The following is a 72,089-nucleotide window of genomic DNA, read 5'->3' on the forward strand; positions in this document are numbered from 1 at the left end:
GACTTTGGGACTGTATAAGAAAAGATTATGAACAAATTGACTTCAGATACACCATATAATAAGAATAGGAATCAAAACTCCATCTCCCACATTATAAGAAAAGAAGGTAATCATGGAGAACTGATCTAATGTATTAATCAGAACCAGTTGGGTGTAAATCTTTGAGTATTGAGTGATGTTTGGTTCATTAGTTTACCTAGTATTCTGCAAGGCAAGATCCTATCTTTTCTCACACTCTATTTGCTCTGCTCTATATACATAACATATAACATATTGGTCACCAATGAAAAATCTGCATCAAAATACATTTAAATTACATGTTGATGTTTTATCACAAACTTAAAAAGGACTCCAATCCTATAATTAAAAAAAATAGCTCTTGATGAAAATGATCATTTATATCTTCCATGAATAGAATAAAGACAACAACCCTTAGGATATATGCAGGTAAATCAAGAAATATCTCGTAAAATGCTGAAGGTGGTTTTCTTTATTTTCAGAGGACATTAGAATTTGAGAAGTAGAAAATACAGGGAAGTTGTTAAATAAAAAGTTGACTCTTTTTAGGGTCAGCTTACGTGTGTAGCAGTTCTAATTTCTACCATATAGAGATCCTTGAGATTAGGTCTTTATCATCTATAAAGTAATAGTCATAGTAACAGCCTGTATTTTATTCTGAAGAGAGTTTCCATTATCAATGAGCCAGCCTGTGGTATGTTGTACATATTCTGATTAACATTAAAAACCACTGGTTATTCATTATGATTATAGCTAACGATATGGTTTTGTATATTTGAAATTTGCTAAGAGTATGGATCTTAAAAGTCAGCACAAGAAAAAAAAATTGTAACTTCATGATGTTTTGGAGGTTCACTAAATTTATGGTGGTAATTATTTCACAACATATATGAAATCATTATACTGTACACCTTAAACATATGCGTTGCTATTTGTCAGTTATAACAATAAAACTGGGAAAAAATGAAAAAAATTTAAACTGGTAAACAAACAAACAAACAAAAAACCTCCCAAATGTCAAATGGGAAGAACACATAGCTGGGGCAGGCAGGGACGAAAATGCCTTAGAAAGTAGTTTAAAAAGAACAAAAACAACAACCTTGAGTTTGGTACCTTTGATTTCTTTACTGGAAAAGGAAAGGAGAAGCTGAGGTCTCCAGGAGATATAGTCATTCTTTCCTTGAAAGGTAAAATGGCATTATTGATCCTGGTCTGGGAGAGTAAGGACATTTTCAGAATTTGTATTGATTGATTGATTGAATGATTTTAAGATAACGGAAAATTAGAACTTCACTTGAACGTTTTTCTGAGCCGAGGGTTTCTTTTTTCATTGGCACCTGTTGAAAGTAACTACATAAGAGTCTGAGATTGAGGAGAGAATAAAATAGAAGCTGACTTATTTAGTTGGAAGAAATTATTTTTCTTTTTCATTACTTGTGCTGTCAGACAGGAAAATGTGCTAGAAAAATCTGTATTTCATACACAACATACTGTTAACTTAGTGTACAAAAAGCCATTTAAGTTTAAGAAGAATGCTGCGCACTTCAAAAAACTGTAAACACATTCTTCTTCAGGTAGAATAGAGGGGAATTAATTTGTCATTGGAAAAAAAGCAGGATTGCTCTAAGTTATCTTCATAAATGAAAGTGAAGGGACGTGCTGAATGCAACTTGCCAAGCAGTGTCACTAAAAGCGTCTGTGGAGGACGTTAAGTGTCTTGATGCTAGATAACTGAGGTTGTGTAGGAAATTATTGAAAGAAAAATTAGTTGTGTGTCCCAACTTTGGGTCGCTCTGGTTCATCCTGAAGTGACCTGGGGGCTGTCAGCTGAAAATACGTCTGCCATGGATGTTTCACTGTCTAGTGGAAGTCTTAATAGTTGATATGAATAAGTAATAAAATGAAGTACTTTTTTAATGGGTTTAGACTATCTTCTGAAATATTCAAGACTTGGAAATTGGAGCAGACATCAGAGGGTAAAGGACTGAGTTGAAAATAGATTCGTTTTTAGAAAGTGTTGGCTATGAATGAAATAAGTGAGGCTGAGGGGAGATAAATGCTTACAAGAGTCTGAAAAAGTGTAAGTGTCATGTGAAATTTGAATTACAACGAGATGTTATCTTCTGGTGCTGTTTTCTATCTTACAGTGGAAGGAGGGCACAGGCAGTCACAGAGCTCAACCTGAGACATATTTATGCCACTCTGCATATTCACTCTATTGAAATTTGAAATAATCAATGCATCTTATGGGTAAACATTATGAACAATCTGGTCTATCTTTAGCAGGGAAGTGTCAAATTAACTTGCACGTTGGACAGAATCTAAAGAAATACGTTATTTCAGAGTGTAACAGCATGGTCACAAGTCATAAGGCACAATAACATAGGCCACATTTTGGAGTACATTATAGACTTTTACCTCATAGTGTATAGGAGCATAATTTTGCATGTACTTTGTAACCTGGAAGATGATCATTTTACCAATGCATGACAGAGCATTGTGCTCTAGAAGGCACAAAAAGGTCTTTGAAAGAACAAGAGAGTCGAATGGAAATATAATCTCCAGACAATAACTGTATTGTTTGGAACTTGGAATGAATTCTCCCATAGAAAAAAATATGTTGAGATTGTGCAGAAGAATATATCTGATAACATCGTGTTTTTTTATATTTATTTATTTATTTATTTATTTATTTATTTATTTATTTATTTTTGAGAGAGATAGATAGATAGAGAGAGAGAGAGAGAGAGAGAGAGAGACAGGTACGAGTGACATGTATCCACTGTATGTTATCATCTAGAGCATTTTCACTGCCTTAAAAATCCTCTGGGCTCTGCCTTTTCATCCTCCCCTGCCTCCATTTTATTGTTCCTTTAAAAAATGTTAAACACCTTTTTACCAGTACTTTAGGCTTCCTACTATTTTCATATCAACTGAAATGTAATTGAGAGAGCACATATGTGAATATGAGAGTAGAATTTGGGGAATTAGTAATGTCATTTTCTTTGAATCAAAGGAAGAAGAAATATTTTGGACATATAGCGCATCAACTGACAGAAAATGGGTGAAAGCAGAGGTGTTAATACCAGAAGGACTGAAGACATTTAAGGTACAAAATGGAAAAACAAGTACTTTTTTATATCGTAAATTTAATTTGTAGTTTTGCAGTAGTGAATTTTGTCATCCATTTCTAAGTTTAAATTAGCATTTAAATTAATGATATAGATTTCTATATTTGGGGAGAGCCATTGCCTGCTTCTTTTCATTGTACTTAGCCCTTCTCAGGCCACATTTCCTCTGAGTAGAAGAGCCAGAGTGTGACTCCTCATGTTTAAAGCATCCTCATTTTACACGGGCTCCCTCCCTAACAGCCCCCACCTCCAACACCATGCACTGAAAACAAGGAAGCAAACTGCATTACGAAGCAGATAAATAATTAATTGGTATTGAAAATCAGTGAAGACTATGCAAATGTTTTGAATGCAGTAAATTACATCTTTATGAAACATGGATAACTCTACCTTTGCAAAGATATGTCTGCAATATACATGTGCTCAGTGGGAATACTATCTCTTAAGCACATTAACTCAAGATTCCATGTTGTATATAGAGTTGAGATTGTGCAGAAAAGCATATCTGATATTTTTTAACTTTCATATTAAATATTTACCTGTCATTTCCTTCTTTTCTAATATAGCAATATTGTAAAATGTAGTCATGTCAGTAGGATCAACATTTAAATAGCTGGTATTATTAATTGCCATTCATAATTTTGTTTTTGAAGTGCATTATTTTATTTAAGATTCCTTTCCTATTGTATTGTATATAGAGTGTATAAATATTTTTTTGCTGAGCTGTGAGTATAAAATAATAAGACTGATTGTACATGTGGCTCATGAAACCCATTTCATTCCTTTATGATAATACCACATATGTACATCTTTCTAGGTTTGAAAGGGAGAACCCAAATGAAACTGAAGTATAACCATGCAGATTTTTAGAATCCCATTTACTGCTCAGATTGGAATTTCTGAACCATAGCATTTTTGTATTAATCACAGCAAAGTTGAGGTTTATATCATAGCCTATTGCAATAACATTTGGCACTATTTTAATTTTCTAAGCGATATTTATCTTTATAACTTCTGAAAGAGGTACTAAATGATTAGAGTTTCATTCTTTTTACATAAACCGAATATAAAAGTTTGTTTTGTTATTTAACTCAGAGATAAAACAAAATATAAAGGGAGTAATTTGGGAGCTATTCTAGAATTCCAAGTGCATATTAAATGTAATTAACTTTTCAATAATAGCACCCTTTTGAGATCTAAGTTTAAACTCATCAATTTTGAAACCCAAACTGATATCATTTATGCACATCTGATCTCTTGCTGCTATAAAAATATACAACTGTAGATCCAATAATTTATATATATTTATACTATATATATAGTATATTCATATGTAGAATGGTATACAGCAGCATACAAAGTTTTTCTATTATTAGATATGATTTAAGTTTAATATTATTTTCTAGACTAAATTGTTAGATATATTTACAAACTGAAACTTGATCATAAGTAATTCTTTTGTTTAAGTTTTTATTTATTTTTGAGACAGAGAGAAAGAGGACAGAGTGTGAGTGGGGGAGGTGAAAGAGAGAGGGATACATAGAATCTGAAGCAAGCTCCGGGCTCTGAGCTGTCAGCACTAACTCATGAATGGCGAGATCATTACCTGATCCGAAGTTGGACACTCAATCAACTGAGCCACCCAGGTGCCCCCTTAAGTAATTCTGAACAAACAAATATGTGTATATACATATATATATATGTATATGTATACATATTCATATTTTTGCATATATATGTGTATATATATGTGTATATATGTATATATGTATACACACACATATATGTATATATATACATATATGTGTATATGTATACATATTCATATTTTTGGAAAGGAGAAAATATATTCAGAGACTTTAAGCTGGACGAAAGTCAAAGGAATTAGTCTTTATTTCTAGTATCTTACACATTAACAACATCTTGTTCACTGCTGTTCAATAGTATTTTCTGTCATAAGGGGAAATTTAAGTATCTGTGCTCTCCAATATGGTAGCCAATAGCTACCATACATGTGGTATGGTAGTACATGTGGCTACTGAACACTTACAATGTGGCTGGTGTGGCTGAGGAAATAGCCCTTTCTAGCTTGTGGCTACCGTATTGGATGGCAGAGAAATAGTTATTTAGTAGAGTCAGGTATTCATACCTCTTGTCCACTCTGGTGGACAGCTAGCCATTGCTCTTGATAGAAGCTCAAGGATAATACTTTGATATTATCTTACATTGGACTGGTAAGTATGGTCATTGCACTTGCTAATACCGTATACTTTCAAAAAACCTTGCAATTCAGCTGGAGACAATGAGACTTATTTCTTTTAATTAGCACTTGTTTGATTATTAGAGAAATTCTTCTCTGAAAATAGATTTTTATATTTATTATTTTAAATGTTCTATTCTTCTGTTGTGTCCCCTTACTATTTGCCTAACATTTCCCTTCTTGCATGCCAATGCTGATATCAGTAGTTTAAAAACCAGATGCGGTTATAGCTTTTGGTCTCTAAGTAGTGATCATACTTATTCTTTTCCCTGAATATTAAAGAAAGAGAGCAGTGAAGATGATGCTCAAGTAACAAATTTGCAGTCAGGGACATTGCCAAGGGTGAAGTGGCATGTAGTATTTCTTTTGCTCATGGGTGGGTTCTCAGAGGTGTCAGTGGATCTGCTGTGCCCATAGTCTTTGTCCTGGTCCCTTGAGAGGCATATATTATGGACTGCTGACCTTTCTTAAATGTAGGGCTTTTTTCATTCAGACCAATTATACATGTGAGTCAGGCTTCTCAAGTAGGAACTTTATTGGTTGTATTTGCTTCTCTTTCAACAGGTGTTTTTCTCAGTAACTATTAAATGTCTATTATTCTTTTTTGGAGGGTTATTTTTTTTAATTATTTTTTAACATTTACATTTATTTATTTTTGATAGAGAGAGACAGAGCATAAGTGGGGGAGGGGCCGAGAGAGGGGGAGACACAGAATGTGAAGCAGGCTCCAGGCTCTGAGCTGTCAGCACAGAGCCCGAGGCGGGCTCGAACTCACAAACCGCGAGATCATGACCTGAGCCGGAGTCGGACGCTTAACTGCCTGAGCCACCCAGGTGCCCCTGGAGGGTTCTTTTAAAGGAGATTATCAACTCATAAATTGTTCATGTTTTTCCTTTTGAAGATTATCTTTGAAGGGACTATTCTGAGCCAGAAGGGTTTTATTGGGCTTGATCAGCTCTGGGTCTATGCCTGTGCACGTGCTCCATCCAGAAAGCTTTGCTCCACAGAGGAATTCACTTGTGCTAGTGGCCAGTGCATCGCCCAGGAATTGGTCTGTGACTCTCAGCCAGACTGTTCTGATGACAGTGATGAAGACCCGGCAACTTGCTGTAAGTGAATTAATGATTTACTTCTTCACATGCTCACATTCACGACTGTGGTTGGATTTAAAAGTCTTTGCACCGAGTGAGGTAAAGTTAACATGTATGAAATACGATGAATGTTTATTCTCACTCTGAAGCTATTAGCACTATTCTTTGTGGGGGTCTCTAAGCTAATTTAAGGCTTTGGTACTTTCTGTTAATACTGCAAACTTTGTTGAACAAGTGAGTAATTGTATTATGGTATGTGTGTGTTTTAAAGAGGAAAATGGGTGGGAAGGGCAACCCCTTTATACTTTTCCCTCTGGAGACATATATTATGGATTGCTGACCTTTATTAAGTGTAGGGCATTTTGCATTCTGACCAATTAGACAGAAAGCTGTGGGGAGGGTTTCAAGAGGAGGGCTGCCATTGCCTTCTAGGCAGCCATGATGCCTGTAGAAATGTCAGCTGTGGTTGGTATTCATGACTGGGCAAAATTTAGGTCCAGCACCTCCCTTTTAGGATTTTTATGGAGAGGCTTTGATAGGAGTGATGACAAGAAGTCCCATTATTATTCAAGTCTAGTTGTATTTGAAAGGAAATACAATTTAATTTAAAATCCAAATGATGGTTCCCATATGAGGCAACTTAGCAACTAAGATACTTGCGTCTCTTTGGAAACAATGAATTCTAACTAAATTAATCCAAATCCCATATCACAAACAAGTGGGTTTTCTTAATTATTAAAAATTTGCCATTTGTTTTGCTGCAGTTTTAGCGATGTATTTTGTTGAAAGAAATATTGCAACGTGTCACTTTTTAAATGAAAAGTTCTTTGTACAAAATGCTTCTGTTGATCGGTAGGGATTTTATTAAGAGCAACGGAACAGGATGCAGGAAAGAGGAGATGGGAAAGCGAGGGAGAAATCCTCTGCCTGTTTTTCTTTATTTTTTTAAATTTTTTGTTTTTAACGTTTATTTATTTTTGAGACGGAGAGAGACAGAGCATGAACAGGGGAGGGGCAGAGAGAGAAGGAGACAAAGAATCTGAAACAGGCTCCAGGCTCTGAGCTGTCAGCACAGAGCCTGACACGGGGCTCGAACTCACGGACCGTGAGATCATGACCTGCGCCGAAGTCGACGCTTAACTGACTGAGCCACCAGGCGCCCCCCTCTGCCTGTTTTTAAACAGCAATTCCATTAATGCCTCAGACACTTGGTTTTAATACTAGATTAAAAAAAAAATCAATTTACCAGTATAATCTTGGTGGAATTTTTGGGTACAGTCTTTTTTCACTCAAAAAATATGTGAGGACAATTCATTTTCTCTAATGTGTCAGTTTCTTTTCTTTTTCAAAAAAAATGTATTAAGCTTGTTTATTTATTTTGAGAGAGAGAGAGAGAGAGAGAGAGAGAGCGCACACACGTGCGTGCACACAGTGGGGGATGGGCAGAGAGAAGGAGAAGCAGAATTCCAAGTAGGCTCCACACCATCAGCACAGAGCCTGATGCAGGTGTTGAGAACTCACTGTGAGATCATGACCCGAGCCGAGATCAAGAGTAGTTGCTTAACCGACTGCGCCACCCAGGCACCTCTGTCAATGTCTTTTCTATGCCTTAAAATTTCTTACAAAAATTTGGGTCATTTCTTTTGGAGAAATTCACCTTACTAATAGTTTGCATTATTCTTGGGTTCATTGGCTGAAAGTAAATATATTTCTTCTCTTTTCAATTGCACATATTGACACTTAGCTTTTTTCCTCCCTTTTTCCCCCTCCAGTGAAGGGTTTTTTATGTTCTCCTTGTAATTGTTTCTTTTTTTGTAAATCAAATTCCACCCGGAGTATCAGTAGATATTTTAGCATTTGATTTTGAACATATTTTCCCATTTCTCTTTTTTTCTTGTAGTTTCATTGGTTACATAGTTGGGATTTTTCCAGGGGAGTATATCTTGATACCATTCTGCTATTTCCTTTGAGTGAAGGGACAGATGTCTGTGCTTTTCAACAAATAGTGTTATTTCCTAGTGTGTTAAATTTTCCAAATTATGTCATTTCATTTGAACAAAGAAAACCTGGCATGTTTGCTTGATTGAGACCAACTTCATATAGAGGGTGTGACATAAAAATGTAGCCATATTACATATTATGAAATATTTATATATTGATGCATATATGTCCATATTTGATGCTGACATGAGTATTTCGTGTACATATTTGTTCAATCATTTTTGTTTTGAGGAAGTTATAAAGCAATCGAATTACTAGAATTTATATTTCACTATTTTCTGTGCTAAAATAATATATTTGTGCATATATACACACGCTTATATATATTGTTACACATGCTTATATATATTGTTCCTTTTGAAATTTAAAACCACCTTGAAACATTCTACGCCTACTTTAAGTTTGTATTTTACAAATTGCGTTTGTAATGCAAACTTTTCTTATGGTTTCCCATGTTCATAAAGCACAAGCAACACGCTTTTATACCTTCCTTTTATCCCATTTTAGGATGGATCTCTAGGACTGTGTAGCTTATATATGCAGTTTGAATAGCACGAGTACTTACTGGAGACTCAGGAAATATTAACTAAAGAATACTGTTAGTTGGGATTATGTAGTCAGTGTGCTTTTCCCAAAAGTCACACTCACTCAGGTGTTCTTTCATTACCAAGTTCCTCTTAATTTTAGATACTTTTAACAAGAGTAGTTGACCGAGCCTCTAGCCCCATGCCTTTTATAAAGCAGTTAATTGTTAAGTGAAAAGGAGTGTTGCTAGAGTTTTGCTACTCTGGTGTACTTTGTGGACCAGTGGCATCGGAATCATCTAGGAGCTCTTTTGAAATACAGAACCTCAGGGGCGCCTGGGTGGCGCAGTCGGTTAAGCGTCCGACTTCAGCCAGGTCACGATCTCGCGGTCTGTGAGTTCGAGCCCCGCGTCGGGCTCTGGGCTGATGGCTCGGAGCCTGGAGCCTGTTTCCGATTCTGTGTCTCCCTCTCTCTCTGCCCCTCCCCCGTTCATGCTCTGTCTCTCTCTGTCCCAAAAATAAATAAACGTTGAAATACAGAACCTCAGGCCATAGCCCAGTCTTACAGAACCCAAAGTTGGCCATTAACAATGTCTCAGGTGGTTCCTCTGCATATTAAAGTTTGAGAACCGCTGAGCCAAACAGTCTTCAGAAATGGAGCCACAGCTGAGAGAGAAAACAAATGGCGTATAAAAAATGGACTTAAGGCAAACTAGTCAAGAGACCTTTCACGACAGAAGCTAAAACTCCCATAACTAATTCCTAAGAGCATCACTATAATACCAAACGATAGATTTTATTTTTTAAGTTTATTTATTTAGAGACAGAGACAGCACGAGTGGGAGAGGGGTAGAGAGAGAAGAGAGAATCCCAAGCACACTGTCAGCGCAGAGCCCGACCGGTGGCTCGAACTCAGGAAACCGAGATCAGGACCTGAGCCAAAACCCAGAGTCTGATGCTTAGCCTACTGGGCCACCCAGGCACCCCGAACGATAGATTTTAAAAACAGTTTTATTGAAGAACAATGGACGCACAACAAATGCACATACTTAATGTCTGTGATTGTTGAGTTATACAGCCGGTCTTTGTCCAGGAGCTTTTCTGTGTCCTTGTAAGAACACTGAACGTGAGAGTTTTACCCTTTTAACGTGGTGGGGCAGCACGTGTGGCCGCACACATGGGGACAGACGCTGGCCGGTTACCGTAGCGTGCGCCCCCTACTCGTACCCGGGCGGCTCGCCCCGCCACCCTTCGCCGCCCTGGGCCCGGGGCGCAGCGGGTCGGACGGCCGGCGGCACCTGGGCGGGGACGACCCTCCCGCTTCCTCTTCCGCGGCCTCGCGGTCTTCACAGGCCTCCCCGCGGCGGACGGCCGCCCTGGGCTTCGACAGCTCGCGGCGGGCGGGCGCCGCTCTTGGCCCTCCAGCAGGTGGGTGCTCCCCGCGGACCCAGCACCCGCCCCCGGGCCGTGCCGGTGAACCGGCGCCGCGAGGTCTAGGGGTCGTGTTCGCTGGGAAGCACTTAACGCTGCTGTGCAGGGATCTCCGAGCCCGACCCCGCGTTCGCGGCGGAATGCGGTGGCCGAACGCCGCCCCCCCACGCCGCCCCCCCGCCCCGCCTCGAGCTCTTCCCGCGCGCTGTGGCCGTGGCCTCGCCCGTGGCCTCTGGACGCCGCGCCGCCTCCCGGAAGGGGGCGACCCCGCGGCGAGCGGGCGCAGGCCGGGGGATGCGGGGAGGCGTGGCGGCCCCCAGCGGCGGGCGCCCGCGTGCTCGGAGCCCGGGCGGGCGGGCCCGGGACCGCGGTGACACCGGGAGCCAGCCCCGAGGGAGCGAGGCGTCCCGCCGGGCAGCCCCCCGCCGGGCCGGGAGCTCGCGCGCTTCCAGTTCTTCGAGCAGAAATGGGGCGGTTACTGCAAGGACCGCAGCAGCCGATGGCGCAGTGCCCAGGTATGTGGGTCCAGGGCACCCCCAAGGTTTCCTTCGGGCAGGCTTGCAGAACTTGTCAGACAGAAGTCTTAGAACTTTCTCGAGTGGAAGAGAGCACCTGTCAAAGTTGTAAACAGACTCCATGCCTCTGCTCCGTAAAACTTCGCCGCGCCGCCGACCCTAAAAGTCCCTGTCATCGAGATTTGTGGGGGAGTTTCAAAGGCAAACACCTGTGACAGCACTTTGAGCTTCAAATACATCGTTTAAACGAAGGGGAAAAACGGTCCTGCCGAACGTGTCTTAGCGAGCAGCTAAGTGAGGTGTGTTTTTTTTTTCTTCCCATGCCCCTTTTCTGTCTCTCCGTTCTGAAAATAATTTATGAAAGGCCGTATTTTCGACAAAGCCCTAAATAGAAGTATTGCAAAAAAAAAAAAAAAATGCACAGTATTGTTGACTGTGTAGTGTGCAGGAGACTTCTAAACGAATTCATCTTGCAGAGTTGACGCTATACCCATTGAACAACAACTCACCGTTTCCCTGTACCCTTGGCCCCTGATAACCACTGTTCTGTTTTCTGCTTCTAGGAGGTTTAATATTTTAGATACCTCATATAAGCGGAGTCATTATGCTAGGTGAAATAAGCCAGTTATTGGACAAATACTGCATGATTCCAAACAATAGATTTTTGACATTTACTAATATGATCCTGTATAAAAGAGGGACATTGCATTGCAATGTATTTTTAAATATTTCTTTTAAAAACTTATCTATGTATTTTTGTGAGAGAGAGAGCAAGCATGAGTGGGGGAGGGGCAGAGAGAGAGAGAGGAAAAGGGTGAGAATCCCAAGCAGGCTCTGCACTGTCAGCACAGAACCTGATGTGGGGTTTGATCCCACGGACCTGTGAGATCATGAACTGAGCTGAAACCAAGAATTGGACTTCTAACAGACAAAGCCACCCAGGTGCCCCTATTTTTAAATACTTCTAATAAAATAATTAAAATATACCTTGTTCCAAACATATCTAAAGGCATATACATTCGCAGGCTGAACAATTTACATATAAAATATACCTAATTTCTAGACACATTCCACGTGGATGAACCCTAAAGCCATTATGCTAAATAGCACAAGCAAGTCACAAAAAGACAAATATTGTATAATTCTACTTACACAAGGTACACAGAGGGGTCAAATTCATAGAAACAAAGCAGAATGGGGGTTGCTGGGGTGAGGGGAGGGAAAGATGGGGAGTTGGTGTTTACTAGGTATAGAGTTTCACTTTGTAAAGATGAAGAAGTTCTGGACTATGCCTGATGGTGATGGTTACACAACAGTGTGAACGTACTTATTCTACTGAACTACACTTAAAATGGTTAAAAAGATAAGCTTTATGCCACCTATATTTTACCACACAAAAATAAAATAATTTATATACCCTTTTCAATCATAACATGGAAAAAGACTGTATATGTGTTTCAAAAAGGATGCAAGGTTGGACAGATCTGTGTCCGAATCAAATAGTATGGGAAACTCTGGTGGAAAAAAAAAAGTTCTTTTAATTGTAGGATTCTTCAGAGCATTTGAAATGCTAGTACTTTAAAGTACACTTTAAAGGAGAAGTCAGAAAAAAATAAAGGAGAAGTTGATACAGTGTTCAAGTGAAGGAAGTTTTAACCAAGAATCCAATGCAGTGCATTTAATGTTCACTGTGGTGCTGTCTCTGGATGTCTTTCATATTTTGAAGAAACATGTTATGCTAAAAATTTCCTGCAGGCAAGGGAAATAATATATGTAGTGGAGAAAAGATCCTTGTGGCTTTACAGTAAGTATTAAAATGTTTACCTGATATAATCATATTAAGATCTAATATATGCTTATGGAATGCAACATTCCCCATTTATTCCCATACAAACTTTTTCCCCCTTATATAACGTAAAAGCGATTTACTTCTGAACTAGAAGATTCATAAATATTTTAATTTTCGTAATCCAGGAGAATTTTCCTCAGCTGCTACAGTGAATTTTTTCTTTGGCCAATATGCTGCAGTGGTTAAATATGCAAGAGAAAGCTTTGTCATAATTTTAAAATATTACTCCGATGAACTCAGCAAAATTTTGCTAAAATTATGAACAGTGCCATTTCTCATGCTCTGATTAGAAATAGTGAAGTGTGTTCTATAATCACAGGAAGTTAAAATAAAAGCAACCAAATAACCAAAATCACTGTAATGAACACTTATAATATGAATAGATGATTTTTTAGATTTTATAAATACTTAGCGTTTGACAATATGGTGTCAGGCATTTATTAGTGGCCAAAATGTGTTTGGCTCCCCTGGTTTTTTTCAGATATTTATAATTGCAACTTAAACTTTTTGAATTATGTAGGGGAATTTTAATGGAAAAACCTAAACTTTGGTGACTGGAATTTGATATATATTTTATAGCACAGATAAATTCTAGAATACTTTAAAAAATGTCCTTTGAAGTATACTGGGATGACTGTCATTGGTAGAAACAGCTGAGCAATTCAGCAAGATTTTTACGGAGGTGACTGTACCATTTTGCTTCCACATCCACGTATCTTTAGGGTGATGGATTTCAAAAACAAATGTTCATTTTTCAAAGGACAGGGTGTTTCTCATGTTTTGTGGAAAGTGCAACGATTGACATTTTAACTGGTGAAACATCCGGATAATGAAAGAGATCAATTTTTCTCCCAGTGCCACATTTCAACATTTACATGACCCAAAGTTATTTTGTCTTGAAATCCTCTTTATATCTTTGCCTTTCAGTGACATAGACACAGTTGTGAAGAGCCTATGGAACAGTGGGGTGATGTTTGGGTCACATTGTACTTTCCATCCACAGTTATTGGTCTTATTGCCAATTCACAGTATTGCCTAGTTGGGCAATAGGATGGTTACTGGTTAAATCGGTGGCTACCTGAAGTGAATAAGATTGCTATTTGCACGGATTTATTTCCTTTGTATATTAATATGTATTGCCCAACAGGGCAATGTTGAATTTATTACCCAAACAGGAATGCTTGAGAGGGAGAAAAAAAAGAGGTTTTAATTGTTATGCTAGGACAACAGGCATAAACTGTGGCAACCCAGATGGGTGGTCACCCCACCCATGGAAGATTTTCTATTCCAGGGAGGTGTATTCCAGGGGAGAATTTTGGGTACCCTTGGGAGTAGGTGGAAAAGTTCCTTACCATGTCCAAAACCAAGGATTTGGAACCTTTAAGCACATTTCAGAGGTCAGATATGTATTTTGAGTCTTGCGTATTTCTACACTCTACCAACTGAGAAGAGTCTGAGGTCACCTAATAAGTGGCAAAGTTCATAGAGAACCAAGGAATTAGACCAGAGGATTTTCCAGATGGCCCGGGAAACAGTCACAGCTTGTTATTGGTGCTTAAGACTGTCAAAAACCAGAAGAGATTCTTCTTTGAGGATTAACTTTTTATCAGTAGTACCCTCTGAACTCTGTAGCCAGAGCTGAGTAAAGAAAAACACATCCAGAAGATTTCCAGTTAAGTATATGGGTGAATGGCATTTCCTTGTCATGTGGATTCACCATTAGGTAGTATGCAACATCTTTTCATTATTATAATGTAGTCGTGTTTGTTTTTTGGGAAATCCATTTCAGGGAGAAGACAATATTTGCTTGTAAAGAAAAAAATAGCATTATATATCAGTTATATGACTGTCTAAACAAGCATGCTCTGAGATCTAAATGTTTACATGTAGAGAAAATTTAAGTGGTAGTGTTACTTGCATAGTGGACTTCAGTGTTTTAAGAGTTGACACGTTAGTGATGAACTATCTGGTCATGAAACCAGGCATCCCTGTTTACAGAAATTTGAAGATCCTTTGATTATTAAGATATAGTGAGCTCATTCAATATACTGGTCACTTTGGGCATATTATTTAAAATTGAAAATAGGGTTAGGAGCAGGCATATGGTAGTGTAGTCCCTGGTTTAGGGAGGCTTCATAGTTAAAGAGCTTTGTTGACAGACATTTCAAAGCCCAGATGTTCTGTTTATTAAATTTACCACAGACAAGTACTTAGAGCTGCTTTTCTCTTTGAGGGGTGATTACACTTACTGTGTGGGGTAATTGAGAGGACTAATGGTACTGTATGCAAAACCCCTGGCACCACACTGGGTACTTCCAGTCACATGTCTGTTGTTCTTACTACTAAAGATAATAGGATTAAATTTTTTTTTTAATGTTTGCTTATTTTTGAGAGAGAGAGAGAGAGAGAGAGAGAGACAGAGCGCAAGTGGGGGAGGGGCAGAGAGAGAGGGAGACACAGAATCTGAAGCAGGCTCCATCCAGGCTCTGAGCTGTCAGCCCAGAGCCCGATGCGGCGCTCGGGCACAGGAACCACGAGATCATGACCTGAGCCGAAGTTGGATGCTCAACTGACTGAGCCCCCCAGCTGCCCCAAGATGATAGCAATTTGATCCTAGGGAGCTTGTTAAAACTTGGAGTTTGTCAAAACTTCGGGCATGTTTTGACCAAGAATTACTTTGTCCCAGTGCTGTAAAAATGCATATGCATGAAAAGGAATATTTGGAAATAAATTCTTAAATTGTATTAATTTACTCCCCAAGCTATTACCTAAGATAGCCTGATACTATGATTCTTATTGTAGGTAAAGGGAATTTAAGCTCATAAAAACTAATTTCTCAAAAGCTCAAGTCAAGTTGTCGGAATTTCTAGTTTACTGCCCAGTCTTGCTGCATTTTTCTTACTAATTTGGTGGCAAAAGTGGTAAAGATGCTATGAAGCTTACCCCACACATTGAATTAATCTAGAACTAGTTCTTTTTTTAAAGTTATTTTATGTATGTATGTATGTATTACTTTTTTCCCAAGTTTTAATTTAAATTCAAGTTAGTTAACATACACTGTTATATTAGCTTCAGGTGTAGAATTTTAGTGATTCATCACTTACATACAACGCCCAGTGCGTATCAGGACAAGTGCCCTCCTTGATATTCATTACCTATCTAACCCATCCCTCCACCCACCTCCCCTCCAGTAACCATCAGTTCTCTAGATTTAAGAGTTTGTTTCCTGGTTTGCCTCTCTTCCCCCCGCCCCGTTCATCGGTTTCTTGAATTCCACATATGAGTGAAATCATATGGTATTTGCCTTTCTTTGACTGACTTATTTACCTTAGCATATTGTCTAGCTCCATTCATGTCATTGGAAATGGCAAGATTTCATTCTTTTTGAAGAATACACACACACGCGCACACACACACACACACACACACACACCCCATATCTTCTTTATCCATTCAACAGTTGATGGACATTTGGGCTCTTCCCATAATTTGGCTATTGTAAATAATGCTTCTATAAGCATTGGTGTGCATGTATCCCTTCAGGTCAGTATTTTTGTGTCCCTTGGGTAAGTAAAATTATAATTACAATTACTAGTGCAGTTACTAGGCCATATGATAGTTTGATTTTTAACTTTTTGAGGAACCTCCATACTGTTTTCTTTTGTGACTAATGTAGAAACATAAGTATTTCCTGACTTTTTAGTTGTGTATTAAGAGGGAAACGAAAAGCAAAGTTCAGAATGTCTAATTTACCTGCAATTCCACTGTGACTAGGCAATTTTTTTTTTTTTTTGAGAAACTATTAAAATAGTGTAACAGAATGAATACCAAGGCACCAACCGCAAACTGTTTGGGTATCCAGAATCAGTTCCCCTCTTTCAAATGGATCTTTTTAAACTACTGACTGAGCTGTTGAATCTTGTTGGTCTTGGCGGAGGAATCAGTTACTCCCTGCAAAGAAAGCTCTACTTTGATGGTGCATCACTGAGCACAGTAGAGATGGCCACAGCCGGAATGAAATGTGCCAAACTTGTAGTTAGAAGAATGTAGAAGGGCGATGCCTCACACATCACATGGAAAACTCTGAGGGAAAAGTAAACTATTCTGATATTCAGAAAACGATTATTACAAAGTGGAACGATTGTTCTGCCCTCCGAAGTTAATTGGCTGATATAAAGTCTGTATTTCAGGAATTATGTTTCCTCCTTAATTCCTCCTCATCTGTTTTTTCCCCCCATGCATAACAGCACGTCATCTCATGTGTGATTTTGAGTCTGGTTTCTGTGGTTGGGAACCATTTCTCACAGAAGATTCACACTGGGAGTTCATGAAAGGATTGGCCAGTGGAGACAACCACCTACCTGATGCTGATCACATAGCAAACACAAATAATGGTAGGACATTTTCCTCTTAAAAAAGTGTTTGTTGTCTTTCATGTTGCAGAATGGTGCTACTATGTATTTTCATTTCTAGCTATAGACTATGTACATAGAACTCTGGTTTGTCTTGCTTTAAACTGTCATGATCAACATGATAATTTGTAATTAATTGAGTTTCCCGAAAAGAACATTGTTTTAATAAACAATGTTTTTCTTGCCACATTTTTTACTTTTTGTTTTATAATTTTTTTTAATGTTTATTTTTGAGGGATAGAGCGCACAAGTGTGTGAGGAGCAGACAGAGGGGGACAGAAGATCAGAAGCTGGCTCTGTGCTGACAGCAGAAAGCCTGATGTGGGGCTCAGACTCATGAACCATGAGATCATGACCTGAGCCAAAGTCGGACACTCCACTGACTGAGCCACCCAGGCACCCCTGTTGCCACGTTTTTTACAGGGTTGAAGGCATGAGGGTGGGGGGTGGGGAGTCTTCTGATAATATTCTCTAGTTGCCAGAACTCATGTACAATAGGTGTGCCTTCTTTTTAGAGCAATCCAACTTTTTCAAAACAGAAAGAAAAATAGTTTAATCTTCTTTCTGGAAACAGAGAACAGAGATTTGGCACCAGCTATAAAATAAATTGACAAATACTTGAATGCAGTTTAATCAATCTTAAAACTTCTTTGTAACAATCTTCTTATGTATTTTTAAGCACCATTACAATTTTCATATAGCATCTTAAAATAGAGCAATTATAACAACACATGGCATTTCAATCAAGGTTTGGGAATCTCCAAGGAAAACAGAAGGGTTTTGTTCTGTTTTCTCTGTTTTGTGTAGATGTCATTGCCTAGGTATATTAGTATCCTATTAAAACTTTATACTAACACAACTGTATTGTCAATCCTCTTTAAGCTCATACAACCCTCTTGAACATTATTCTGTCTCTTCTTTGAGATTTCCAAGGAAATATGCCAAACTAGCAGTGTTGGCTGTATTTTAAATTATAGCCATTGCAAACTGGGGTTGGTGGGGGAGCATGTCAATGGATGGAGAGAGACACTTTGGCCGTCCATCTGTTGTCTAAAACTATAAACCCAGATTATTATTTCACAGTGGAGTAAGATCCTAATTTGTGTGTGTGTGTGTGTGTGTGTGTGTGTGCACGCCTGTTAACCTTATTTTTCCTTTAAGATTTTGTGATGGAGTGGATTAAAGTTTGAAACAGAAAGGACAACTCATTGTCCATCTGTTAAAGTGTAATTTAAATGCAGCAACATTCAACCTTTTTGGTGTACCGTTCACAGAATTTGAACAAACATATGTAGTTGTATAACTATTAGAAAACTCAAGATCTGAAAGAGTTCCATTCTCCTCCCAAATGCTATGCCACTTTGCAGTCAATGCTCATCTCCCGTCTAGCCACCGGCATCTAACTGATCTGATTTCTGTCCCTATGATTTTGCCCTTTCCATAATGTCATATAAATATACTAATGTCCTATGTAGCCTTTTGAGTCTGTCTTCTTTCAATTAGCTTAATGGATTTGACTTTCATCCTTGTTGATTGCAGCTCCTTCCTTTTTTACTACAGAGTAGTATTCAACTACATTGATAAAGCGCAGTTTGTTTACCCATTGATCAGTTGAAGGATATTTTAGTTTCTAAATGTTGGTGATTATGAACATGCTATAAGATTTGCATACCTTTTTTTTTAAATTTTGTTTTTGGACATAAGTTTTCATTTGACTTGAGTACTCTATCCAGTTCCTTTGTTTAATTAATGTTTTCCTTCTGGTGTTGAGTGAAAGGGCCTCTGATTTCTGGCCCTTTCTGACCTCTGGGAAATATTCCAGTTGTGCCTTTTAGAAGTTGAAGTTCCAGGGGCGCCTGGGTGGCGCAGTCGGTTAAGCGTCCGACTTCAGCCAGGTCACGATCTCGCGGTCTGTGAGTTCGAGCCCCGCGTCGGGCTCTGGGCTGATGGCTCGGAGCCTGGAGCCTGTTTCCGATTCTGTGTCTCCCTCTCTCTCTGCCCCTCCCCCGTTCATGCTCTGTCTCTCTCTGCCCCAAAAATAAATAAACGTTGAAAAAAAAATTAAAAAAAAAAAGAAGTTGAAGTTCCAGCTTCACTTAAGTTTCCTCACCTCCATGCACTGGTCAGTACTCAGGTGGAGATTTGGGGGAGGGGGAGACTCTGTGGATCTCTGGATCTCTCTCTCTGCAGCCCTGTCCTCCTGTCCTCTGCCTTGTGGACTCTAGCCAGTTGAGTGTCCCCAAAGTGGCATCTCCATCTTTTCAATTTGAAGAGACTGTCACACTCCTTCTGGCTCCCCACTCCCTACACGGCAGCTGGAAACTGTTTAGGCAGTAAGCTGGGGAAATTGTATGGCATAACTCATTTATTTTCCCTGTCTTAGAGATCATTGTCCTGTGATCCTACATACTCATTGTCTTACTTTTAAAATTCTTTTTGTTTGTTTGCTTCATTTCTTTGGTCTGGATATGCTATAACATATCTAGCTATCCTCTTATTGAGTGACAATATCACGACGGTGCTTTAAAATCCATTCTTGTACACACCTTCTTATATAGGGTGCTTTCAGTTCTATGCAATGAACAGCTATGAGTGAGACTACTAGGTTTTTACAGAAAGATATGTACTTTCCCTTCAAATCTTAACATTTAAAATTCCAGTAGCAAAATAAGAGTGCTTTTTTCCCATTTGTCTACCAGCAACAGGCATTATAGTCTCTTAAATTTTTCTGATCTGTGGGTATAAAATGGTTGCTCATTTGTAATCTTTATTGTATTTTACTGAAAAAGATCTTTTCAAATATTTCTAATCTCCTAGATTATTTAGAGCTTAATTTCTCTAAAATTCTGAAGCTTTTAGTGTATATATTTTAAAAATGTTTTGTTAAATTTTTTAGGTTTTTGATAGGTTTTCAGCTCTTATAATATTTTAAAAACTGTTTTTGTTTGCTGGTATAGAGAAATGCCATTGTATCTTAAATATTGATCCTGTACGCAATGACCTTGCTAATTTTATTTATTATAGCTAAGTGTGTGTGTGTGTGTATGAACCTAAAATAATTGTGAATATATATGCATATATTATTTTATCTGCAAATAATGACAGTTTTATTTCCTTCTATCTGAATGTGAAGCCTTCTGTTTTCTTTGTTTCATTGCACTGGCTAGTTACTCTGGGGAAATGTTGAATAGAACAGGTGATAGCTTCTAAACTTGTTCTTGTTTCAGAAGAAAGCTGTTAATAACTCAACCTTAAGTGCTATATTTGCTAAAAGATTGTTTTGCTTTATCAGATAGCGATGTTCCCTTCTATTCATAATGTGTTTTTTTGTGTGTATATATATATGAATGTATGTTAAAATTTGTCAAATGTTTTTTGAATATGTGATAACCATATGGTCACCATATTATCTTTTTTGTTTATTCATAACATGAATTTTTCAAATATTAAACCACCCTTGCATTCATGAACCAAATCTCATTTGGTTGGTTTTACTTGTTGTATTCATGACTTTTTATTCTTTATCGTAATATTTGTGATATTTATATAATATTTGATTCATTATCAAGTCCTCTAATATTTTCACATCATGTAAGTAGTCCCTTCTAGACCATTACATTAAAAGTGGATGCATGCTTTGCAAAAGATGAGGTTGAGGCTGGCATGGACAGTTTAACCCACAGAGGCTGAGCCCCTCATTGTTTAATTTTTATACTGTGTTTGTCCTGTCACCCCTCTTGGGTGTGTATAAGTGTTTTACAATGAACCGTGCAGATTACCAGGAACAATCTACTTGATATGCTATAATTCCATAGTTCTCTTAGTACATTCTGCAAACCAGACTTAAAATAAATCTGGAGGCATATTTTTAGAAGTCCCTGGGTCTGGGTTCAGAGTTCATATTCTCTTTACTCCTTACCTGCCCATATAAATATTAAGACTATATTCTATGTTTTCAAAATATTAAAATTTTCTTAGGATTTCATTTAGCTTGCAAATAAATTTTCACTAAATTAATAATTTTATAATATCTTTCATTTAAAAATATATTATCTATTATCTCTATTTAATAACAGGGTTTATGGTCTTCTACAAGTTTTTATAATGTTCTTCATAAAAGTTCTGTCCTTTTCTTGTTAGACTTATTCCTACATATTTTGCATTAATGTAATTGTGAAGAGAGTATTTCTCACCATTTTTATGTCTAGGGTTTTATTGTTAAAGTTAAAAAAAATGATTTAACCTTACCAAATTCTCTTATTAATATTTGTCATTATATAAAAACGTAAGTCTTGGGGGTATCTACTGTTAGGAATATATTATTGGCAAAACATGGAAACTGTCTCTATTTTTTCTGTTATGATTACTAAATATATTATTTTCTTGACAATTGCATTCACTAGACCTATGAGATAATGTTAGTCTAAGATAATTAATATTATCTGTTATTAATAATCATGACATAAATCTCTACTTTTTCATTTTTTTTTTTCAACGTTTATTTATTTTTGGGACAGAGAGAGACAGAGCATGAACGGGGGAGGGGCAGAGAGAGAGGGAGACACAGAATCGGAAACAGGCTCCAGGTTCTGAGCCATCAGCCCAGAGCCTGACGCGGGGCTCGAACTCACGGACCGCGAGATCGTGACCTGGCTGAAGTCGGACGCTTAACTGACTGCGCCACCCAGGCGCCCCTCTACTTTTTCATTTTAATGAAAATAACTTTGTTTGCCATTTAGGGTATTTATTTTGGGGTTGATCATTAATCTTCATTTAATTGTTTATTTTTAATTTTTTTTAATTAAAAAATTTTTGTGTTTTTATTTTGAGAGAAAGAGACAGATTGTAAGTGGAGGAGGGACAGAGAGAGAGGGAGACACAGAATCTGAAGCCGGCTCCAGGCTCTGGGCTGTGAGCATAGAGCCCGATGTGGGGCTTGAGTTCACGAGCTGTGAGATCATGACCTGAGCTGAAGTTGGACACTTAACCGGCTGAGCCATCCAGGTGCCCCTACTTTTAATATTTTCTTAAGGTTATTTTCTTTGCAATGGCTATTTTTTTGCCACAGGATTTTCAGTATTTGTTGATCCAAGTCTGATTTTTTTTTTAAATTTTTTTTTTTTAATTTTTTTTTTCAACGTTTATTTATTTTTGGGACAGAGAGAGACAGAGCATGAATGGGGGAGGGGCAGAGAGAGAGGGAGACACAGAATCGGAAGCAGGCTCCAGGCTCTGAGCCATCAGCCCAGAGCCTGACGCGGGGCTCGAACTCACGGACCCAAGTCTGATTTTACCCTTTAATTTGTTGATCTATTTGACTATGTTGATAGAGTGGCTAGATTAAACCAAGCTTCCATTCTTGGAAAGCACTGATTGGTCAGGACATATTTTTTGGATAAGGATTTCAAATGTAATTGATAAGTTCTTAATTAGAATTTTATACTATGATCATGAGTGACGTTGCTCTGCAATTTATTTTTTATGTTCCTATTTCCATAACTTTTAAATTAGAGCTATCTGGCAATGTAAAATGAGTTGAGCTCCATATATTTCTAAGACTTAAGATCCCTTGAATAATGTTACAAATATTCCTTAAAAATTGATTAAAAGTCACCTGTGGTGCCAGACATTTCCATAAGATTTTTTTTCATCACTTTACAAATCATTTTTGTGGTAAAACCAATTTATTCAAACCTTTTGCTTCTTTTAGATTTTGCAGTTTTAGTTTGTATGTCCCATCCTTCAATTAACTGCTTGTTTGAAATTGTGCATGTTGTTTTTAAATGACCAGGGGACCAAGATTTTTGAGTATTTGTTAATTTGTAGAATTTTGGTTGTCTTTTAAAAGTATTCAATTGAGTTTTGCTTGAACCTGGGGATTTTTAAGCTGGAATAATTTTTTCAAAATCCTCTTTTCCTATGCTATTCTTTTATAGGTGAAACCATTTAATGAGCTTATATAGTTTCTATCACTCTTAGTTTGAAATTAGGGAATAAGAGGTTTTATTCTTTCCTGTTGGTTTTGGGATTTTAAACCCTGTATAAGGGCGGTTGGCTGGCTCAGTCAGTAGAGGATGTGACTCTAGGTCTCACGGTCATGAGTTCAAGTCCCACATTGGATGCGGACACTAGGTCGGTGTAGAGCCTACTTAAAAAAAAAAAAAAAAGCCCATATAAACTGTCCTATTTTTCTCATTCAGAGATGATACTGCTGATTTGCAGCCCTGGTTGTTCAGTTAAATACATGGTGGTATCTATAAAATAATACATTTTAATTATGAAATCTTTTCCTTTCTGCGTACTTGTATCTAGGAAAATCACCTTCTGAATATGGTATTTTTCAGTCAAAATAGTTGGCTTTCCAAGTTGCCCATCACTTCATGATTATCAAAGGGCAGGATCAGACCTTGGCATTGTTCTGCGTAGCCTTCCTTGTAAATTTTCAATATTCAATGAGGCTACCCCTGACAGCAGTTCAGACTATGTGATCTTTTGAGCTGCTAAGAGATGTTATCTCCTTGTACATTTGCCATGAGCACATCTACTGTAGTTAAAATCTAAAAGCAGTTATTTTGTTAACGCTCAGATTAGATCTTTAATTAAGCTTTCATCCCCACTAGCACAGACAACAATGTTAAACATGTAAGCCCCAGGAGAAACCAAACTCCACAGGCTGGCATCCTTCAGTACTTTGTGAAGAAACTTAAAAATCATGCTCTCATGAGAATTTCATAAGGGCATGTTGGATATCCAATTGTAAACTTAGAAGCTTCATTTAATTTGATTTCAGATTCTATTTATGACACGACGTAAGCCAATAAAAATATTTGTTTAGGGGGGGTTAGACCAAGAGTTGATTTTAATCCATTGGATTTTATTTTAGATATTTAATGTTATCCATTTGAAAGAACTTTTGGTTATCTACAGAGCTAAATGGTACTAAGTAAAAATATAATTTTCTTTATCTGATTAACAGTTGAATGTGTGCAAGGATAAGGTGTTAAGAGCAAAGAATTACTAAATATACGATAGTAGAATTATATCCATGTGCCTTTACAGTTTTTTTTTTTTTTGTAGGATCATTCATTTATTTCAGGTCACATCAATTTCCAGGAGTGGCCAAACTTGGAAGTCCTGTTCTTACAAAAGCACGCACTGCCTCTACCCCATGTCAGGTAACCAGTTATTGGGATTTGCATTGACCATTCTGTGGTTGTAAACTTTGGGCGTGGGTTACTGCTGCTAGTAAATGCCTGCTATCTTTTACTACTGTTTTCATGATGAACTGAGAGATTTATATGAGCTATTTCAGCATGAAATGTCATGTCCTTCCAAAAGACCATTTGCAACATATAACTTCAAGGGTTCTTTTTGGGGGCCTATTAACGAATTTTTCTGTCATTTTGTATTCTTTCCACGCAGTCCTTTCAAGAATCCCAAACTGGATACATGCTGCCAAAACTGCTGATTATTTTGGCCAACAGTGTTAATTGAGTAAAATAAAATAATCTACACAAGTGCTTGTTGAGAGTAAGATGAAAGGGTGGAAAAAGGGAGATAAACACGGGCACAAAAAAGAATTCCATTTTGTGCAATTTTATTTTTTCATTTAGTCTTTCTGGTGCCAAGTAAACACAGACCAAGCAATACTCAGGCCATTTCAACAGCACAAGAGAAAAGAAAGCAGAGAAGGGCCCTGGAGGTAGACCTGGTTCAAATCTCAGTTTGTAGCAGGATTCTCGCACGGTCGTGACACCGAGGCTTTTCTTTCCAGGAAGCAACTTTATTTGTGCGGGCACCTCTGGGTTGGGCGCGTACCGAAGAACTGAGCCCCAAATGCCATGTGGCGTAGTTTTTTATATGGTAACACACAACATGTAGTCTGATTAAGTGGTTTCATGTTACAAGGTCCTAAGGGATGTTGTCACCTATGCATATAGCCAGGTTGCCTTGTGTTTTTGTTTTTGTTTTTTTTTTTCCTTAGGGTAGAGATCCTACCACAAGTTTCTGCCACAGATAACATACTCTCCTGGAGAGCATCCACACTGGAAGCCTAGTATGAGCTTTTTCACAACCCTTTTTCACAGGGTTGTCAGGATTAAAATGTCGTTAAATAAAGTACCCGACAAAGGATCTGGCGTGTAGATGTTTACTAAACAAAATTCCTTTGTTTTCCACAAAATGAACACCTATGTTAGACGTTTCTGTTCAGCGTGCCTTGTTTTCAGTCCTTTTGAGAGTTCTAGCATGCCTATAAGCCCTTTAGGATTCCAGTTTATTTTTTTAGTTATCAGAAAGTAATGGAGATCGATACTGCAGCACACTAAATTCATCATCTGTAAGTGTAGGGGTACAGCAGCTTATTCCGGTATTCCTGGTGACAATTACGTATCATTCAGAGGTATAAATCTAATTATATGTTCAGCTTGATATAAATCTGAATGGGAGTGCCCAGAACTCCTAATGGATTGTCCTCCCTCTTCCCCCTCCTGCCCCCTCCCTTGTTATTTCCTGCCCATTTCTTTATGGGGATTATATTTAAAATACCTGCCTGGACTCCCCTTCACCCAAATACACTCTACGCTTGCCCACCTTTGTTTTATTTCTATTAAATCCTATGCAATAGATACGGAATTTTTTTTTTTTTTTTGAGAAATCCTGAAGCAATTATTCGATCTGTAAAAGTACGTCACAAACTTGCTTAGCTTTAATTCAAGGCCATATACTGAAGTGATGTGATCGTGGTCACTGTTGTATACATAACACATGGGATGCAAAACAATAAATGTGTTCTTCCTGTTTTGCAGAGATTCGGAAGTAAACATTAAGAGCTTATTAGTAATTCCAGAGACTCAATTAGAAATCATATATATTTTTTTCTTTGTAAAGATGACCTACATTTCCTATTGTTTTGCGCTGGTAGCCGTTAGTTCATGGTCAGTGGGATTATGTATCAATTTACGATTGCTTCCACTTGGGAACAATTTTCTCTCTTGTCACTTAAACTTGGAGCTTAGCTGTGGTGGGGCCTCAGTGAAAGCCATGGCAATTTAGACACTTGATTTATTTCTCAGAACCAAGTACTCAACCCCCCAAGGCTTCAGTGTTAATGGTTTTCCTTGCTTTTTGGAAAAGGAAGAGTGTTTTAAGGAGCCATTACAGGCTGCCGGAAGAGGTATCTGTTTTTTTTCTTTTCTTTTTTTCCCCTTTTGTCTCTTTCTGCTTGAATGTTAGTGCTTTTGAGTTAGAGGAAGGGATATTTGGGTTATTTTATAGTACTTTTTGGTGTAGGAAGTAGAATTAGCTAGAGGAGGAAGGTTATTTATAGTCTGAGATACACAAAGCTAATGTTCTTTCCCAACGAAGTATTCTAAGAATATAGTATTACTTTTTTATAAGTCTGTGGTAATGTGTGGTACTTTACAGAACAGTGAAACAACCAAATTCGTATCTTCTTGAGTAATGAGAAGATCTTGTCAATTTTCCTAACTGGAACATATTGATAATAGTTATACTTGTGGAATAGCACTGTTCTTCATTATAACATGGTAAACTGAGGCAGTGAGCTAACTATAGTTGGGTGCTTTGATACGACTAATGTCTTCATTTTATGAAATGACACTTTTTCCCTACATAATCATATGAAGCTGATACACTTGAGAACATTTTTTTCGAAAGGACTTTAAAAACATGAAGCTTTCTTTTGAGTCTTCTTTCTAACAATAGGCTTGTGGAGTCATTTTGCACAAGTTCCCTTGTCCTTAACCTATAGCCAGCACATGGCATCAACATGCACAATTTTTCTTACACCTCCCCCGGCTCCCCAACCTTGCTCAAGATGTGGACTTTAATTTAAAAGTATCAGAAGTCCCTTCAAGTCACTGTTGGAAACTCAGCACGTTTCCTTGGAATAGCCGGGAGATAGGAGGAACAACACATGGGAACCAGAGGCTCCCATTTCTTACTGATGTTGAAGTGTAGTTACTGTTTTGAATTAACTAGGAAGTATCAAATATGAAGGATATTTGTGCTAGGTATTAATATTTTCTGAGTTCTCATATTTGAGTTACTGTACTAAATTACTTTTAGGACTTCGCAATTCATCAAAAGCAGGAAGATTGAGAATACAAAGCTTCTGCTTTCGAGCTAGTTGGCATATTCATCTGTTTAAAAATAAATTTCAGCTTGTTTTGCACTTATTTTAATATTCTTGAATTCAAAAGAATTGTAACTTTTTTTTTAAAGTGAATGAGAATATCAGGGAAAAGATAGATGAAGCAAGAGATGGGTTGGTCCCACAATAAAGTTTATTAGAGCCAGGCTACACGTTCGAACTAAGTTTTCCAGCAACCAGTAGAGACAGATGAGCCATCATTTGGTTTAGATTCAAGGTGGTAAAAATTACAAAGCAAAAATAGTTCTTTGGGGAATTCTCTCCTGAGTGTACATGGTGATCACAACGTAAACCTTCTTTCTCTGACTCAGTACACACACATTGCTTGCCTGCTCACAGCCTGGATGCCTGGAATGCAATAGGGACCAGCTAAGTATGCGCTTGCCCCAGTGAAATGTCGGTTTTAGGGATTCCGATGGCAATTCAGTGTTAAGTGCTCCAAGAGGGTGAGTACAGCATAACAATCACAATCCACTTATAACAGTTCTCTCGACAAGTTTGAAAGACCATGTCTTGTAATGTTCTCCCAGTAGAGTGATGAACTCACATTCAACGAGAAATTTAGAAGAAAAAAAATTAAGTGATTACGGAGTGGGGCTTGGAACGGTGCAACCCACACTTTGTTCCCTGATCGTTTTGTTTAATCCAAGGATAGATGTTAGCATATGGGATGGATTCTAGAGGAAACAACATGGTATGGGGGATAATAGAGCAGGTACTCTCTCCACCTGTGCGTGAGCAAAACACATGGAGGCTAATCATATAATTAAAACCACATGTTTAAAAAAATTTGTTTTTTAACGTTCATCTTTGGGAGACAGAGCGTGATTGGGGGAGGAGCAGAGAGAGAGAGAGGGAGACACAGAATCAGAAGCAGGCTCCAGGCTCTGAGCTGTCAGCACAGAGCTCAATGTGGGACTCAAACTCACTGACTGGGAGATCACAACCTGAGCCGAAGTCGGATGCTCAACCGACCTGAGCCACCCAGGCACCCCGACAACAGATTATATTTACTGGAGATTCTAAACTTCTAATTAAGCTTATTCAGAGGAAGAATACTCAGGCAAAAACATAATTATGACTAGGAGTCAGAAAATCACTACGGGTGTGTGTGTGCGGGCGTGTGCGTGTGTGATGAATGATCCTGTTTCCAGCATGGACTTAACTCCCAGCTGAGTTTGGAGGAGCTACAGATATCTTCTTTTTTCTCTCTCCTCTCTCTTCTCTTTTCTTGCCTCTTTTTTCTCTTCTCTTCCTTTCCCTTTCCTCCTTCTTCTTCTTTCTTCTATATCTTGAAGATAAGACAGGTATTGCACATACTAGGCAGGGTCCGATATGAGGCAGAGAAGGCAGGGTAGCCAAGTATTTGGAATGCAGCTTAGAAAGGGCATGAAGATCCGGCCAAGGAGTTCTAAGACGGAGGGAGCCGTCGAAAGAAAGATTCTAGGGAAGTTGAGGAAAGAAGCAGAATTTTTGCAGAGTAGAGATTCATTTGGGCACAGACCAAAATCAAATGAAACAAATAGGAAGAAATCATTTAATAAACTCTTAATAATGCCCCGTTAGGTCACTTCACAGAGTTAAGTATCAGAGGGCCTGATTACTCCTTTGTAGACCTGGGCACTCTTCCGGAGAATGTCACAGGGCACTGTAGGAACCAAAGAGCAAGTGGTGTAGCCAAGGCCATTACCCTTGCAAGCTTAGTTGTTCACCTGTACTCATAACTATTAGCGTAAGTCACCTGAAAAGCTGTCCTTTCCTTTGGTAATAAAATGATGATTGGATATTTTTAAAAATATAAATAATGCACAGAGGATGCAATTAAAACCAATAAAATAGTTTGAGCTTCCCCCTCTTTTTTTCCCTCTCCAATTTGCAATTAAAGGAACTGCTTTGTTGGAAGCTCTTTTAACCACATGAAATTGTCCTGAATACACTAATTCAGTGCCTTGGCCAGTCACACTCCATATAAACCATGCCTTAGTGAAAACCGAGAGAAGTAAACATTTATAAATATTAACATTTATCTTACTACTTTTTAATGAATCAGGCATGGATGACAAAATAATTTCCTTTTAGAATTGTAAGTAGTAATACATTTTAAATGGTTGGTATAATCTTAACATACCTGTGTTTGTAGTTCTGTTTAATAGAATTTTCTATGATAATAGAAGTTTTTCTTTGCTATGTCCAGAATGGTTGCAACTCACTACATATAACTCTTGAGCATATGTTGTAATGACTATAATTGAGGAAGTGGATCTTTCATTTGGTTTCATTTTAATTAATTTGTGTGTAAATAACCACACTATGTTCATATCTTTGCCACTGTATGCATTCTAGTTAATTGTTCCCTTTTCTTTTCATTCTCCCCCATAAAACTCTGGAGTCCCTAAGGACACCTAATGCTTTGTACCTTTTCTGACACAGAGCAGTGTTTTTCATTCTCTGGTGAAGTTTACAGATGTTTACTTAAGCACTGATGCTAATAGTCCTGCTCACCTCTTCTTCTTTTCCAAAAAGTACGTATATAACAAATCTGAATACAAACTGCCGTATGTGTTCTGCAAGGAATTCGCTAGACACGCATGGTGATTTGACGTTCATGACTTAGTGTTCTACTCCCAGTGGGTAGCAGATTGAAAGGCACAAAGCTTGTGCACTTGACAGGTGCCTATCTGAAATCACAGCTGTATTAATAACTTTGTTCAATGATTTCACTCTTACCAATATTAAATTTGAAAAAAAAAAAAAAACTTTGGAAGGTTTTCTTTGTCTGTAATAAGCTGAAGATTCTCCTTAATTCTTTACAATGCCAAGTCTGTTAAGTAGTAAATTAAATATAAGTCTTGAGCTCTTATCCTGTGAAATATGGATCCCATTGGTATTTACTCTTAATACACTGTTGAAATACCTTAGCGCTGGTGATGTACTGAATGACAGTTTGACAGCTTGAAGTTCTGATAGCGCATGCAAGCTCTTGTACTACTAAGTTTTAAAGCTCTGTTTTGCATATTTACAAGCTAGGAATAGGCTGAGACTCTAGCAGGGATCTAAAATTTAATTGTCCGTGAGGAACGTAAATCCTCCCTTTCCATAAAATCTAATCAAACACTGTTTGCCTTTACATTTCTTACTTACCTGCCTTGCTTACCTGAGTTTAGGGGAGCATGGTAGTCATGTCTAAAATGAGTGAATAGCCAGAAAGAATTTTTGATCAAGTTGTGGCCATTAAGTGGACACTGGAAAACTGTGCACTACATTGGGAACAGAGAATGCTTGATCTTTTAAAGCTGGACAACTTTTTAAAAGAGCATATAAAACTTTTTCACCCTTTAATTTCCACTGGAATTGGTACCAACCATGAAATAAATGGGTAGACCATACGTGTACTAAAATCTGTCCATGTAACAAAATAAAACAATAGCAGTGAAGGAAAAAAAAACAACCCAAGAATTTAAAATATGGTGAAACTGAAAAGGAGTCTGTTTTAATCCAAAGAGAAGGATTTTATTTCTGAGATGGCCTCATCTCTGAACGTTGTGTTTTCTTCGAATCCTAAGGCTGCACTTTTCAAAGACTAATGAGAAAAAGAAAAAAAAAATGCCCTGTGTCTGAACTTGTTTTTATGGAGATTTTGTTGACGTGTTTTATAGAGTGAATCATCCATTATTGAGGTTGGTCCTGCCTCACACAGTACCTGTTACTTAGTAAATGCTCACTAAATATGTATTTGATAAATGAGGGTCCTGAATTCGATGTTGTTGCTACTGCTGTCCGTACCCAAATAATTCTCTCTTTACGTTTTCTTACTACCCAGTTAACTGCTCAAACCTTAGATTAATTATGTCATCTTTGATAATGACTAGGAGGTGAAAGGATCACTCTCCCACTCCCAAAAAAGGATGTTTTCTTTACTTGAATTAAATTATGAATTAACAGTATTATAGGGAGCTCCCAAGTTCTTTGATAATGTCCCCATGAGAAGAAATTAATGAAAGTACTCATTACAGTTTTCTTTTATTTGAGAAAATAATTTTCAAACAAAACTTTTTTTTTGGTTTATTGTTTGAGACAGCAAAGGGAATACATAAGTCAAACCTGATCTTGTACACTAAGAATGTGTACCTCCCCAGATTCATGAGAAGCAAGAGAGAAAGTTCCTTTCATAGAAGGAAAGAGCATGGAACCTCCTCTGGAAGCAGAGTTGAACTGCCCGTGGTGATGCGGACAAATACGTGTCCCTCAACTTGTCTTGGTTGCTAGTATCCCATTCCCTAGACGTCTTTACAGTAGTTGTGTTAACTAGCTTTACCAGATAGTAGGGCTACCCTGAGCCTTTTCTTAAGGGCAGAATGCAAAGGACAGGAGTTAGCATTTTCTGGGCTTGCGTGTTTGGAGGAAAGGGGTAATTGGGGAGGATTCTATTGAACCACCAGAATGGTAGGTGCTTATATATATTTTTTTAATATATGAAATTTATTGTCAAATGGTTTCCATACAACACCCAGTGCTCATCCCAAAGATAGCCCTCTTCAATGCCCATCACCTAACCTTCCTTCCCTCCACCCGCCCATCAACCCTCAGTTTGTTCTCAGTTTTTAAGAGTCTCTTATGCTTTGGTCTCTCTCTCACTCTAACCTCATTTTTTTCCCTTCCCCTCCCCCATGAGTGTGATATTTTTAATTATAGAAAAGCTCCTGGAGACAGGTAACCTGGAATATTGACATCATTCAAAAACATTTTCAACAGGTGCGATTTTGGTATTATTTGTCTTGGCATTCACATCTCTCGGTTTTTACAAGAACATCACTGTCTGGGGATTTGCAAAAGCAAGGTGATCTGATTGGAATCTCCACATCTCAGTGGAAACAAGCAAAAATCAATCTCTATGTGAAGCCTGGAGAATCTACTCTACCTTTTCAGTAAGGCACGTAAGAAATCAATACAACTCAACAGAGGATGCTAATTTAATAGTACTTTTTTTTTCAGAGACAACATACATAACACATATAAGTTGTTCAGATAGTAATAAAACAGGCACATTCACAATCGGATGAGTACAGATGTTAAACTGGTTTGAGTACTCAAGACTTAATGTGTGGAGGCTTAGCAAAAGTGGAGATAAGAATTGAATAGGAGGAAAAAAAGAACACAAAGATTGAATAGGATGGCATGGCAAAGAGAAGAATAATAGGAAAATATTTATTTTTAAGTGAGGGTGGTGGATTATACGAGGGTAGTGAAAAAACCTGACCATGCTCACATTTTAATTCTGGTGCTTTATTTTCTGCTTTCCATTGATACTGAGGATTTTTAAAAAAAATGATTTTTATTTGAGAGAGAGAAAGAGAGAGTGCACACACAAGACAGGGAGGGGTAGGGAGAGAGAGGGAGAGAGAATCTTGAGCAGCTTCTGCTGTGCTGTCAGTGCAGAGCCCGATCGGGTCTCAGTCTCAAGAGCTGTGAGGTCATTACCTGAGCCAACTCAGGTGTTGGATGCTAACTGCCTGTGCCACCCACCTGCCCCAATATCGAGGACTTTTAATCAACCTTTTGTGTCATTTTCTTGGCTAATAATAAAAGAAGGGAACTGTAGTTAATCAAATGGCTGCCCAAATGGGCATGGCTACCTTCTGGATGACGTTTGAAAGGAGTGATTATAGATTATAGATATAGATTATATTCTAGATAGTTATATATAGATTATATAGATTATAGATTATAGTGATTATATATATATATATAATATAGATGAAAACACAGAGTTTTTGGAGTACGGTGGTCTGAGTTCTGATCTCTGTTCTGCTCATGGGTTGCTAAGCAATTACAAATTACATCCTTGAGCCTCACATTTCTCTATCTGTGAAAACACATAGTGATGGTAAGAGCAGTACTTTCGGGGAGTCCAAATATTAAAGAGAAAGTTAAAATGGTGGCACATGAACATGGGCTCTGGAGTCCGGGGTTCAAGCCAGGTGTATAATCATGAGGTAAGTGCTTAATCCCTCTACATTTGTTCATTCTGTGAATGGGGGTGAGGGTCATTGTTGGAGTGTTGGGAGCCCTGATAACATACCTTATTGGTCCTCATTTCTGTACCAGTTAAGATAAATATAGATGTCAAACAGTAAAATTTTAGAGAAGATGCCTTACAATTTCAGCCATATGTTTAAATAACGCTTCACCTCAGAATAAATAGATTCACCCAGAGAACAACGGACTCTGCCAGGGAAATCCAGGACCTACACACTTTGGGGAGAAACCTTTCCTATTAGCCTGAGCTAACATCAGGATGCATGCATCTAAGAGTGGGAGTTGAAGGAGAGGCAAAGAGCATGTTTAGCACATCCGGCTTATTCTAACATCACTAATTGGTTAGATCCTCCTCTCCATGGGAGAGTCATGGGTAAGTAACAGCAGTGTTACTGCAGGGAAGTTCCTGTCCCTGGAAGTTGGAGGAATAGGGAATATAGTATGGACTGCTGTCAGTATTCTTATAGAACTCCTGTAAGGATTGAATGATTTATACACATAAAGCACATAGTGGGTATTCTGGCATAGAGTGAACACACAAAGGTAGCCATTATTGTTCCTGTGATTATCACTTGGATGTTGTCTAGGAATAGTAGGCACTCAAGAAATATTAGTCTTCTTTATTTGGAAGAGGAGTCTCCTCTTCATCAGGACTCTAGGTTCAATAATTAGAAACTGCTTCACTCAGTGAAGGTCTCTAAAATCCCTGATTCTCAAGGATCGTATTTGTGATTCCCCTCCAATATTTGGTGGAAAGAAATACTATGAATCTAGTGATTCTTCATAGGAAAGCAGTAAAGTCCAGTCATGGAATCATTTAAGCATCAATCCCCATCACATGTGACAGGACAGACAAAATCAGAACAATCCAATCCTTTGCTTCAGTTATTTATATTCTGTAGTTAACAGTTTTTTCACTAGGTTTGCTTTGGTTAGAATGAAACTTACTGTGAAGATCTTTGAGAGGTCCATTGTTAATTGACTTCTTGGGAATTAGAATGTCCTTCTCCACAGAAAAACCTGCACATGAATAATTATTCATGAGTTTCTTGTGATTGCCCAAACTTAGAAGCATCCCTGTTCTTCAGTAGGTGAATGGATAAACTGTCATACATCCAGACAATGGAATATTATTCAGTGTTGAAAAGAAATGAGCTGTCAACTCATGAATAAACACCGGGGAACCTCAGGTGCATGTTACTAAGAGAAAGAAGCCAATCTGAAAAGCTCTTGCTCTGTGAGTTCCAACTATATGGCATTCTGGAAAAGGCAAAACTGGGGAGACAATAACAAGATCAGTGGTGCCAGGGGTTGGAGGGGTTGCAGGGAGAAAGGAGGGGTGAACAGATGGGCACAGAGGATTTTTTTAGGGTGGTGTAAAAAATACTCTGTATGACAATACGGTTATGGATAAACTGTTATTTGACATTGGTCCAACCCTACAGAATGTACAACATCAAGAATGGACCACGATGTAACCAATGGACTTTGGGTGATTATGAGGCTCATCAGTTGTAACAAATGTCGCACGCCATGGGAGATGATGATGGGGATGCTGTGCATGTGTTGGGGCAGGGGGTTAGCACAAAACTCAGCACCGTCTCCTCAGTTTTACAGTGAGCCTAAACTGCTCTAAAAATCTTAATAATGAAACCAGAATGTCTTCTGTTAGAACTGGTTATTTGAGGAAATATTTTGAGTTAAAATACATGCCATTCCTTCCAGGCCTGGAGGCACTCATTACCCATCACGTTATTGAAGAGATTCAGCAGTGTCATTTTGTTTTCCTCTTTAGTATTTCTTCCTTTGGGGTTCTGGTTTTTGTTTTGTTGGCTTTGTAGTGCAAAGTGAGATTACTCTTTATTACACAGGGCGTATTAACTGCTTTGTAGGTTGACCCGTGGTTTGATAGGATTTTATAATTTGGCAGCAGTGGATTTGTGATGCTGTCTTTTTTATTTTTTTTTTTAGTATGTTTGTTTCTTTTGAGAGAGAGATTGCGGAGGAGCATGACTGGGGGAGGGACAGAGAGAGAGAGAGAGAGAGGAGAGAGAGAGAGAGAGAGAGAATCCTAGGCAGGCTCCATGCTCCACGTGAGGCCCGCTGACGGGCTCAGTCTCACAACCATGAGATCATGACCTGAGCCAAATCAAGGGTCAGGTGCTTAACCCACTGAATCACCCAGGTGCCCTAATTTGTGATGCTTCCTAAATAAGCCTGGCTTCTGCTGTGTCCTCATCCCTCTCCTGGCGTCTCAGCACCTTGTGTGGGCTCTCTCTCCAGGTGGGGATCCTAATGCACACCAGTCAGCCTCAGTTTGAATTGTGGTGGCTTTTGAGGGGAGGGAATAGGTCCTGGGTTCTTGCGCCGGCTTACTTCACCCTGGAGAAGTTTTTATAGTCTCCGCTTCTGTCCCCCTTAATCCTGTTACGTGGCTTGTAGGACACATCTGTTTTAGAAACTGCAGGTGAGTTAAAGAAAAATACGAATCTTCTCAGCTTTCATCATTAAGAAGCCCGTTATGGGTCCACGATCTCTAATCACAATTTGGAAAATTAAAATTTGGAGAACAGTAAGCTTTTGAAAAACGAATTTAGAGATCACACATGACCTCCCCTGAAGAGTTCATTTAGTGAGCTGTTTGCATGTAGTGCCACCCCGATCTCCCTGAGAGTATCATGTGATACACACAGTATGTGTTAGATTAACATTCTCCGCTCTGAACTATTCAAAGTTCAAAACGCAGCTGGCCCCAAATACTTGAGATAAGGAATCGCTGGCCCGTGTTCATATTTTGATGTGAATCAGTCCAGATTTTATACAGACACACAAACACATGATATGTAAAAATACACAGTCATACACTGATAGTCACTCAAGATTAGTTGTAGTTAATACAACTAATATGCACGTGGTAGTACTTAATACATTATTATTACACGTGTATTAAATATTTCAAACAAGGAGAAAGTGCAGAGCGAGGCAAACATCTTTGTCTTCACACCACGAATGAACTGTTCGCATTTTGTTTGCTTATAATGATAATACCTGTTTGCATGTGAGAAATACAGCTTTTGTCCTCTTTGTACCCATTTCTTTTCCTTGTCCTCTGCTGGAAAAAAAATTGCAGATATTATATTGGCTTTAATCTGATTTCTGTAAATGCATTTTAAAAATACGAAATATGCATAAGGATTCTAGGTAGGTGCAATTTTTTTAATGTTTATTTATTTTGAGAGAGAAAGCAAAAGAGCGAGAGAGAGCAAGAGCGAGAGAGAACATGAACAGGGGGAGGGGCAGGGAGAGAAGAGGAGAGAATCCCAAGCAGGTGTTACACTGTTAGTGCAAAGACCGATGCGGAGCTCAGTCTCACAAACCTTGAGATCATTACCTGAGCTGAAATCAAGAGTCGGACACTTACCTTACTTAGCCACCCAGGCGTCCTTAGGTCGCTGCAGTTATCCTTCATTCTTTTATCAACAACAAAAACAGAAGGTACTCTACCTACAAATAGTCTAGCTTTTAAATATTCAAATATTTAAAGTTTATATCTTGGAAACCAGCTTCTTTGGCACTTTGGTAGACTGAGTCATTTAAGAGTGACCTTAGTCAGCACCTAGTTATCCTGCCATGTGACTAACCTCTGAATATATTTATACAGTGTAATCCAATCCGAACACTGGAAAGGAGAAAGGCATCAAACTGTCCAACCTCTGTGTGCCCTTCAAGCCATGAACTTCTGGTGCAGTGTGGTCCTTTTACTGTTTCTGGTAGACATCACAGCAGAGTACAAATCAGTTTGAGTTTCTTAGGAATAAACAGCCCTAGTTAGGTAGGTCTTTCATTCTTCCTGGTGGAAAAAGAGAAAGCTGACTCTTTATTCTGTAAGAACAGCACATTAACAACATTTCAATATTCTCTCCATTTCCTGTGTGGTTTTTGTTGGAAGAATGGAAGTCAAATTAAACTTAAAACTTGAAAAATTGAGAAGAATCTTACTAAGTTTTAAGTTGGCCTGCTTGCTCGGTATGTTGAGCTTTTACAGAAATCTATTCGTTTCATTTACACTTTCTTTCCCCCCTAACTGCTGTTCTTAGTTTTAATATCTAAAGGTACTTCTTCTGAGTACTGCCCATTGATTTCCAGCTGATTTACTCTGAGTTTCCTATTAATACATAATTGTGTCATATTTTAGACTTCATTTTAAAACAACCCTTTTGTGAAATTTTCCACAATGATTGATGCCATGTTCACTCTGTATCAGTCCATGATATAAATCAATAACAATTTCCTGACATTATTTGAAGATTCAGGGAAGAGTAAGATTTATAATACAATAGTAAAAGCTGGTCTAGTCTCTGTAACGTTACAGTGTCCTCGGCCTTCTTAATTTAGGACTGCATTGAATATTGTTTCACCAGACAGCTCTCTTCTTCAGTATCTGCTAAAGACCAGTTATCTTTTTATTTTATTCTGGCAATGCAGTATAGCATAATCATTAATGGCTCAGGTTACATATTTTTCTTATTAGATGTGTGACCTTCAACCAATTGCTTTACCTCTGAAACTTCTGTTTCTTTTGCTTTAAAATGAGGATGAAAATAGCACCGTCTTCACAAGGCTAAAATAAGTGGATGTTCTTGGTATGTAGTAAGCTTTAGAGAAGTTTGTGGTTCCTCTTACTATTGATAGCACCATCATTCAAAACTTGCTATATTCCAGTTTTTCTTTACTTGGTATAATCCTACGTCCTCCATTTCCTCTTAGATTTGTATTTTTTTTTTTTTGTTTTTGTTAGTCCTTTTTCTTTTAAGACAAGGTATCAAAGAATCAAAATCTCAATGTGCTAGTTGAGTATTTCTCTGGAAAGGCTTACCTTGGCCTTTCAGATATAAAAAGTAATCACTTGGTTATAAGCAATATTTATAGATTGTTTGGTTCCTGAAAGCAAAAACAAGAAATGATTTTCCTTTTTCAGGGAGTAATATAATATCACTGAATAAAACAAGTAAGTATCAGCAAGATCCTGAAAAGTTTTAGAAAGGAGAGACCTCTGCCCATCCCTTGAAATTTAAATTTCTCAAAATTTGCTTGAGAATCTTCCAAAATGAAGTTTTCGCTTTTCCTTCATTCATGGTTAAAATACCCATGGTTGAAACATTTCTTCTGAGTGAACTCTTTCTCATTTACTGATTATTAATTGGTTCTGTATTTTCCCAAAAGGAACTGCCTTTGGTCACAAATCAAAAGATCAGCTTAGCTGAAACAAGCAATACAAAATAGAAAGAGCCAAGATGATTTTGGAATCATCAGATGGTATTATTTATAGATATAAGATACATTTTTAAAGGAAGGGATCATTTTTCTTTTTAAATGTGGAAGATTTTAATTCATGGTAGAATTATAATTTTTCATTTTATAGTTCTGAATTTAATTCTTTAGAAGTAAGCAAGCAGAGGTATAGATGACCTAAAATCATTTTTATTTGGCTTTTGAAGTAAAATATTATACTAACATTTTAGTATGAATGTTCAAAAGTCTAGTGGTTCTCTTCAGACAAGATATAACCATATCGAACAGACCTATTCCATAGTGCTATTTCAACTTGTCCCAGGGCCCCACCCACTTTATTCAAAGAATAGGAACATGTACCTCTCTAGAGGCATGGAGAAATACCCCAAACATTCTTTTCTTCAGCTTTCCTTTAAGTTGTGCAGAGCTTCAAATATGGTGGTCAATAAAGGTAATGAGCCTGAAAAATTATGATGGTCAATAAGGGCTTGTCTAATGAGTCCGAAGAATTAAGCATCTGTATTTTAGTTGACTTTAGTTCAAGATGAATTCTAATAATGAATAAAAGGAAAAAAAGTTTCAAAGTTAGAGCTGTCCAAAATAAATTACAATAACTTAATGCTGTTCAGCGTACTGTATTTCTCTATTACAGTGCCTGTATATGTTACCTCAACATCCTTTTTTAAAACCTGTTATTTTTCTGCATTTTTATGAAGTCCAAATTTGTTAGTTGGTTAAGAATCTACAAAAAAAAAAAACCCAGTTCTAATCAGAATTTGAAAAATCATTAAAATTATATACATCTCATTATAAAGTATCAGAAATTGCAGATAAGGCAATAGTCCCTCCTGACCGCAGAGTCTTTATCTTGAGGTTAGTATAGACATTAGTTTATTTTTACTTCTGGACTCTGTTCTATTTATGTATATATAGTATGCACTACATATATCTAGAAATCAAAACCATTATGATTTTAGCCTAGTAGAATCATACTATAAACTTTTTGGGGGCGCCTGGGTTGCTCAGTCGGTTAAGCGTCTGACTTCGGCTCAGGTCATGATCTCACGGTCCGTGAGTTCGAGCCCCGCGTCGGGCTCTGGGCTGATGGCTCAGAGCCTGGAGCCTGCTTCCAATTCTGTGTCTCCCTCTCTCTCTGTCCCTCCCCCGTTCATGCTCTGTCTCTCTCTGTCTCAAAAATAAATAAACGTTAAAAAAATTAATAAAAAAATACTTTTTTGTGTAATTTAATTTTTCACCAAGAAACACATATTAAGGTTCTTTCCATATTAGCACGTAGATATTATTTTTAACGGGCATGGTAATCCATGGTTTATATAACCAGCCATTTATTTTTTGATTCACATTTACATTTTTTATTCATTTGCTATCAGAAGCAACATTGAAGTCAACATTCCGGGACAGGCCTTCGTGTGTATTCCTATGAATGTCTCTCTTGCATGAATGCTGAGAAGTGAGCTTAATCTTTGTAGTGTGTGCTGTTTTTCTTTTTAATAGATGGCATCAACTTGCCCTCTAGTTGGGCTGCACCAGTTAATGCAGTCAGTTTGTTCCTCCTATTACTTAATTCATCGCTTTCTTAAAATCCTTCTACGTGTGGGAGGAAAATGTTTCCCTCCAACGGTTCCTTGCTGGGTCTGAAAATTAAACTAACAAAGCAGACTGAAGGAGAAAAATGTACAAAATTATTTAATGTAAATCTTACCTGACACTGGAGCCTTAATAAGGACAGAAAGACCTTAAGAAGCAGTTAATCCTGAGCCTTTTACACGAGGTTTGATGAAGAGTAGACAGCCGTGGAAAGATGTGATAGGGCAGAGTGTGAGCTGTGTGTAGTAAACAGGGAGAAACTTAGCAAGGCTTGTTCATCCAGATTCCTCTGTGTGTGTCGTTTTGTTTTCCCAAATAAGGATGCTCCTTTTCTCCAGTTATAGAGAGGGCGGGCACCTCTTCCATCCAGGCATTACGATCTGCTTCAGGACGCGATCAGAAAGTCAGGTCCTGCACATGCCAATTCTTAAATTCCTCCAACTTGAAGTATGCCATATGCCAAGGTGTGCCATATTTTGGGAAAGCATGTCTGGAACCCCATAAGCCTACAACATCCAGAGTGTTCTAGGATATGTGCTCCGGAGCAAGCCGTTCACCCAGAGCGTTCTAAATTATTACCATACACTTTCACATCTCCTTGCTTTTGCTTGTAACGTTATCAGTTTCTCCAACAAAATCTGAAACAGCAGTTGCAACTGAGGTAATTAATTATTGGCTATTAGGTAATTAATATTTTTACCAACTTTTTTCATATTTTGTCTCACCTGCTTGACAGAAATAATGAAGTATTTTTCTTTGATTCTCCTAGTATCTTATACATACGTGTGTCTTTGTAGAGCACTTGCGGTGTAGTTGAGTTGTTAATGCATCACACCAAGTAAATTGTAAGATCATTGGGATCTGAGGTCTTTGCTGATAAGATGGGGATGGGTCACCTACGGTGTCCTAGACTGGCAGTCCCACTACATATCTTTAAGACTCCAGACATAATTTCTCTCTCTCTTTTTTTAAAATGCTGGATTAACAACAGAATAATGTGATTAACAAGAAAGAAAACAAATTATATCAGTCATTATTCAGAGTGTTAGAATAAATTAAATTTAAATGCCTCTGAGTGTTTTAATTTATGAATATTAACTACTCTGTGTGGTTATTGATTCTGTTTTACCTCATTAAGTGGGTTTCTCTATATGTATACATAATATAAGTATTTAAATATTCTGATTCGAAAACGAATCACTGCCTCCAGCAGACCCATTACAAATGAATTCATATCTCAATTAAATTGAGTTGTAAACCACACAGTTGATTACCCCAAAGAGCTCATTTTAAATGCATATGACTCTTAATGGCTCCAATGGGAAGGCAACCCTTCAGTCGTGATGAATGTTTCAACTTTTAATTGAAACAAGGTTACCTAAGACATTAAGGTTACATAAGATGCTGTCAGAGCCGTTATGACTTTAAAAATTTATAATTTGAATGTTCTGGCCAAAAAGGTTTTCTAAAATTAGGTTGAAAGGTGGGACAGATGCAAATGAGCTTCTCTACACAAAGATGTAGGATTGTAAGACGCTTATGGTATATTTTTAATGATTTGTTTTTTGTAATTATAGTTGATTTTAGAAGCTACTGTTTTATCATCAAATGCTACTGTTGCTCTAGATGACATCAGTATATCTCAGGAATGTGAAATTTCAGATAAGGCACTTCCAGGTACCAGCATACTAAAGAAAGGTGAGTTTTGTTTTTTTTTTTTTTGGTTTTTTTTTTTTTTTTGTAGTTCCTGCAGTTTTAAACATTAAAATAATTAGTTCCTCCTGATACCAAAATTTAAAATATATTAAAGTCTTTCAGTAATATGGCTCACTAATAGCTAATACCAGGATGTGGATTATATCACATATCCTTCAAAACTGAAACATATTTTTGAAATATGTATGTGCTGTTTCACAGTCTAGGCTTTAGAGACTCTTCCAATAATATTCTATCCTTGTGGCTAAAACTGTCACATGCAGTTTTTTAGTTATAAAATTATGAAAGAATTTTAATTATTTTGCGTATTATAAAAACACTTATGTAAGAATTTAATTCTATCCTAATTTTGTTTGGCAAAATGAAAATATAGAGAAATTCATGTTTCAGAATTACCTAGGAGTTAAAAAAAAAAACAACTTACTGGGTTTGGAAGAGTAATTTAAGGCCAGCCAGAAATTTAAATGCTGACCCTAAAATTCTCTGTTTAAATTCAGAACATAGTATTTTCAAGTAACAGATGGAGTTTGGCTAATTCTTTGACTAAATATTTCATAGACCATTTCAATTAAGGTACAGAAAGATTGTCATAAAAATCATATAGGCATTTTTGAAAGTCCATCCATTATTTCGGCTCTGAGAATGGGTTGAAACAGCATACATTATGCCTGTGGATACTTTGTCGTCCTAACACTGATGCCTTTGATCCCTCCTCCAGAGGGAGTAAATAGACAACATTAAAGATTTTGCCTGCAAACCACCACACTTTATTTATTTTTTGTCTGTATACACGAATATTATTTGCATTTGGAAATCAGGCACATCACATTCTGAAGTTATGTTTCATTAAACAACATACTTAGTAAATGGAAGAGTAGCGCTCTTCCAGGAACCAAGTGCAGTCATCAAGGATAATATAGGAGAAACATTCCTGGATTGAGAACTGGATTGAAGAATTTTAATTAATAGTCCTTTTTTCTAAAGACATCTTTCAATGGTAAGGTTGTACAAGTCTGTGTACTAACTTTATATGGTGCCATATATTTACTCAGAACATGTGTTCTGAATTTACAGTAAACCTTTCTAAGCTCTGTATGTGTAGTGGTTTTGATATAGACATTGAGGAGTGCAAAGCAACAGATTTAATGATTAATGTTTTTGAGGGTTTAACCAGAATTACCTTATTTATGTTATTTGATTAGCATTTTCCTTCCCCGAATCAAATACCACACGACCAGAATTGGAATCGCAGAAAGTTGACATTGAAGAGAATGCAACTGGAGGCAACAATGTGGTTAAAAGTTTTAAATTGTCACTAAAATTAACATTAGCGGAAGTCTCTGAGAGTACTTGATCTCACTGACAGAGAAATCTTTACAGAAAGTAAATCAAAACTCAATTTATGTGTTCTTCAATCAAAGTATCATCTTAGTTGGTTAGAGCATAAATATTTTTTTTTAATTTTTTTTTGATGTTTATTTAGTTTTTAAGGATAGAGACAGAGTGTGAGCTGGGGAGGGGCAGAGAGAGAGGGAGACACAGAATCTGAAGTGGGCTCCAGGCTCTGAGCTGTCTGCACAGAGCCCGTCTTGGGGCTGGAACTCATGGACTGTGAGATCATGACCTGAGCCGAAGTCAGACGCTTAACTGACTGAGCCACTCAGGTGCCCCAAGTTAGAGCATAATTCTAATTAGGACAAAATTTTATGACTTTTTCCTGAAAGGCCAATTGTTTTACACAAAGAGAAAAACAAAAACAAAAACCTTTTTTTACTGTTTGTGTAGATTTGTTCAATAGGTAATTATAAGATCTCCCTTGTGGAATTTAGTGTTATTACCGGGCAGAAACTTAGGGATGGCACTAGAATAGGCATTAAACAATAAGGCAAGTCCCACTGGTAATGAATTATGTTATATTTGTGGGGCAGAATGGCCAGAGATTTACCTAGACCCTGTGTTTGAATTAAAGCCTTGGAAGGCTTTAATCAGCATGCAAATGGCTATAACAGTTAAGAGCAATTCTTAGTGCCTTATGTATACATTTGAAGCACCATCCACGGGATGAAAACAGAATTCTGATTTGGCCTTTTTATCTTGCTTCTGTGTGCTTAGCATATTTAAAAACTAGTATTCATAAAGCAATTATACATTCCATTTATTCGCTGAAGGGGAAGAGTATGTTTTATCCTCTCCATCTCTTAATTTTGAAGCTGGATTTGTGCCACGTGAGGATGCGGGCTCTATTTCATCCAGCAAGTTCTGTGATTTTACATCTGATTCCCCAAATGGAGCAGATGAAGCCAACTGTGGTGAGTCAGTACTTTAATCACTTAGTCATTTGGCTAAGATTTATGTGCACCGTGGTCCCCACTTATCCGTAGAGGATACATTCCAAGACCCCCGGTGGATGCCTCAAACCACAGATAGTACCAAATCCTGTATATTCTATGTTTTTTCCTATACATATGTATTCTATGATAGAGTTTAAGTTATAAATTAGACACAGGAAGAGATGAACAATAATAATAAAATAGAACAATTATAACAGTGTACTGTAATAAAAGTTGTGTGAATGTGGTCTTTCTCAAATACCTATTGTACTTACCCTTCTTGTGATGATGTGGTTGATAAAATTCCTCCTTGATGGGATGAAATGAGGTGAACAATGTAGTCATTGTGACATAGTATTAGGCTACTATTGACCTTTTAAAAAAATTCCAGTATAGTTAAAATACAGTGTTATATTAGTTTCAGTTGTACAATATAGTGATTCAAGATTTCCATACGTCACTAGGTGCTCATCACAACAAGTGTACTCCTTAATCCCCATTATCTATTTCACCCATCTCCCATCTACCTCCCTTCTGGTAACCATCAGTTTGTTCTCTGCAGCTAAGAGTCTGTTTCTTGGTTTGTTCCTTTCTCTTTTCATTTCTTTGCTCATTTGTTTTGTTTCTTAAATTCCACATATGTGTGAAATCATATGGTATTTGTCTTTCTCTGACTTATTTCACGTAGCATTATACTCTCTAGCTTCATCCATGTCACTGCAGGTGGCAAGATTTCATTCCTTTTTATGGCTGAATAAATATAGAACAAATATGAGTACGAATATACCGCATCTTTTTTATTCATTCATCAATCAGTGGACACTTGGGCTGCTTCCGTAGTTTGACTATTGTAAATAATGCTGCTATAAACCCAGGGGTGCATATATCCCTTCGAATTGGTGTTTTTGTATTCTTTGGGTAAATACCCAGTAGTGTCATTGCTGGATCATAGGGTAGTTTTATTTTTACCTTTTAGAGGAACCTCCATACTGTTCTCCACAGCGGCTACATCGGTTTGCATACCTGTCAGCAGTGCGTGAAAAAAGGGTTCCTTTTTCCACGTCCTCGCCAACACTTGTTTCCCGTGTTTTTGATTTTAACTACTCTGACAGATATGACATGATACCTCATAGTTTTGATTTGCATTTCCCTGATGATGGGTGATATTTTGGATACTAACCCTTTATTGGATATGTCATCTGCAACTATCTTCTCCCATTCAGGAGGTTGTACCAAAAATGATAAGATACCTAGGAATAAACCTAACCAAGCATGGGAAAGACTATAAAACTATAAAACATTGGTGAAAGAAATTGAAGACAACACAAAGAAATGGAAAGACATCCTATGCTCATGGATTAGAAGAACAAATACTATTGAAATGTCTATGCTACCCAAAGTAGCAGATTTAATATGGTCCCTATCAAGATCGTAACAGCATTTTTTGCAGAACTAGAACCAAAAATCCCAAAATTTATCTGGAACTACTAAAGACCTCGAATAGACCTGTTTTTCTTTTGAAAAAGAAAGCTGAAGGTATCACAATTCTGGACTTCAACTTATATTACAAAGTTATGGTAATCAAAATAGTATGGTGCTGGCAGAAAAATGGACACCTAGATCAGTGGAACAGAATAGACAGCCCAGAAATTAACCCACAATTATGTGGTCAGTTAATCTTTGATAAAAGGGGCAACAAAATTTAATGGGAAAAAGACCATCTCTTCACCAAATTGTGTTGAGAAAGCTGGATGGCTATGTGCAAAAGAATGAAACTGACCACTTTCTTACTCCATATACAGAAATAAACTCAAAATGGATTAAAGACCTAAATGTGGGACCTGAAACCATAAAAATCCTAGAAGACAGCACAGACGGTAATGTCTTGGACATCAGCTGTAGCAACATTTTTCTAGATGTCTCCTGAGGCAAGGGAAACAAAAGCAAAAACGAAGTATTAGGACTACATGAAAATAAAAAGCTTCTGCACAGTGAAGGAAACAATCAGCAAAACTAAAAGGCAACCTACTATTGACCTTTGGGCTATACATCAGAAAAAGGATCATCAGCTTCCTAACTGTGGTTGACCTTGGGTCAACGTACGTATTTACTCTCTGAATGTAAAGTGCGCACTACTCGGTGAATATTGTTTAATGAAGACAGCCAGAATGGAGACCTCTGTACAACTGAAATGACTTGTGCTTGAAAGCAAACCAGATTAGCTTTAAAACAGTAGGAAAAAAAAAATGAAGAGACCTCTGTAACCCTCAGTTTTGCTGTGTTGGAATATAGAATTTGACATAAATGCAAGATAGAACTCAAAAGACAGGAACAGGAGTGTGTTGAAGACATTCCTTTACTAAATTCTTTTTGGATATGTACTCTTCCTCTAAATAATTGCCATTCTAGTAGCAGAGGACTGTATAATGCCTAAGAACGTTCTTTCAAACTATAGTACCAATAAATTGGTCCTAAAACTATAGATCTTGGCTAGTTCTGTATGTTTTTAAATCTTTAAGAGTCTACTTTAATTTTTTCTTTCTGAAGGCGGGGCATCTGTTCTTTCTGCATTAAACTTCTATGAGTCTAAAGTTATCCCACCATCCTTGGAAAATTATTAAAGAAGGAAAAGAAGGGGATGGTGTTGGTGGACAATATTTGCAAAAGTATTTAAAAAACTCCTGTTGAAGGGGCGCGTGGGTGGCTCAGTCGGTTAAGCATCTGTCTTCGGCTGAGGTCATGATCTTAGCGTTCATGGGTTCAAGCCCTGCATCGGGCTGTCTGCTGTCAGTGCACAGCCTGCCTCGGATCCTTTGTCTCTCCCTCTCTCTGCCGCTCTTCTGCTCGCACTTTCTCTCTCTCTCAAAAATAAATTAATGTTAAAAAATTAAAAAAAAAACTGTTGAAGACAATGAGGTCAGAAAAGAGGGAAGGTTATAAGAATATCACATTCTATTGATCACCCATACCTGAAATGAAGCTCAAGTAGTTTTCAGTCAAGGCAGTGTAGGGTCATGGGCATTTTTATGAGGCTTGATAATATAGATCAGATTGGGACACCTGGGTGCCTCAGTTGGTGTCCCAATTAAGTGTCCCAGTTAAGTGTCTGACTTTAGCTCGGGTCATGATCTTACAGTTTGTGAGTTCGAGCCCCGTGTCCAGCTCTCTGATGACAGCTCAGAGCCTGGAGCCTGCTTCAGAATCTGTCTCCGTATCTCTCTGACCCCTCCCCTACTCATGCTCTGTCTCTCTCTCTCAAAAATATAAACGTAAAAAAATAAAATAAAAAATATAGATCAGATTTATGAGAAAAATCAGGGGCATTGTTAGGTTATGATACATTGGCAAGGGAGCTGTGCTATGACTCATCACCCACTTATATTGAGCATCTATTTTATACCAAGAGATTCACTAAAGAATAAAATGTGATGATTTCCCTCAAGAATCCATTGGAGGAAGAAATACATTGTGTATAATAGCGTTGCAGTATAATTAGGTGTATAAATTTCTCTTACAACTCTAAGGATTGGAGATCATATTCCTTAGAAGGTAGATCATTTCTCAGCAGAAATTTCTTAAAATGTTTTGTTTTATCTTGCCATATCAGAAGAACTGTCCTTTGAAAGTTCTTCCAGGGAGTAACAGTTGTAAGCCTGTCTCTGAATACATTAAGACTGTTACCAAAGGTACATGGTTTAAGAACTTTTTCCATATGAACTCCTGTATCATCAAAACAAATCTAAGATGTTACTATTATTAGCCTCATTTACAGACTTTCTTAATGATTAGTGTCCATTCAGGAGACAGAAACCACACTAGTAGTTTGAACAAGACAAGTGTAATGAAAAGAATTATTATGTAATTTTAAAAAGTGGTTATCTACAGCAAGAAATAAAAGAGCAATAAAGAAAGGAATGGCGAATGTGGACCAACTACTACCTCTAGTGCTGAGACAGAGAATCCAAGGGAGGAGTGAATTGGATGAGTGCAGCCTCCCCATATCCCAACAATGGCATTTATACTTTATTGGAGAGGGTGTTACTGGGACCCATTGGAAGGTAGAGAAATTTGCTGGGAAGTTGTGAGCTAGATTTGGTTAATAGCTGGTAGGCCAAGGAAGAAATTATCCATCAAGATGCCTGCAAAACTCATTGAAGGGTGACTGTAAGTGGGTCACTTTAAATTGCGGGGAGGTGTGGGGCAAAAACCAACAAAATCCCCCAAAGTACTTGGACCCCAAAAGAGAAGCTTCTTACCCTACTGTGCTTTGTGGTATCCATCCTGTGTTGCTACTAACAAAACCAGACATCATATGAGCAGTTCAAAAGAGAAATGTTTACAAAGTCCAGCAGGGCAAGGAAGGGTAGATTTGGAACTGAGGCTAATAAATTTATGATGTGCATACTTGCCTAACATTGCCAGGTCTGTAAGCAGTGGAAGCTCATAGTGAATCTAGGCAGTCAGCTTCCAAACCCCAAACTTAAAAAAAAAATTTTTAATGTTTATTTTCGAGAGGGGGAGGGAGCAGAGAGAGGGAGACCCAGAATCTGAAGCAGGCTCCAGGCTCCAAGCTGTCAGCACAGAACCTGTCACGGGGTTCAAACTCACAAACTGTGAAATCGTGACCTGAGCTGAAGTCAGATACTCAACCAACTGAGCCGCCCAGGCGTCCCCAAACCCACACTCTTAACCACACATCATACAGCCTTTCAAAGGCATCATTAAAATAAGACTGGTACTTTTCAGAAATGAATGGTTGCCCTCATATCCACTTTGAGCAATCGGAATTATGAAGCCAGTGATGAAGACTTCAGTTTTGGAGGAGGCATCATGCCCTCAGGCCCCTAGGATATCAAGTGGTCATTTTCCAAAGGTCATTTACCACTGGAATGGTAAATGCTGACTATAACTCTAATGTTCTTTTTCTTTTTTTCCCTTCAGTTTTATTATTAAATAATTGACATGCATCATTGTATAAGTTTTAGGTATATAGCATGATCGCTGCTTGATTTTCATATATTGTGAAATGATTACCACAGTAGGTTCAGCTAACACCCATCTTCTTAAACAGATGCAATAAAAAGAAAGAAGAAAGAAGAAAGGAAAACCCTTTTCTCTTTGTGATGAGAAGGCTTAGAATTTACTTTGCTACGAGCCTCTCTATATATCGTACGACAGTGTGTTAGCTGTGGTCATCATTTTGTACCTTAGATCCCTAGTGGTTATTTATCTTGTCACCAGAAGTTTGTTCCTTTTGGTCAACTTCTTCCAGTTCTCCTCCCACCCCCCTCCAACCTCCATCTCTGGGAGCCACAAGTCTAATCTCTTTTTCTATGAGTTTGTTTGTTTTGCATTGTACATCTAAATGCGATCATTCAGCATTTGTATTCTCTGACTTGTTTCACTTGGCATAATGTCTTCAGTGTCTTCTCCATCCACGTTATTGCAAATGGTAGGATTTCTTTTTTTTTTTGGTTATGAATAAATAATATTCCATTCTATATGTATATGTGTGTACGTATGTATGTATACTACAACTTTTTTATCCATTCACTCATTGATGGACATTAAAGTTGTTTCTATGTCTTGCCGGTTGTAAATAACGCTGCTGTGAACATGGGGGTGCAGATATCTTTTTGAATTGGTGTTTTTGTTTCCTTTGGCTATGTTCCCAGAGGTGGGATTGCTGGATTGCATGGTAGTTTTAGTTTTCTGAGGATCTTTGAAGCCATTTTCCACATTGGCTGCACCAATTTACGTTCCTGCCAACGGTGCGCAACTTTTCTCCACGTCCCCTCCAGTATTTGTTCTCTTGTCTTTTTCGTAATAATCATTTTAAGAGGTGTGAAGTAATATTGTGGTTTTAATTTGCATTGCCCTAATTACTAGTGATGTTGAACACCTTTGTATATCTTCTTTGGAGAAATGTCTATTCATGTTCTTTGCACATTTTTAATCGATTATTTTTGCCCTTGAGTTCTTTATAGTTTGTATTTTAACCCCTTGGGAGATAGTTTACAAATACGTGTTTTTCCCATTTTGCAGGTAGTCTTTTCACTTTGTTGATGGTTTTGTTAGGTGTGCAGAAGATTTTTAGTTTAATGTAGTCCCACTACACTATTTTTGACTTTGTTGCTTGTGTATAGGGTGTCATATCCAAAAAAATTATCACCAAGATCTATACCAAGAAAATTAAGTTCTATGGTTATTTTAGGAGTTTCATGGTTTCAGGTCTCAAATTTAAGTCTTAGTTCATTTTGAGTTAATTTTTGTAAGTGGTATAAGATATGGGCCCAAGTTTCATCATTGTACATGTGAATATCCAATTACCCCAGCAGCATATATTGGAGAGATTGTCTTTTCTTCATTGAGTATTCTTGTCTTCTTTGTCAGTAATGGTTGACTGTCTATGCTTGGGTTGATTTCTGGGTTTTCTGTTCTTTCCATTTGTTTCTTTGTTTTTAGCCAGTACCATATTATTTTGGTGATTGTAGCTTGAAATCAGGAAGTGTGATGCCTCCTGTTTTGTTCTTCTTTTTCAAGATTGTTTTGCCTAGTTGAGTTTTTTTTTTTTTGTTGTTCCATTTTAGGTGTGTTTTTCCTACTTCTGTAAAAAAAAAAAGGCCATTGGAATCTTGATAGGGTTTATATTGGATCTATAGATGGCTTTTGGTAGTATTGACATTTTAGGACTGTTAATTTTTTTCAATCCATATTTTCATTTATTTGTGTCTTTCTCAGTTACTTTCATCAGTGTCTTAAAATTTTCAGAGTAGAGATCTTTCACCTTCTCAGTTAAAATTTTTCCTAAGTATTTTATTGTTTTTGATGCAATTGTAAAATGGGATCAATTTCTTTATTTTTCAGAAAATTTGTTGTGAGTGTATAGAAACTCTATTGACTTTTTCTTTTAAGTTTTTTATTGTGAGAAGGAGTAGGGCACAAAGTAGGAGAGGGGCAGAGATAAGGAGAGAGAGAATCCCAAGCAGGCTCCCTGATCTCAGTGCAGAGCCCAGCACAGGGCTGGAACTCAGGAAATGTGAGATCATGACCTGAGGTGAAATCGAGAATCAGATGCTTAACCTACTGAACCACACAGGTGCCCCTCGATTGACTTTTAAAGTATGTTGCTTTTGTATTTTGCAACTATACTGAGTTTAGTTGGTTGCCCTAACAGGTTTTTAGTTGAGTTTTTAGGATTTCTTCTATATAAAACCTGCCATCTGCAAATGGACACCATACATCTTCCTTTTGAATTCTGATGCCTTTTATTTCTTTTTCTTGACTGATTGTCCTAGCCAGGACTTTTAGTACTATGTTGAATAGGAGTGGTGAGAGTGGGTACCTTATCTTGTTCCTGATTTTGGAGGAAAAGTTTTCAACCTTTCACCATTAAAGGTGATGTTAGCTGTGGATTTTTCATATATGTCTTTTATTATAGTGAGATATGTTACTTCTGTGCCTGATTTCTTAACTGTTTTTATCATGAATGACCATTGAATTTTGTCAAGTAACTTTCCTTTGTCTATAGAAATGATCATATGAGTTTTTTCTTTCTTTCTATTAATGTAATGTATCACATGGATTCATTTCCATATTTTGAGCCATCTTTTCATCTCAGGGATAAATTCTACTTGATCATGGTGAATTATCCTTTTAATAGGCTTCTGAATTCAGTGTACTCAGTGTACTGAGAATTTTCGCGTCTGTATTCATCAGTTTATTGACCTGTAATTTTTTTTTCTAGTAGTTCTTTTCTGATTTTGTTGTCAGGATAGTGCTGGCCTCCTAAATGAGTTTGGAAGTATTGTCTCATAATTGATTTTATCGAAGAGTTTGAGAAGTATTGATGTAAATTCTTTCTTAAATGTTGGGTAAAATTCACCAAGGAAGCCGTTTGGCCCTAGACTTTTCTTCTTGGACAAAGTGACAAAAATTCTTTGCCCTAGTGGAATTTGAGAACTGAAATGTAGGGGTGCCTGGGTGGTTCAGTCAGTTACGCATCCAACTTTGGCTCAGATCATGATCTCAAAGTGGGTTTGAGCCCTGAATCGGGCTCTCTGCTATCAGCGTGGAACCCGCTTCAGGTTCTGTCTCCCTCTCTCTGCCTCCCTCCCTCTCTCTCTTAAATATACATAAACGTTAAAAAAAGTGGGATATAGACAATAAACAAGAAATAAGTAAAATGTTTATCATATGAGGAAAATTAATCAGGTAATGGTAATGGGAAATGCCCATGTGGGGACGGAAATTGCAACGTTAAAAAATTTATTAATTTTAAAATTCTATAATTAACGTACACTGTTAATTTCAAATGTACAATATAGTGATTCAGCAATTCTATACATTACTTAGTGATCATCATGATGAATGTTCTCTTCTAGGATTTTTATGGTTTCAAGTCTCCCAGTTAGGTCTTTAATCCGTTTTGAGTTTATTTTTGTATATGGTATATGAAAGTGGTCCAGTTTCATTTGTTTGCAGGTAGCTGTCCAGTCTTCCCAGCACCATTTCTTTAAGAGACTGTCCTCTTCCCATTGCAGATTCCTGTCTCCTTTGTTGAAGATTAGTTGATCTTATGGCTGTGGGTTTATTTCTGGGCTGTCTATTCTTTTCTTTTGATCTGAGTGTCTGTTTTTTTGTGCCAGCAACATGCTATTTTTGATGACTACAGCTTTGTAGCATAAATTGAAATCTGAGATTGTGCTACTTCTAGTTTTTTCTTTTTCAAGATTGCTTTGGCGATTTGGGGTCTTTTGTGACTCCATACAAATTTTAGGATTACTTGTTGTAGTTCTGTGAAAAATGCTGTTGGCATTTTGATAGAGATGTCATTAAATCTGTGGAGTGCCTGAGTAGTATGGTCACTTTAACAATATTTTCTCCTTTGGGTCATTTTTGATTACTGATTCAGTCCTCTTACTAGAAAATGGTCTAGTCAGATTTTCTATTGTTTTCTGACTCAGTCTTGGTAATCTGTGTGTTTCAAATAATTTTTTCATTTCGTCTAGGTTTTCCAGTTCTTTGGTGGATAGTTGTTTATAACAGCCACTTATGATCTTTTGTGTTTCTGTGGTGTCCCTTGTAATGTGCTTTTTATGTTTGTAATTTTAGTTATTTGTTTCCTTTCCCTTTTTCTTTGCTTAGCGTACCTAAGGGTTTGCCAATTATATGTATGTTTTCAAGAACTAACTGTTAGTTTGGTTACTCTTTTCTATTGTTTTTCTATTCTCTATTTCATTTATGTTTGCTCTAATTTTTATTTCTTTTCTTCTATTACCTTTGAGCTGTATTCTACTTTTTTTAGTTGCTTAAGGCATAGAGTTAGGTTACTTATTTAGGATCTTTTTTGCCTCTTAATGTACGTTAGTTACTATAAACTTCCTTGTTAGAATTGCTTTTATTAAATCCCACGAGTTCTGGTATGTTGTATTTTCATTTTTGTCTGTCTCAAAAAACCTTTCAATTTCCCCTTTTAGCTTTTAATTTGGTCAAATGGCTTTTAGGCTAATGTTGCTTAATTTACATGTGCTCATGAATTTTCCAGTTTTCCTGTTAGTATTGATTTCTAGTTTCATGCCATTGTGGTCAGAAAAGATATTTGGTGTGATTTCAGTCTTCCTGAGTTTGCTAAGACTTCTTTTGTGGCATAACATGTGGCCTGTCCTAAAAAGTATTCCCTGTGTGCTTGAGAAAAATATCTGTTCTGCTGTTGTTGATGAGAATGTTCTGTGTATGTGTCAGGTCTTTTTGGTCAGTAGTGTTTTTCAGACCCACTGTTGTTGGTTCTCTGGATGATCTATCCCTTGTAATATGGTTTATTTCTCCTTTTAGCTTTGTCAGTTTTTGCCTTATATATTCAGATGCTCCAATGTAGTGCACAAAATATTTATAATTGTTGTGTCTTAGTGTATTGACCCCTTTATCATTATATAATAACTTCTTTGTTTATTTTATTATTTTGGTTTACAGTTTGGTATAAGTAAAAGCTAGTCTGCTTTTTTTTTTTTTTTTGATTACCATTTGCTAACAATGTCTTTTTTTCATCCTTTTACTCTCAGTCTGTGTGTCTTTGAGAGTAAAGTGGGTCTTTTTTTAGGCACATAATGTTGGGTCTTGTTTTTTAATCCGTTCAGCCATTTTGTGCCATTTAATTGGAGAAATCTGTTTACAACTAAGGTATTATAGGTAAGGACTAAATATTGCCATTTTGTTCATTTTCTGGTTGTTTGTTGTCCATTATTTTTTATTTAAACCTGATATTTTTGTGTGTGTGTGTTTTGGTGCCTGTTGTTATCAGTACGCTTTGAGTTCTTATCATGTCTTATGTAATTACTATGGGATTTTCCTAGTAGTTACCATGAAGCTTCCATAAAAATATTTTAACACCTCATTTTTGAAAAAAGTATATTTATTTATGTTGAGAGAGAGAGAAGAGAGCAGAGAGAGAAGAGAGAGAGAATCTCAAGCAGGCTCCATGCCATCAGGGCAGAACCCAAAGCAGGGCTCAAACTCACAAATCGTGAGATCATGACCTGAGCTGGATTTGAGAGTTGGATGCTTAACTGACTGAGCCACACAGACATCCCTAACAACTCATTTCAAAATGGTAACAACTTCAATAAAATTTATAAACCTTATACTTTTACTCCCTCTCTCCTTTTTGGTTACTGCTGGTATAATGTACATATTTTTACATTGTATAATTAGTAACAGATTATAGTTATGGTTATTTTTACTACATTTTTTAAACTTAAGCTAGAGTTTTAAGTGAATTCACCACCACCGTTACCATATTGCAAAATCTATGACTGTATGTTTACTATTACCAGTGAGATTGGCACTATCTTTTTATGCTTTATGATGTTAGTTGATGTTCTTTTACTTTTACTCAAAGAACTTCCTTTAGCATTCTGGTAAGGTAAATATGTATGGAAGATTCCCAATATGTGAGCCCATAGTTTCTCTGCAATCCCTGTGCAGGTGTGAGATCAGAGTCGGGGCTCCCACAAAGCACCTCCAGTGCTGACTTGGGGAGTTAGTTGTTGTGCCTGGGCTCCTTTTGAGGAACCAGCGGCTCAGGGGAGACCTTTGGGTGGTGCTGAGCTGGCTTAGGGGTAGGGGGAGCAGTGTGGTCAGTATACAGCTGCCTCTCTCCCCAGGCAGTCTGTCTTTGTCTCTGAGGGGCAGGGAGTGCTTCAGCCTCACTCCCTTGTTCTAGGATTCTCTCAATGATGTTCTGTTCTTCATTTCTTCTTAAGTTTATTTAGGAGAGAGAGAGAGTGAGCACATAGCAGGGCAGGGGCAGAGAGGGAGGGAGAGAGATAGGATCCCAAGCAGACTCCCCTCTGAGCCACCCAGGCAGAATAGTTGTTAGTTGTAATTCTTACTAAGGGGGTGAAGTATAAGGAATAACCTATGTTCCCATCTTGATGACATCATTCCTTGTTTTGTTATTTTTTATAAAAAGAATACTTTATCCTCTCGTAATTATTTGTTTAATCACACTGCATTTCATAAGATAGTTTTATAGACATGGAAAGACGATAGGAGACCACGGTTTGGCAATGGCCCCATGATCATAGTGAATAGAGTTAAAAAATTAGTAAATGAACTCCAGCCTTCTAGTGTCTTTGTTTTCATTTCTTTGCCTGCTTTGTTTTTGCAGTTAATTTTACACTGTGAATCTGTTTATTTATAGAAATTCTTTTCCTTTACCCCATTTTTTTGAATCTATGCATTAAAATTTCTGATGCCGAGTTGAGATGAGGTAAAGACACTAAAAAAATTTAGGGGGGTAAGAGTGGGTAGGGATCTTTTTTCTTTTTTGTAGCAAAAGGAGAAAAGGAAGCCTGTGGATTTTAGGCAGAGAGGCTGGCACTGCACTGACTAGCATATCACTTTCCCCGTGGAGAACTTAATTGCTTGACAAAACACGCGTTTCCTCTGAGGAGAAAAATACAATACCACCCTCAGGATTTCTCTTCATAAACATGAATCCTCCTTAAAAGGAATATTGGTATTCTAGAATTTCAGATACTTAATATTTTAATGCAATTTATTCTAATTTTCTCATTTTCATAAGCATCTCTAACCCAATTTGATTTCTTTTTTTTTTTTTAGATGAGACCAATTATGACTTACCTCAAAAGGGTTATTAAACTCCAATGAATTTAGGTTTTTGGTGCCTCCAAAATCTCTTCAAATTTTTTAGAAAAAAAATACCAAATATATGTTTTAACTCAATTTTGGTAAGGGAACAAAGTTAGTATTTCTTTTAAGGTTGGGAATGTGTAGAGGTTATGGCATTTTGCTAATTATTGATAATCTTGGATCATTTAATGAAATGTTTCCTTGTTTATATTATAATATAAAATTACAACTACTTTGGTTACAATGTAAGTATACCTAATGAAGCCTGTCTTCCTGACCTTTTTTTTTTTTCTTTTTTTTGCCTAGGGGTTAAAAAATAGTCATACTAGCAAAGTTGGAAGTGTTCTAGTTTCTCTGGGCTTGAAGTGCATTTTAAAATTTTCTTTTCCTTCTCTCACGGTCATGAAGATACTCTTCAGAAGTTTCTATTTTTGTGAACAAATGTTAGCTTTCTTAAAGACTAAAATAGGTAATATTACTTTACACAGAGCTTGCTTTAGGTCTGGAAAGTAACTTACAGAGTGGAAAATGAAGATAGCATCAGTGGTTCCTGTTCTCAAGTCCACATTGTATCAAAAGGACATATGTAAATTATTTTGTCCTAATCCACATTATGTAATGTAGATGAGATAGCCCACATTTCAGAAACAACTCCATACATAGTAAAGATTTTAATATTCCCAAACAATATTTTTTAACACTGTAACTTATTTTTGCCTACAGACTTTTATCATGTGAGATTTTTTTGTTTTGTTTTTAAAGATCTAAACCATTTCTCATGTTCTACTTTCTGTCTGCTCACAGGAAAAACCACCTAAGTCAATACTTAGTATTTGAATTCAGTAAAGACTAGGCAAAGACAGGTTGAGCAATATAGGAAAAAGGAAAGATTTATGATTTTTCTGATTTACTTTTTCAAACTTAAATACCGGTTGTGTATTTCCTCCAAACTACTATATCTGCTAAATATAGAAATGTTGGTTAGCACATCTGCAGCTGAGATTTAAAATAGAGACTTAATGAGTTTATGTGTTGGTGTTTCAGAGGCCACCTCCATGTGTATCAGAAATTTGTTACACTCCAGTAGGAGCTTTTGTATTGTGCTTTGAGATTTAGCAACTTCTTTTAACTCCTGAATGCATTGGAAGAAAGCTTGAATTACCCCTAGCTATGTTTCTTTTGCTGTGTATTTTATTGAGAATATGAGTGTGTGTGTGTGTGTGTGTGTGTGTGTGTGTGTGTTGTGTGTGTGCATCTTGATCCTTTAGGGATGGCTTTTTCTGCATGTATTCTGAAAAAAAAATGCTTTCAGAAGGTGTTTTTTTGTGTGTGTGAGATTTGACATATTTAAACTTATAGAATTAAAGGCTTTCTAAAATGCACCTCTCCGTATAACTACAAACTGCTTTTTGGTTTAATAGAAATAGAAGCTACTATTTTCTCCTTTCCAGTTCCTGCTCTTTTCTGTAGGCCTAATTACAAAATAAACCTATATTTGCTAATTATTGAGCATCTTATTTTTTTATTAAGTGTATATTAGCAAATAAATCCTTGTAGAAAAAAGGATATCTAGTTATGTTTTTCTTAGTCAACAGAATTTTCACTGTTTTAGTCATATTGCCCTCAAATTATAATTTAGACACTGTTTTGCAGTCAACAAAAACACTTCTCTAGACAAAGGTAATTGTAAAAGACTGGAATGAGAAATTGTTGAGGTAAAGGCTCATCATTACTGTGACATAAAACCAAGAAGTGAGTGGAGAAAAAGTCCATTCTCATTTATGGAGTCACTGATCCCTGGGGTGGTGGGGGGAAGATATTTTTGTAGACAAGTAAAATCTGGTAAATAATCCATGGTATTATGAACAATCTTTGCTGCAGACAATTTTGTTGTTAGATTAGAGAAATTCAGGACAGTAGAGATAAAATAATTAAATAGATAATAAAGTACATGATAAAGAGCCGAGACAAAAAAAAAATAAAGGTTTTTTCTTTTATTTCTCAGTTGAAAATTCTATTGAGGATAAAATCTGTATTTTAATACAGTATTTTTCTATGAGTATTTAAGATTAAATTTCAATGAATTATATTAGGGATGTTATGAAGAGAGTAGGTTTTTTTTTCTGTCATTACTTTGAGCTCGTTTGGATTTTATTTTTCTGCAGATCATTGTTCTTCACTCTGAAAATTATAAATTAGAACCATAATTGGCATTGTTTTGCTTGTATGTCAGAACGTCTTGAGTCCTTTTCTCCCATAAGTACTGCTCTTGTCCATTTTATTTCTCTTTTCATACTAGCAATGTGTGTGATGAAAAGTATAAAAATGGATAATGATCCTCCCCTATTCAACACCACGTGCTTTTAGCAATCCATATCTCCTAGCCTTGTAGAACTTTATCACTGTAGACAGTGAAATTTACATTTCCTTCCAGTGTTGATAAAACCTCTCTCTTTGGGATAGATATTTAAAGACACTTGACATCTATGCCTGGGGTATAGATTTAAAGATGCCTAAAGATACCATATGATAATAATATTAATACTAACACACAGTTAGCTATAAAACGCTTATGTTGTACCTGACATTGTTTGGAATGTATTTATATGTATTAATTAACTTACAGTTAAGAAAAGTAAGGCATAAAGAGAATGAATGTCATGGCACTTTTTACACAGTTACTTCAGGGTAGGGGTGGGAGTGTGAAATGGGTCTTAGTGTTGCTTTTCCTTTCACTAAGTCTTCCAGAACAATTAAATGTGTATGGTTCACAAACAACATAAACCCTTTACACTCATGGGATTTTAAAAGGAAGGCTTTTAAGTAGGCTAATATATCTTAATTTCCCCTGACTATATTTCAAGAGTGTTTGAACATTTCTGTCATTTTGCTAGGTTTATACGGTAGACATAGAAAGGAGTTTTTCCTTTAGGGAAAAAGAATCTCGAGAGAGAATCTAAACATATGTGCATAAAAGAAGCCATAATAATCTATTGCCCTTCAAATATAATTGTTAATAATAATAATAAGAAACTTTTTAAATACCTGCTGAAAGAAATTGTGTAGAGTATGCAAAGACGTGAAGATAAAAAATATACACAAAAAAGTAATGACTAGAAAAAGCTGGTTTTGTTCCATGGACAATAAAAGCTGGACTAGGACAGGAATCTTTAAGCATCTAAGATAAGGATCACAAGGAGGGCATTAATGAAAAGTTTAGGAATAAAGGCATTTCTGACATCATTTGGAAATTCCGTAAGACACAGGGGAATTGGCCAGAAGCATGGTTTCAGTTGGAGAATTGAGTTGCTTAAAATGAAAGTGAGGCAGTTTGGTTAGAGTAGGTTTACCTGTGAAGTTAATTTTACATCACTGTGGTGGAGGAGTGAGTACTTGAGGAGGGCACCTGGAGAGATGGGATAATAATAGGACGCAGGTGTTATAAAACCCTTGTCCTCAGGGGTCACTTCATTCATTCAATAAATATTTATCAAACAGTATACGTGGGTCTATAACTGTTTGCAGAGAGAACAAGAAATATGTGGATTCTAACTTCATAGAGATTACAGTCTATACCAACCCATATGTAATTCCAGTTTTTTTTTTTTTTAATTTTTTCAACATTATTTATTTTTGGGACAGAGAGAGACAGAGCGTGAACGGGGGAGGGGCAGAGAGAGAGGGAGACACAGAATCGGAAACAGGCTCCAGGCTCAGAGCCATCAGCCCAGAGCCTGACACGGGGCTCGAACTCACGGACCGCGAGATCGTGACCTGGCTGAAGTCGGACGCTTAACCGACTGCGCCACCCAGGCGCCCCTGTAATTCCAGTTTTGATGCACAGTATATAAGGTTACAGAGTCGCCTGTGAAAGTTATGATTACTCTATGATTAGCACTAGTGTGGAGATAGCATGTTTTAAAAATGCGTTAACATGGGATGCCTGGGTGGCTCAGTCAGTCGGGTGTCTGACTTCAGCTCAGGTCATGATCTCACGCTCGTGAGTTCGAGACCCGCATCGGGCTCTGTGCTAATAGCTCAGTGCCTGGAGCTTCTTGGGATTCTGTGTTCCTCCTCTCTGCCCCTTCCCGCTTGTGCTCTCTCTGTCTCTCTCTCTAAAAAATGAATATACATTAAAAAATCAAAAAAAAATAAAAGTGCATTAATGTTTCTTCTTTCTTTTTTTTTAATGTTTATTTATTTATTTTGAGAGACAAGAGTGAGTGGGGGAAGGGCAGAGAGAGAGGGAGACAGAGAATCCCAAGCAGGCTCTGCAGCTGTCAGCGCAGAGCCCAGTGTGGGGCTCAAACTCACAAATTGTGAGATCAAGACCTGAGCTGAAATCAAGAGTCAGTCAGATACTTACCAGACTGAACTACCCAGGGGACTGTAATGAAGACTTTTTTGGAGCAGTTTTAGGTTCAGAGCGAAATTGAGGAGAAGGTACAGGGATTTCCTATACAGCCTCTGTCCTGACTCTTGTAGAGCTTCCCCGTTATCAACATCCCCAATCAGAGTGGGGCCTTTGTCACAACTGATGAACCTACTTTGACACATCATCGTCATCCAAGGTCCACGAGGTACCTCAAGGTTCACTCTTGGTATTGTACATCTTGTGGCTTTGGACCAATGTACAACAATGTGTACATCACTATGGTATCCTACAGAGTGTTTTTACTGCCCTAAAAATCCTCTGTGCTCTGCCTGTTCATCCCTCTCCTGCCCCCAACCATTGGCAACCACTGATCTTTTTACTGCCTACATAATATCTATTGCCTTTTCTAGAACTTCATGTTGTTGGAATCACACAAGATTAGTATTTTCAAATTTTTTTCCACTTAGAAATGCATTTAAGTTCCTCCATGTTTTTTCATGTCTCATAAGCGCATTACTTTTTCACTGAGTAATATTACATTGTTCGATATTCCAAATAAATTAGGCTGCCAAAACATCCATGTGCAAGTTGTGTGTGTAGACAGAAGTGGTTCATTCTTTTGGGTAAATTCCAGCAAGCATGATTTCTGGATCCTATTTTAAGTATACTTTTAGTTTTATAAAAACACTGCCAAAATACCATCCAAAATGGTCTGACCATTTTTGTATTCTCACCAGCATTGCTCTGCTTCCTCACCATCATTTGTCGTTGACAGTGTTCTGGATAGTAGCCATTCTAGTAGATGTTTGGTTGTATCTTGCTTTAATTTGCATTTCCTAGATGACGTATGATGTGGAGCATCATTTTGTATGCTTATTTGTTATTTGTAAATCTCTTTGGTGAAGTCTCTGTTCAGGTCTTTGGCCCGTATTTTTCTTATTAAATAGTTTGTTTTTGTATATTTTGTATGACAGTCCTGTATCCAATGGGACTTTTGTACATATTTACTCCCCATCTGTGCCTTGTCTTCTTATTCTTGTGACATTGTCTTTTGCAGAGCAGAAAATTTTAATTTTAATGAAGTTCAGTATATCAGCTACTTCTTTCATGAGTTGTGCTTTGGTGTTGTATCTAAAAAATCATTGCTTTACCCAAAGTCCTCTACATTTTCTCCCATGTTCTCTTCCAGAAGTTTCATAGTTTTGCATTTTATGTTTAGAACTGTGATCTGTTTTGAGTTTATATTTGGAAAGGATGGGAAGTCTGTGTCTAGATTCAGTTTTTTGCATGTGATATTCAGTTGTTCATTACCATTTGTTGAAAATACTTTTTTCCCAATGTATTGTCTAGTCCTTTGTCAAGATCAATTGTGACTATATTTGAGTCTCATTATCTTTTAAAAGAATGGTGATAGAATATAATTGAATAGCTAAGTGAACATAAATGGGGGGTTCCAAACAGAAGAAATGGTCTGTGGTAAGGCATTGAAATGAGTGAGAAGGACAGTAGTCTTGATTTATTAAGGAAACTGTGATAATAGAGTTCGTTAAGCATAAATGCAAGAGAAGCACAGAGATTGTTGAATATTAGCTTAACCATGGTAAGGATTATTATACTTAAACAATAGGAAATCCATTTAAGGATTTTTATTCAGTTTCATGATCAAGTTTGAATTTTAAAAGTCTTTAAGTGTTTATGCTTTGGCTGCAGTATGTAGAATGAATTGAAGGGGAGAGTATGGAAATAATGGTTTCAGTTAGGAGGGTTTTAAAGGAAGGGTAAGAGATTATCAGGAACAAAAGTGACATGTAGAGATATGTCATATAAAAATTTATTAAGTAGAATAAAGAAACACTTTGCTGAGTTTTGGGAGAAAGGGAAAAGGGATGTTGTAAGTAATACTCTTTAGTTTTTGTCTTGAATTAAAAATGTAGAGTGGGGGGAGCAGGATTTAGGGAGGAGATCATTATTTTCTGTTGTTTGGAGTTCTAACAAGAGAACACTCCATTAGAGAAGTAGTTTTGGATTTATTGACAGAAAGTAATTGAAGCTTCGATACTATGCTGGGTTTACTTGGGAGAGAGTATTGAGAAAGATCCAGTGTTTTTAACCACAGTTTTGGCATGGTGGCACCACTTGAAGTTTTCCATTCTGGCTGAAGTATGAAAGATGAAGTATCCTCTCTTCAGAGGAGAGTGTAATTAAGGTAAATATAAATAAGGAAGCATAAAGGTTCAAATACCAAACCCTAAGGAGAAACCCACAATCAGGGGAATATGAGGAAAGATAAACCTTTGAAAAAATTAGGAGTGAATGGACTATTAAGTAGGATTGTATTGGGGTACCAACGAAATGGTCTAACTCTCTAATAAAACCAAGAATTTTGGGGAAAATGAAAGGAAAAAAAAATTCATACTGGAAAAAGGAAAGCCGTCAGTGCTCGTAACAGTGCCTGCTATGTGCCAGGCATGATCTGAGATCCCGTAGTAAGCAAATGGGCAGAGATCCCCCTGCTCTTAGAGCTTGCTTCCTAATTGGGGAGGTACTGAAACTGTAATAAATGAGTAAATTACACATTATTTTTGAAGGGCATATGTGCCAAAGAGAAAAACAAGGCGGAGTAAGGGTAATGGGGCAATGATGTGGTGGTTGGCAAAAGACTTTGCAATTGTAAGTAGGGTGGTTATAGTAGGTCTCAATGACAAAGTGATTTAAAGCAAAGACTGGAAAAGGTAAGGAAATAAGCCCTGAGGATATTTTAGGTAAAAGTGTGTCAGACACAAAGAAGGAATTGAGACAGAAACATACTTGGTGAGTCTGAGCAATAGCAAGGGGACCAATGTGATGGAAGAGAGTGTTTATGGGGAGAAAAAGTGGGATATGAGGTGAAAGGAATAAGAAGCCCATCTAGAGCTGTGGTTCGCATTCTTGGCTTCTTTTGAAAAGCTACCTGGAGAACTTCTAAAGCTCTGGATGCCATAACCAATTAAATTACAACGACTGGGAGGTGGTACCCAGGCATTTGTCAGTTTTAAAGCTCCCCATGTGATTTTAATATGCAACCAAGGGGGTGCCTGGGAGCTCAGCTGGTTGAGCTCCTGACTCTTGATCTCAGTTCAGGTCTGGATCTCAGGCCCCATGGTGGGCTCCATGCTGGGTGTGGCGCCTACTTGAAAAAAGAAAAAAAGCAACCAAGGTTCACAGTCATTCACCTAAGGCCTTACAGGTCATTGTAAGGACACTGGCTTTTAAATGAATGAGATGGGGAGGTACCGGAACATTTTGAACAGAGGATTTATTTACAGGATCTGACTTAACAGAATTACTATGCTTGCTGTAGGGGAAACAGGAGAGCATTAATGTGCATCAAAGACCACCAATAAAATACCTATTACAAAGTTGGGTTTATTGATACTTGGTAAACAAGGAAAATGGCTTCCCTTGGGGATCTGTGGAACACTCAGCAAGGAAGCGTTGCGAGGAACTTGTAATAGCATTTGAGCTTTTGTCGCATGATTTGCGGGAGGGTGCAAGAGAGCTGGAATTCACTCTGGATTGGATGTTTACAAAACCAGGATAATTCTATGATGTGTGTGTCTAAATAAATTTTATATGGAAAGTGAGAGAAATGAAACAGTAAAGATCCAACAGTTACTCATGTTAGCCGGGAGAGTGGGATATTTACACAGTTTTTGAGTTGGCACAGTGATCCTTTTGCCTGTGCTCCAATATGATTATACAGTGGTCCTCTTTTGTCTTTTTTTTCTTATTCGACATGATGTCCTTGAGGTTCATGGTATGTGACAATCATGTTCAACAGAAGAGCACGGTAGCCCTGCTGTTATTGCCAGGCCAGCTTCTGGTAACACCGAGATCTAGCTGACATGGCCAGGAAAGCTGACAACTAATGACCATCAGGGGCAAGGTTAGGAGCAAGAAGACCAAACAGGAGGATATTCTAAAATTGAAGACAGTAATGATGGTGACTTGAACCAGCATGATGCAGTGGAGGTGGCGGGAAATGGGAAGATTCAGGATGGATTCTGCAACAGAAGAAAAAGGATTTCTTGATTGGATGTGGGGGAAGAGCAAGAGAGTGGGGTTAAGGTGTCCAACCAAGGTCTTTGCCTGTAGAAACTTAGAAGGGCGATGTTGTCATTTCTGACCTAGGAAAACTACAAGAATAACTAGTTTGAAGGAAAAGCTCAGGAGCTTAATCCTGGTTGTATTACATTTGAAATGTCAATTAGATACTCAGGTAAAGATGTCTAATAGAGAATTAGACATATGAATCTGGAGTTCAAGGGAGAGGTTCAGGCTGGAGATATAAATTGGTGAGACATCAGCATATAGATGGAATTTAAATCCTGACCCTAGAATTCTCTGAAGTAATGAATGTAAAAGATCTAAAGGTCTAGAAGCAAGGGTGAAAGGAAGAACCAGCAGAGAAGATGAAGAAAGTAACAACTAGGGAGGGAGGAGGGAAATTCAGAGGATTTACTCTCTTGGACGCCAAGTATGCACAGTGTTTCAAGAAGTTGGAAAACATGGTTAACTGTCACCTGTTGCTGATCAAGGTGAGGACTGAGAATTGACTTGGGATAATATGTGATGAGGTCATTGTGGCTCTCGATATGAGGCGTATAGCCTGATGGGAAGGGGCTCAGGAGAAAACTGGAGAAGAGAACAACTTTCATGAGTTTCTTTCTAAGACTTTAGGAAGGAAAATTGAGAAATAAAGTGGGTGGTGTTCAATGAAATGGGGTCAAGAGAGTTTAACAGCATGTTTCTATGGGCTTAGGGGATAGATAGGAGATAGATGGAGAGATAGTGTGTGACATGAGAGAAGGGAGGATTTTCTGGAGAGATGCAGTTAGGTAGCCAACAGAGGATGTCATCTAGCGCATGGGAAGAAAATGGCCTCATCTAGGAATCCAAACAGTTTATCTGTGGTAACAGAGGAAAGATGGAGCATATAAGGATAGACACTGGAATGTGGGGAGGAGTGGTGATGATAATTCTGGAAATTTTGCTTTGGAACCTGGGAATAATGAGGAAGTAGAAGCTTCTTGGGTAATACTAAGGACTCTGATAATAAAAAAAGAAGAGCACATTTTTTCACTCACTGGATGAATGACTCCCAATTTGGACTACTAAACCCCTAGGGTCCTTCAGGAAAGAGGAGTCAATAGGCTACTGCAAATATTTCAAAAAAGGTAAGTGAGAATTGTACACTTCTCCATCTTATTTTTTCCAGTTTTATTGAGAAATAGTTGACATACATCACTGTATGAGGCTTAAGGTACACATTATAGCATTTTCCTTTCTCTAGCTTACCTTGTTGTAAGAATACAGTATAATTCAAACTATGTATTAATTGACTGTTTATGTTATTTGTAAGGCTTCCAGTCAATGGTAGGCTATTAGGTTTTTAGAGACTTGAAATTTATATGCAGATTTTCAGATGTGTGCGGGATCAGCACCTCTAATCCCTGTTTTGTTCAGGGACAGCTGTATATACCAAAAGTTCCCTATCCATTCATGTATCGATGGACACTTAGGCTGTTTCTCCATTTTGACTATTATAAATAATGCTGCTATTTATAGGGAAGTGCATTTATCCTTTCTAGTTAGTGTTTTCAGTTCCTTTGGATATTCCCAGAAATCGAATTGCTGGATTGTATCTAGTTCTATTTTTAATTTTTTGAGGAACATTCATTCTCTTTTCCACAGTGGCTGCACCAATTTACAATCCTGCCGACAGTGCACAGGGTTCTCTTTTCTCTGCATCCAAGCCAGCATTTGTCATCTTTTGTCTTTCTGATGATGGCCATTCTGACAGGTGTGAGATGATATCTCATTGTGGTTTTAGTTTGCATTTCCCTAAAGACTAGTGATGTTGAACATCTTTTCATGTGTCTATTGGCCATTTGTAGATCTTTTTTGGAAGATATCTTTTAAGTTCTTTGCTCATTTTTAAATTGGGTTATTTTTTTCTGCTGTTGAGCTATGTGCATTATTTATGTGGTTTGGATGTTAAGCCCTTATCACATGTATGGTTTGTAAATATTTTTCCCCATTCTGTAGGTTGTCTTTTCACTTTGTTGAAGGGTTTCTCAGGTGTGTAGAGCTTTTTAGTTTGATATAGTCCTACTGACTTATTTTTTATTTTTGCTTATCCTTTAAGTGTGATTTCTAAAATATCATCACCAAAACCAATGTCAAGGACCTTTTTTTTTGTTTTTCTTGGGAGTTTTATGGTTCCAGGTCTCACATTTAAGCCTTTATTTAGTGTTGAGTTAGTTATTGTGACGGATGTGAGATATGGGTCCACTGTCATTCTTTTACGTGTGAATGTCCAGTTGGCCCATCATTATTTGTTGAAGAGACAGTTCTTCATTGAGCATTCTTGGCTTCCTTGTCAAATATTAGTTGACTGTATTGCTTGGGTTTATTTCCCTCTCCTTATTCCATTGGTCTCTTTGTCTATTTCTATGCCAATACCATACTGTTTTGGTGATTATGGCTTTATAGTATATCTTAAAATCAGGAAGTATGATGCCTCCTGCTTTTTTCTTTCTCAGGATTTCTTTGCCTATTGGGGGTCTTTATTGGTTCCACATAAATTTTAGGAACATTTTTTCTACTTTTGTAAAAAAAAAAAAGTGCACTAGAATCTTGATAGTGATTACATTGACTCTATAGATGGCATTTGGTAGTACTGACATTTTAATAATTTTCTTCCAATCCCCACACATGGGATATCTTTCCATTTATTTGTGTCTTCTTCAATCGCTTTCATCATAGTCTCAGTTTTAAAGGTAGAGATTTTTCACTTCCTTAGTGAAACTTATTGTTTTAATGCATTTGTAAATGGGATTAATTTTTTATATCCTTTTCAGAAAATTTATTGTTAGAATATAGAAACACTACTGATGTTTGTATGCTAAATTTGTATCCTGCTACATCACTGAGTTTTTTAGTTCTAATAGTTTTTTGGTTGCATTTTTAGGATTTTCTCTGTATAGAATCATGTCATCTGCAAAAAGAGGCTATTTTACTTCTACCTTTTGAATTCTGATGCCTTTTATGTTTGTTGATTGTTTGCTCTGGCTAGGACTTTTAGTACTGTATTGAATAGGAGTGGTGAGAGTAGGCACCTTATCTTGTTCTTGTTTTTACAGGAAAATTTTTCAACCTTTCACATTGAGTGTGATGTTAGCTGTGTACTTGATATATGGCCTTTTTTATATTGAGATATGTTACTTCCATGCCTAATTTGTGAACTGTTTTTATCATGAATGACTGTTGAATTTTGTCAAATACTTTTTTTATATCTATAGAGATGACCATATGATTTTTTTTCTTTCATTCTATTAATGCAACATACCACATTGATTCATTTCCATATTCTAAACCATCCTTTCATCCAAGGGATAAATCCCACTTGATCATGGTGAATGATCCTTTTAATACGCTGTTAAATTTGGTTTGCTGATATTTTGTTGAGAATGTTTGCATCTCTAATCATCAGGGGTATTGGCCTATAGTTTTCTTTTCTAGTAGGGTTCTCATCTGGCTTTGAGTATCAAGATAGTGCTGACCCATAAGGTTTATTTGGGAGTATTCTCTGCTTTTTGATTTTTTGGAAAAGTTGGAGAAAATTGATGGGTTAATTCACCAGTGAAGCCATCTGGTTGTAGGCTTTTCTTCATTGGGAGATTTTTTAATTATTGATTCAATCTCCTTACTAGTAATTAGTCGAGACAGTTTTCCTATTTCTTTCCAATTCCATTTTAGTAAATTGTGTGTTTCAAAGAATTTTTCCATTTCTTCTCAGTTGTCCAGTTTGTTGGTACATAGTAACCCTTATAATTTTTTGTACTTTTGTGGTATCCATTGTAATGTCTCCTTTGTAATTTTATAATTTGGGTCCCCCCCCACTTCTTTTAAACTTGTTAAAAGTTTGTCAGTTTTGTTAATCTTTTTTTTTTATTAAAAAATTGTTTTTAAAGTTTATAATTTTTGAGACGCAGAGACAGAGTGCAAGTAAGGGAGAGGAAGAGAGAGAGGGAGACACAGTATCTGAACCAGGCTCCAGACTCTGAGCTGTCAGCACAGAGCCCAACACAGGGCTTGAACTCACAGACTGTGAGATCATGACCTGAGCTGAAGTCAGATGCTTAACCAACTGAGCCACCCAGGTGCCCCAATTTTGTTAATCTTTTTAAAGAACCAACTCATTTTGGTTAATTTTTAAAATTGTTTTTCATTTCTCCATCTTTTTCTGCTTTAATTTTTATTATTTCCTTTTCTTCTCCTAACCTTTGGCTCAGTTTATTTTCTTTTTCTAATTTCTTAAGGATAGAGTTAGGCTATTTATGTGGGATCTTTCTTCTTAATATTATGAACTTTCCTCTTAGAACTGCTTTTGATCCATCCTTTAATTTCTTTTATGTTTCCATTTTCATTTGACTCAAAGTACTATTATTTCCCCTTTAATTTCTTCTTTGATTCATTGGTTGTTCAGGAATGTGTATTTAATTTCTGTGTATTCATGAATTTTCTAGTTTTCCGTATTTTTGATTTCTTTCATACCGTCATGGTCAGAGGAGGTTTGGTATGATTTCAGTCACATTGAATTTGCTAGGATCTGTTTTATGGCCTAACATATAGTTCATGCTAGAAATGTTCCACGCACACTTGAGTGAATTCTGCTGTTGTTGCATAGAATGTTATGTATAGGCCTATTGGGTACATTCAGTCTCTAGTGTTGCGCAAATCTGTTAACTTATTCATTCTCTGGATGATCTGTCCATTGTTGAGAGTGGGGTATTAAAGTCTTCAACTGTATTGTATTGATGTTTATTCTCTTTTTACCTCTGTTAGTTTTTGCTTTATTTATTATGGTGCTTTGATGTTGGGTCCGTAAATATCTACAATTTTTATATCTGTTGATTTTTTCCATTCCAAAAATTGTTTTTGGGTTGCTTTATAGATGCATTGTTCCATGCTTTGTATATCCCTGTTTGCTTTTGTGTTTTAATGTCTTTTGATAATAGTATGCTTTGTCTTCTTTGTCATGTTTATCTGTGTAGTTGGTTCAGGGTTTTTTCTGTGGTTTTCATGAGGCTTACATAAAACATCATAAAATTATAAACCCTACTTTAAGCTTATAACAACTTTCCTTCATAAAAATCCTTAAATTATCACTTCTGTTCTCTTCCCCCTAATATTTATGTAATTTCTGATACAATTCACATATTTTTTATATGTGTAACTAATAACAATTACGGTAGTTATGGTATTTTTACTACATTTGTTTTAACTTTTACATGAGAGTTGTAAGTGAATTACTCACTATCATCACCATCTTACAGAATCTAACTTTGACTCTGTATTTACCATTACCAGTGAGTGAGTTTTATGCTTTCTTTTTATATTTTTATGAAGTTTATGTTATTTTACTTTCACTCAAATAATTCTCTTAGTCTTTCTTATAAGGCAGGTCCAGTGGTAATGAACTCCCTCATCTTTTGTTTGAGAAAGTATTTCTTCTTCATTTATAAAGGATAGTTTTGCTGGGTATAGAATTCTTGGTTATATTCTTCAATATTTTGAATATGGCATCCCATTCTATCCTGGCCTTAAAAGTCTCTCTTGAGAAATCTGCTTATCGTCTTATGGAGGTTCCCATATATGTATCTTTTCTCTCTTTTTTTTTTTTTCTTACTGCTTTTAAAATTCTTTCCTTGGCTTTGGCAATTTAATTATAATGTGTCTTGGTGTAGCCCTCCTCAGGTTCAGTGTATTTCTGGTACTTTGGAAATCGTGGATCTGGATGTCCATTTTCTTTCCCAGGCTTGGGAAATTTTCAGTCACTATTGCTTTAAATTTACTTTCCATCCCTGTATCATTCTTTTCTTCTGGAATTCCCATTGAGTCTATGAGTCCCATAGGCTTACTTTAGTCTTTGTTATCGTTTTGTTATTGTTGTTGTTGTTTCTCTGACTGGATAATTTCCTATGTCTTATTCTTTAGGTCACTAATTCTTTCTTCTGCATTGTATTTTTGAAACTTTGTATTGTATTTTGAAACATTGTGTTTTGAAACTGTTTTGTTTATGCATTGTTTTCCTAACTTCATTTAATTGTCTATGTACTCTTATGGTTATCTAAACTTAAGATAATTATGAGAAATCTTTTCTGATAATTCATAGATCTCTATTTTCTTTGAGTCAGTTTTGGAACTTTATATGTTTCCTGTGATGGTTTTTTATTTGTTGATTTCTTACGTTGGTATCTACACATTTGAATAATTGGGACTCTCTTCCAGATTTTCCAGATTTGCTTTGGCAGACACAGATCTTCAGTAGTCAGCTCTGTTTGGATTTCTAGGCCTGTGACTTTGGACACGTGTGGAATGCTATTACGGTCTATTTTTGACAAGGCAACTGTCTGAGTTGTAAGGTTGGCTGTGGGGAAGGAGTTGTGCTACCGTCTGAGAACAGTTAGATAGGACTTGGTTTTCTAGACAAGTGAGTCTTTGGATGGTCTCACAAGTTGTCTGGATTTTCTGGTCAGGCTAACTAGATGGTCTGTAATGGGTACTATATTTAGTAGTAGATAGAGCTGTGAGTTAATTTCCCTTCATGAGCAGGATAGTAGGACAGGATACAGGATCTGTATAGCTCATTTGGGGAGGCCTGAATCAATGCTAGAGTGCACACTGAATTTCTTGGTCATGTAAGGCCAACAGTTTTCTCTGGAAATGGAGAAAGCCATAGGCTGTTCTCTCTTTTAAAGTGCAACTGGAAGCAGGGATTTTGGATGGACTATGTGGCAGTTCCCCATGTGCTCTGGTTAGGTTCCCCAGTCACACAGGCTGAAGGCTATATGAGCAATGATTTGGGCCTATGAATTTGTTTCTCTGCCCAGGAGCATTGGGAAAAGCACCTCTAAAGGCAGTAAAGCTCTTTGCTTGTTGTCTTAACTTGAGCTAACCTATGCCCCAAGTTCCCTGGCCAAGTAGAGTCATTGTCTTTGCTCTGCTGACTATTGGCTCTGTCTGTCTGTCTCTTAGCTGTAGCATTGCCAGCTTTATATGGTTCCAGATATTTTCACCAGCCCTTCTGATCAGCTGGGGCTGGAAGACACTATCTACAGTGGTGGGG

The sequence above is a fragment of the Lynx canadensis genome, chromosome B4 (assembly GCF_007474595.2).
Source record: "Lynx canadensis isolate LIC74 chromosome B4, mLynCan4.pri.v2, whole genome shotgun sequence".
In the NCBI taxonomy this organism is placed as follows: Eukaryota; Metazoa; Chordata; class Mammalia; order Carnivora; family Felidae; genus Lynx; species Lynx canadensis.